This window comes from Dendrobium catenatum, unplaced genomic scaffold (genome assembly GCF_001605985.2).
Source record: "Dendrobium catenatum unplaced genomic scaffold, ASM160598v2 fragScaff_scaffold_1593, whole genome shotgun sequence".
NCBI lineage: Eukaryota > Viridiplantae > Streptophyta > Magnoliopsida > Asparagales > Orchidaceae > Dendrobium > Dendrobium catenatum.
Genome location: NW_021320055.1, coordinates 555,280 through 627,368, shown reverse-complemented (window position 1 = coordinate 627,368; position 72,089 = coordinate 555,280). Strand labels below are relative to the sequence as shown.

The window sequence follows — 72,089 nt, the reverse complement described above, 5'->3', positions numbered from 1 at the left end:
AATTATAAGATTTTTATAATGAAAATTGATTATAATAATATTACTATGTTATTATATTTTTAAAAAATTCTTAAGCACTTAAAATATCAAATCCCATTGATGAGGACATCTACATGAGTTCTTGCGCGAGGAGACATGCATGGTCTACGGCCATGATCTACTTTTGATTTTATTATATTTGATGTATTTTGTTTTATGCTTTATGAGTATATTGTATTTCTTTCCATGTATGCCCTTGCTTAAGGGCCTCGTCATGTGTTAGCCTTAGGGGCAATTTGGTCTTTGTATTTTTCTTTATTCATTTGGCTATTTAAGGCCTTCTCCTCTTCATGAGAGGTTAATGAATGATTGTTTTGAATGAAAATTGTTTTTGTTTCTACTTCTTCTTATTGCATGGGAGCTTGAGAAGGGAGAGAGCTCAAGGGGAGCAAATCGCAAGGCCCACCAGTCATTGGAAGAGTCAGCGGCTCGTGGTTAAATTATTCTATCTTCTCGTTTGTATTTTCCTCCAACCACTTCCCCTCCACCCCAAGAAAAGCCAATCAAAATCCTTGTTGCGAGATCTCTTTGTGAGTTCTCTAGGTAATTACAAGCCTAGTTCTTCTTCTCCCTATAAACTACCACAAGCAAAGTTCAAGAGTTGGATGAAGCCGAAGCCTCCACTAGTGCCACCACCCTTGGAGCCCCATCCCGTTGGCCACCCTAGCTCCATCGATCGGCCACCTTACCGTCGGCCTCTCCCCTCTCCACCACTTCCCCCACGCCTCCCTTCCCTAGTCTTCCTTGGAATTTGAATTTCAAAATTCAAATTCTTTCCAAATTTGGAAATTCAATTTATGGAAATTTTTTGAATGAATTCAAATTATAAATTAAATTAATTTGGATTTTATTTAAAATTTTTCTAGTCATCATTCATGTTTGGAAACCCCCTCTCTCTCTCTCCCTAACTCCCTCTCTCTCTCTACATGTCGCCGGCCCCTTCATTGGGCTCCCCATTGATTGCCATCAATGCACCCCCTCTAAATTTTGAAAATTGAAATTAAATTCATATTTTTTGAAAAATTTTAAATTCAAATCAACGAGCAATAAATTCCTACATAATATGTTTCTTAAATCACTCCCCCATCCGTTGGAAGGAATTTGAAGCCACACCTCTTGGCCGAAACTCTCAAGGCCCCACCTCTATTAATTACTTCCAAAGTTAACCCCTCTTTGGATGAAGTAGTTAATTGCTCCCCTCTCTACTCCACCCGGCCCCTCCTCTCCCTAATATTTTCTTAAATTCTTTCCTAATCAACATGCTTTGATTGGAAGAATTAAGTTCAGTTTCCCTCTGCTGGCCGAAATCTTCCCAGGCCATCACGTGGGAATTCCTCCACTAGAAGCTCTCCGAATCCCTTACAATATTGAGCCTGCTTCCTCCCAAAGATGCAGCCAGTGGTTTCCGAGCTCTTCTTACACCTCTAGACACGTGAATTGAAGTTTTCCCTCTCAGATTTATGAGAGGAAAATCTGAAATATTTCAGATTCCTTTAAAGAAATTTTTAGCATTGGTGGAAGGACTTTGAATTTTGGAGAAGAGTGCTGACCAAAACTGTTGTCCAGAGAGTTCGGCATCACTTCCTGCTATCCCGAAAATCCCTGCGGCCACCAACTGCTGTCCACGTGTGTGGGGAAAGTTAATCTCGGCGAAGTGCGAGGAGGTTCGTGGTTGCTGCCCACTTCATTCCCAACTACCATACAACTTTGCCGGAGCGCGTATTTCTCTTGTCTTTGGGTAAAATCGACACTCGACTCTCTATCTTCATAGTTGCATCCTTGAATGTGAATGTATTTTCTTCATGAAGATCATATTAACGCTTCTATGCTAAAACCTAGTAATTAGATGAGTTGTGTGAGAGATCTTTTCATATCAACTAATCTTATTGCTAATATTGAAATTTCTCGTTGAAACCACTCATGTATGCAAAGTAAGACTTAGTTGACTATTTAATGATCTCAACCTCTTGCATGTGTTTAAACCTAAGATAATTTATCACCTTAATGTTATTTTATCGTTTATATCAATAGAGGATTTTGCTTAACATTACTCTCTAAAATTTACAAGTACAAACTTCCTTAAGCAAATCATTTTCGCATGGATTGTATCACATCACCCATTTGTTTAAGCCATTTAGGGTTAACACATAATGATTTTTTTAATGAGAGAAAAGTGAGGAGAGAGAAGAAGAAAAGTCACTACGGGAAAACACCCGAATACCATCGTATTTTCCGGCGAAAAATTCTGGACGGTAATAAACGGCGCAGGTACCGACGGATTTGCTCGACGTAAAGTTTGTGTCAACCTTTCCGGCGCAAAATACGCCGTAAATTCACCGACGCAAGTTCCGCCGGCAAATCCGACGGTATAGGGATGCCTGAACCATTTCCGTCGCACGTTACGGCGGAACCATTCCGGCGTATGTTACCGGCGGACATGGCGCCGGCGTATTTAAACTCAACGAAATATATCCGACGGATTAGACGTCGGAACTTATACCGACGTCACTAGTGTCATTACCGGCGGAACGGCCACCAACTGCTGTCCACATGTGTGGGGAAAGTTAATCTCGGCGAAGTGCGAGGAGGTTCGTGGTTGCTACCCACTTCATTCCCAACTACCATACAACTTTGCCGGAGCGTGTATCTCTCTTGTCTTTGGATAAAATCGACACCCGGCTCTCTATCTTCATAGTTGCATCATTGAATGTGAATGTATTATCTTCATGAATATCATATTAACGCTTCTCCGCTAAAACCTAGTAATTAGATGAGTTGTGTGAGGGATCTTCTCATAACAACTAATCTTATTATTAGTATTGAAATTTCTCGTTGAAATCAGTCATGTACGCAAAGTAAGACTTAGTTGACTATTTAATGATCTTAAGCTCTCGCATGTGTTTAGACCTAAGCTATTTTATCACCTTAATGTTATCTTATCGTTTACATCAATAGAGGATTTTGCTTAACATTGCTCTCTAAAATTTACAAGTACAAACTTCCTTAAGCAAGTCATTTTCATATGGATTGTATCACATCAGCTTGGTATCAGAGCATGACTAGCATGCTTTACATGTGCTAGATGCATCCTAGGAATTTAAGTTAACTTCCCTTAGCTTGTTTACATGCATACCATCGCATTATATGTTTGCATCACTGTTTTATTTTGTTGTCCACTGTTTTTCTGCACTCATTTAGTGGGTTTTAGGTTAGCATTTCTTGTACTTAATTGTTGACCACACTCTAAACACCTAACCCAACACTTAACGCAATTATTCAAGCTGTGTTGTCCAGAAAATTTTTGCAACATTTAGAGAGCTTTAGGTGACCCCAACCTAGTGTTTAAGTGCTGTCCACATCTCAAAACCCATCCTAAACACTTAGGCTTCTTCACCAACTATTGTGGTTTGTTGTCTAAACTTTTTCTGCACCCTGTAGTGAGTCTAAGTGAGCCTAACTTAGTTTCTAAATGAAGTCCCTTACACCCAATCATCTTTGAGTGTCACTTGACGCTTCCCAATGGACCCGATAAGACTCCAAAAGAGTTTAGATGACATCATTAACCTAGTGGGCAATATGACTATAATTATGACGGAGAAATTCGTTGACTATCCCCACTCTACTTACATGCCCCACTCAGCTTATCACCCAAGACCTGAGCCTAGGCCTCCACGACCTCACTTCAAGCCACCTTATCGTCTGCCTACCTTTGATGGTTCTTTGGACACTTACTATTTAGGGAATGGGTTAGACAACTAGAGGACTATTTTGAATCATGTCATGTCCCTGAGTCCCACCAGGTTAGCATCGCTAAGTCTCACCTAAAAGGACGGGCTCTTCAATTTTGGATGAAATTGGAATATCATAAAGAGTCTCACGGTGAGTACCTTGCTTGGAAAGACATGAGACGAGAACTTAATTTGAAATACCAATCCTCTACTAGTGACCGTCATCTAGAGCACCACCCTACCTCGTTTACTGGAACAACCCGTGGACATTGTTGTGGTTCAGACCACCCACCCATTAGTAACATCCGGGTTGCTGCCCCACCCTACAGGTCTTCACCTAACCTTGATGGCCGACCCTCTACTGGGTCTTCTGTTAGATCAATCTCTTATGACTCCCCATTTGGGCCTACTTCTAGCCATCACAGTCAACCTTTAGCCTCCCCAGTCCTTGACCCTACAAGTATGATTATAATAAAGGAAGACATTAAGACGAAGAGGTTCCCTGAAACTGAGATTGAGTGCATCCATTTCATGGTTGCTAGTGATATCACTAATGACGAAGAATTCTTTAAGGATGGAACAGAAGTGATTGAATCAGACTCCCATAATGACTTAAACCCTAAGCTAGAAAAGTTAGAACTTGTAAACGTTGACACCTCAACCCACCCCGATCCAAGACTCCTCGAGGATAAGTCTTTGGACAAAGTATGCTTGGATGATAGTAATGTGATCTCGAAAGAAGCCAATCGGACTTCGAACACATTGAATTTAAATTTGGAAGATCCTGATTTAGTTGTAACACCTACTGAGATGACTTTAGGTAATCTTGATGGTAACAATCTCGAGTCGGAAGTGGTTAGATTGAATTTACTACCTGAATTGAATCCCAATTTAACTAACCCTGAGTATCAATCTTAAGGTTATACCCAAATTTGATTCTATTGATGATAGAAATAAGAGTTTGAAGGATAGTGATTTGATTCTGAAGGTTTTTTAGCCTGATTTGAACAATGAGCCCCCTCTTGTTTCATTAGAGTCTGACTTTGGAGATGCTTATTTGAATTTATTTTTGGTCGAGTGTGTCATTCCTGATTCATACTTTTTGCCCGTTATAGCCTCGTCCTGCTAGGATAAGGATCACTTCTATCATAGTTAGATGAATTTGTTTGATTACACTACCCCTACTAGGAGACTGCTGCTGACCCTAATTGAAACTACCTATAGAAGTGCCCTGGTAGCTAAGAGTGTCTTCATTTCTCCCCCTATACCAATTCCCTTAGACTTGAAAACTTTATGTCCTCCCGTTTTGTGATTGATCTGTTGCATTCCTATCTACGTGTGTTTGTGAGTCGGTATGTTTGTGTGTTTTGTAGTCTGTCTCCCAAATCTTTTTTTTTTCTTTATTTTCAACCATGTGTGATCCCACAATTCATGCCAATCTTCATTGCAATAAGTCTCTTGCATAAACATTTGCATTACATCTGCATGACTTTCTTAAGAAAATTGCACGCTTAACTGAAGATAGCAATAATAAGTATAAACTTATGCTGATTCTAAACGACAATTTAGATCTATTAAGGTTGGTAACTTAGTAATGATGCAGATTCGTTCGGAAATCACATGCTAGAAGTGAGGGAACATTTAGAGTAGTCAATAAAATCTATAACAACGCTTGCGTGGTGGATCTGCTTGTAGAATTCAACATTCATTCCTTCTCTAACATGAAAGATTTAGTAGACTTTGAAGGTCCTGAGTTAAACCCCAAATCCACTTCAAATTAAGCCTTGTGTGACCCCACCTTGTGAGAACCCAAGCCACCCCCACTCCCAAATATTCCAATATATATATATATATATTTGGCTATTTAAGGCCTTCTCCTCTTCATGAGAGGTTAATGAATGATTATTTTGAATGAAAATTATTTTTGTTTCTACTTCTTCTTCTTGCATGGGAGCTTGAGAAGGGAGAGAGCTCAAGGGGAGCAAATCGCAAGGCCCACCAGTCGTTGGAAGAGTCTACGGCTCGTGGTTAAATTATTCTATCTTCTCGTTTGTATTATCCTCCAACCACTTCCCCACCACCCCAAGAAAAGCCAATCAAAATCCTTGTTGTGATATCTCTTTGTGGGTTCTCTAGATAATTGCAAGCCTAGTTCTTCTTCTCCCTATAAAGTACCACAAGCAAAGTTCAAGAGTTGGATGAAGCCGAAGCCTCCACTAGTGATGCCACCCTTGGAGCCCCATCCCGTCGGCCACCCTAGCTCCACCGATCGGCCACCTTGCCGTCGGCCTCTCCCCTCTCCACCACTTCCCCCACGCCTCCCTTCCCTAGCCTTCCTTGGAATTTGAATTTCAAGATTCAAATTCTTTCCAAATTTGGAAATTCAATTTATGGAAATTTTTTGAATGAATTCAATTTATAAATTAAATTAATTTGGATTTTATTTAAAATTTTTCTAGTCATCATTCATGTTTGGAAACCCCCCTCTCTCTCTCTCTCCCTAACTCCCTCTTTCTCTCTACATGCCGCCGGCCCCTTCATTGGGCTCCCCATTGATTGCCATCAATGCGCCCCCTCTAAATTTTGAAAACTGAAATAAAATTTAGATTTTTTGAAAAATTTTAAATTCAAATCAACGAGCAATAAATTCCTACATAATCTGTTTCTTAAATCACTCCCCCATCCGTTGGAAGCAATTTGAAGCCACACCTCTTGGCCGAAACTCTCAAGGCCCCACCTCTTTTAATTACTTCCAAAGTTAACCCCTCTCTGGATGAAGTAGTTAATTGCTCCCCTCTCTACTCCACCCGGCCCCTCCTCTCCCTCATATTTTCTTAAATTCTTTCCTAATCAACATGCTTTGATTGGAAGAATTAAGTTCAGTTTCCCTCTGCTGGCCGAAATCTTCTTAGGCCATCATGTGGGAATTCCTCCACTAGAAGCTCTCCGAATCCCTTACAATATTGAGCCCGCTTCCTCCCAAAACTGCAGCCAGTGATTTCCCAGCTCTTCTTACACCTCTAGACACGTGAATTGAAGTTTTCCCTCTCAGATTTATGAGAGGAAAATCTGAAATATTTCAGATTCCTTTAAAGAAATTTTTAGCTTTTGTGGAAGGACTTGGAATTTTGGAGAAGAGTGCTGACCAAAACTGTTGTCTAGAGAGTTCGACATCACTTCCTGCTGTCCCAAAAATCCATGCGGCCACCAACTGCTGTCCACGTGTGTGGGGAAAGTTAATCTCGGTGAAGTGCGAGGAGGTTCGTGGTTGCTGCCCACTTCATTCCCAACTACCATACAACTTTTCCAGAGCACGTATCTCTCTTGTCTTTGGGTAAAATCGACATCGACTCTCTATCTTCATAGTTGCATCTTGCATCCTTGAATGTGAATGTATTTTCTTCATGAAGATCATATTAACGCTTCTCTGCTAAAACCTAGTAATTGGATGAGTTGTGTGAGGGATCTTTTCATAGCAACTAATCTTATTGTTAGTATTTAAATTTCTCGTTGAAACCACTCATGTATGCAAAGTAAGACTTAGTTGACTATTTAATGATCTCAACCTCTTGTATGGCACCGGATTCAAGACGTTTTTCAACGTCGAAAACGATCCATTTTTTCGCCGGTAGTACGTCGGAAATTGCGTCGGAGAAATTTCCGACGCAAAATTGGCGCCGGAAATAATTTATTGACGCGGCCGAAACCGGCGTATGGATTTTCGCCGCAACGTGCACCGGAAATGTATATTTCCGTCGGAATATCTATGTTTTCCGGCGGATTTCGTCCGCCGGTAATATGGGGTTTTCCTGTAGTGAGTGAGAGTTTTGCGGTCGTAGAGCGATTTTCATCCGTTGGCCCAGTTGAAAATTTTGTTTATCTAGAGGTAGGTTATGTTTCACCTATTTCAGTTTTCAATAATTTGATATTTTTAAATTTTTTTGATCAAAATTATATTTTCATTGCCGAAAAATAAGGATAACTTTGTTTTGATAAAATATTCACCACATAATTTTTTATATGTTATGGAGATTAATATTCGATGGAGAAAAAAAGATTCATGCAACTGACCCCACGTAATGGGATAAAGACTTGATGTTGTTTTTGTTGTATAGAGATTGATATTATAAATATTTTGAGTATATTCTAAAAAAATTTATCAAGTGATTTTTTAAAAGCTGTGGTTTTTTTCTTTTCAAAAAATTATATTGACATCTAAAAATAAGAAGTTAACTTAAATATTCATAATGATGTTTTACATAATCCCTGATAATTTGAATATATTTTGAGATGATGAATTTTTGTTCAATATGTTTATGTTATCTACCATTGAGGTTTTTTATAATTTATAAATTTAATATAATTTTGCTTTAATTAATAAAATACCTTAAAAATATCAAAGAAATGTGATGTGATGTAATGGTTGTGATATTATATTATTATTGACGCTAATGGCAGATCGAGGTGGGATTTTGTTATGCTGGCGCTAGCAGGAGATTGAGGTAGAATTATGTTATTTCGGCTCCAGTGGGTGACCAAGATGGAATTCTGTTATATGGTGCTTGCGGGCTGCCGAAGTTGGAATTTGTTGTGCCGAGTCTTGTGGGCTACCAAGGTGGTATTATATTAATGAAGCCATAAAGATCTATAACAATTTTGGTTGAGATCCATTTTGATAAAAATAATATCTACTTATAATTAATTTGATTTCAGCTTCTTACTTTATTTTAGTCTTAGTTTTATGTATAGTACTTTTTTAGCACAATACTTTTAGCATTAACACTACCGTTGCCAGGTCCCAAGTCCTGGATGAGAAAAGTGGAGGGTTGCGTTAGGTAGTCGACAGCCAGCGTAAAACTTGTCGAACAATAATGACATGAATCTTTTAAGAAATTATGTTAATGCTAGGGAGTCCCCTGGAAGCGACGCGCTGTAAGGCATGAATATATTGACAAGTGTGCAAGGGCCGTTGCACCGGCGCCCGGGTGCAGTGTTAAATAGGCAAGGGTTCCCACATCAAGGACGGATGTGGGCAAAGAAGCTAGTCATGAAACTAAAATTATGATAGGAACTTGGAATATAGGTTCCCTTACAGGAAAATTAGTGGAATTAATAGATATTATGATTCATAGGAAGTTAAATATTTTGTACATTCAAGAAACTAAATGGGTTAGAGATAAGTATAAGAAAATTGATAGTTTAGTATTTAAACTTTGGTATTCGGGTAGGAGTCGTACTAGAAATGGTGTAGGTGTTATTATAGATAAGAGTTTAAAGGATAATGTTATAAAAATTAATAGGATTGAAGATAGAATTATAGCTTTAAAGATTATTGTTGATGATAAGATTGTTAATATTATAAGTGCTTATGCTCCTCAAGTAGGTTTGGATATGAGTTCTAAATTAAATTTTTGGAATGACTTAGAAGAATTAATACAAAATATACCTATTGAAGAAAGAGTTTTTATTGGAGGAGATTTAAATGGACATGTTGGTAGAGAGGTAGATGATTTTAAAAGCATTCATGGTGGCCATGGATTTGGAACGACGAATGAAGGTGGCAAGACCATATTGGATTTTTGTTTAGCTTATGATTTTTCAATTGCTAATACCTTATTTAAGAAAAGAAATGAGCATCTCATCACTTATAAAAATGGATATAATACAACCCAGATTGACTATTTTCTTATTAGAAAATTAAATCGTTTAGATTGCAAAGATTGTAAAGTTATTCCGAGTGAAAATTTATGTACCCAACATCGATTATTAGTTTTGGACTTTAAGATAAAGGGGCATAAAATAAAAAATAAAGTAAAACAATTTTCTAGGATTAAATGGGGGCATTTAAAGAATATTAACAAAAATATTTTTGGAAATAAGATTTTAGATCTTAAGATTTTGTCTGTGCATGAGGATGCTAATATTATGTGGGAAAAAGTGGCTACTGATATTAAGAATATTGCAAAAGATGTCCTTGGAGTATCAAAGGGAAAAGCTCCCAATAGTAAAAATAGTTGGTGGTGGAATCCTAATGTGCAAGAAAAAATTAAAAATAAGAAGCTTTGTTATAAAAATTGGTTTAATTTTAAAAATTATGATAATTAAGAAATATATAAAATGGCTCGTAAGGATCAAGAGAAGTGTTATGGAGAGTTCTTGAAAAGAAAGGAGTTAATAATGCTTATATTCAAATCATTAAAGATATGTATGCAGGAGCTATTACTTGTGTTCAAACACAAATTGGATTGACCAAGTATTTTCCTATTTCGGTTGGGTTACATCAAGGATCAGCCTTAAGCCCATATCTTTTTGCTTTAGTCTTGGATGTTCTCACTAGACATTTGCAAGAGGATGTACCTTGGTGTATGCTTTTTGCTGATGATATTCTTCTTGTTGATAAGACTAGAGAGGGAGTTGAAGGTAAACTTGAATTATGGAGGTCAACTTTAGAGTTTAAAGGTTTTCTCTTGAGTAGATCTAAAATGGAATATATGGAGTGTAATTTTAGTAGTAATAGACCTAGTGAGGGGATTGTGACTTTGGGCGATCAAGTCATTAATAAGAGTACACGTTTTAGATATCTTGGATCTATTGTTCAGAGTGATGGTGAAATTGACATAAAACGGCGGCCTTGCGATGACCCAGTTAGGAGAGTAGAGGTATTAGATTTGACTTATGTTAAGAAAGGTAGGGGTAGACCTAAAAAGACTTGGTTAGAAAATATTAGGAATGACCTTTCTTTATTAGATTTCAACGAAAATTTGATTTTTAATAGGACACAATGGAGAAAAAGGATTCATGTAGCCGACCCCACGTAGTGGGATAAAGGCTTGATGTTGTTGTTGTTGTATTAATTTTTTATTTAGATTGTGATAGCCTGCTGAGTCATATTAGCTCATTCTTACTTTTACTTCCATTCTTTAGGACGGGGGAAGAGTAAGTAGTGAGTTGAGTAGTTTGAATAGTAAAATTTGATATGTATTGTATGTATATTTTGGTTAGTTGATATTTTTGTAGGCATGCCTTTTATTTTGTTATTCTTTTTATTGATAAGTGTTGTTATATATAGACTTTAGATTGCATATATTTTATGATCATATACAGAAAATTATTTTGAGATTCAATAGTCTTTCACTTTATATTGTATTTAGTTGTGATTTTGTGTAATATATAAATTAGAAGTTTTATTTTAAACTTTTCCAGCTAGATCTTGAGGTCAATTTTGCTACAATTGGACACAATATGACTTGTGTGATATCATGTCGATTATGACAAGCTTTTTGGTATCATAGTAAGGTTGGAGAAAGCAAATCATAATAGAGACATAAAATTTAATTTAAAGAAGAGTGGAATGCTTCTGGGTAGTTTTGAATGCTCATTTTGTTTATTTTTCAAATGCATGTATTGCATTTAGTTGTGTTCTGTATTTTCATATGCATGTATTGCATTCAATACACATATGCAGTCATAAAATATTGAAATTTTTTGTGTTAGATATGTGATAGCATAATATGTGGTGTGTATGTGAATCTCCTAAATTTTTTTTAGTTCAAACACCTTCAAAATTTATCAGATTAATTTAAACAATCAAACTCTGTACTATTGGCATTCGAACAAATTATTAATAGTTTCCTCTCTTTATTTCATTTTTCACAATTTTTTTTGTTATGACTGGTTGGAGAATCCGAGAAACCGAACGGTCATTTTCCGTGGAGCTGAACGATTAAAATATGATTCACCTTCTTCTCATTATTCTTTGGAGGGCGACCCCAATCCAAGGAAGCGACTCCGAGCTATTTCAACATTTGATGGATTACAGGTATTCATCAATCAAAGCATCAAGCCTGTTTCTTTTGAGAAGTCCAATTCGGATCAGTGGTTGCTCTCGAATCAGTGTTAATATATCCATGGATCAGATAGAGCAAAACAAAAAAATTAGCCATGGCTTTTCTATCATTGCTTAGTTATTACAGGCTTGGTTTTCTCTGTCTTTATCGTTATTTTAGGGCATCACATTGAATCTACGTTCAGTTCTTACTTCACTTGATTTAGTGATCATGGGCAGCCTTTCCTGGACTTTTGGGTTTACGGTTTTACAGAGCAAAATGCTTTGCTATTCTAATAAAGACAGCTTAAACCCTAAATCAAACAAAAGTTTCTGTAGATTCGAGAAACTGAGGCACAAAGCACACAGACAAGCAAATCCGAGCTATTATCTATTTTCCGATTCCAGGACCATTAGGTCATTTATTGCTCATTCATATGCAGGGGATGCTGTGATCTCTGAGAGTCCAAATGTCGAAGCCATACCAACCGCTGGTCCAGGATTGGCTTCTTCTGAATCATTTGGAACTAGAATTTTTCGTGATGAATACTTATGGAGTGCATTTGAGATTGCAGAAGCTGTGGGCGGAGAAGTTGTTAGATGGGGTCTCGCTGGGACTATTTCAACTGATACTAGGACCTTGTTGCCGGGTCAATGGTTTTTCGCCATTTCTGGAAAAAATTCTGACGGCCATGATTATGTTGATGAGGCATTGGCTGGTGAAAAGGGTTGTGTAGGAGTTATTGGAAATAGAGTATGTAGAGGTTGGGAAAATGGTTTCATTAAGGTGGACGGGGACACCATTGCTGCTCTTGAGAAAATGGCCAAGTTTTCTAGAAATAGGTTTCATGGCATAGTAGTGGGTTTAACAGGAAGTGTTGGTAAGACAACTACAAGAACCATGATAGCACTTGCACTTGGGAGCCTCGGTCGAATATACCAGACTCATGGGAACCACAACGCCATGGTTGGGGTTGCTTTGACACTGATTGGTATTCCATTGGATGCTAAGGCTGCAATTGTTGAGCTTGGAATGAATAGGATGGGGGAGATTTTGGCGGAGGCACGAATTTGTTGTCCATCAGTGAGAGTGATTCTGAATGTTGGTCCCTGCCATTTGGAGTATTTGCATGGTTTGGAGAATGTTGCAAAGGCAAAAGGGGAGCTTTTGGCAGAGGCAAAGCCAGGTGACATATGCGTGTTGAATGGTGATGATCCTCTAGTTTTGAGTATTCCAATTCCACCTGGAACAAGGAAGGTATATCTTAATTGCATTATTGCTTTTTCTTAATTCATGGTATTTTCATAAGTAAGAACCAAGAACACATGTTATGGGCTATTAAGTTCCTTCAGAGATCAAGTTAGCTTTCTTTTGGCTTAGTATAGGTCTAAATAATGTCTGACCCTTTTAGAGGTGTTTTTCAAGCATTCATGACATAATAATTTTATTTCCAGGATAGGATGGAAGACATTTTTAAAATTTCAGGGATAATCTACTTTTCTTTCATTATCATATCCAATTAACTCCAACAGTTATATTTGTTTTACCTTTCGCTTATATCACCTCTCAGCACTCTTTTAGTTCAACGATAATATTCTATATAATTAGAACGAAGGTGGTAAAAGTCTTCAATGCTCAAGCTAGACAAGTATTGATAACAATGTGCTTGAATTAAACATAAACATTAAAGAGAAAAGACAACACTAAGACAGTAAGATTTGTGTAGTTTGGCTTCAACAAATATTAATTCCACTAGAGAGGAGAGAGGATCCAATCCACTAATAAAATATAAATTATAATATTGATGTAAATACCAAGAACACTCTCCAAGCCCATTCCCCTAAATCCCATGTACATCCACACACAAAGGAGAAGACGCAGAAAAAACCCAATAATTTTATATTATTGAGATTACCTAAAATACAAGAAATCTTCTTCTCGCATGCACTACCAAGTCGTCAAAATCCTCCAAGAATTGCAGCAGCCAAATGGCACTTGTATGCATTAAGTCACCAACATTGGGCTTCTAATTGATTGTTTGATCTCAAACTCTAGGCAGAGTAACTCTATCTATGACCATCAAACAACCAATGCATGCAGCTTATGCAGAGAATCTGTCATGCAAACTAAGTTGGCATGATTCCTGGGAAATTATGAGGTTACACGTGAACATATACTTTGGGAGCCGATTCAATTTGGAATTCTTGTATAAATATATAAAAGGGTAATTTGGGTAGCTAGAATATTGATTCACATAAATAATTGCCCCCCTTGATCCAATATCATTGACAAAAATTGATCTCTTTTATGACTACCTCTCAAAGCCAAGTATTTTTAACTTCCCAAAGATACAAGGATTCAATACTTAACAATCATATTAGGCCTAAATTATTTGAAATGAGCATCTATGAAAGACCCATGTAGCATAAATTTTGCACACTTAACCTAAATGTGCATCTAACATTAAATTGTCATACCCCTGAAAGTGAAGGGCTTCTCACCTTAAGTGTTGCAATGGTGCGACCTAGCATCAATACAAATTATGCCATACAAATCTATTCCCCTTGAGCGCATGATGTCTTCCCATCATATGCTTGACTTTATTCCAGAATATTCATCTAGCTTGAAAGCTAACTGAACTTGACTTCCCAAAATGTGATACTCAAACATAGGCAAAGAAATAATTGAAGCAACTCCTAAAGTTGACCATGCAACACATATCCTCTGACTCTTTTGACCTTTGTGATCACAATCATAGGTTCTAAAAAGCTTAAAGATCTTAATATTCCCAAAAACTTGTACCCTTCGTCATTTAGAGCACTTAAATATACAATGTTTATTCTTAAATTTGGTACATATTTCAACCCGCCCAAGTCATAAATATAACTTTATTTGTTCTAATACAAATAGTGCCTAGGATCAAGATTATTTACACATCATTATTTCCTACGAACATATGTCCATTGCATAGTTAATATTAATAGTAGAAAACAAATATTTATCATTATACATGAATATAATATACTAAGTCAAGTACTCACTGATCATTCTGCATGTAGCATGTAGTCCTAACAAAACATCACTAGAATCTATGTTGTTGTGTTTGCATGTTGTCGATTCCCACCTACTTTTATTTTCCATTCAAAATTCTCTTGTTATGCTTTTGCTTCTAGCAATGGGAACATTTTTTGTTCCTATAAATTAACTTGCCTCTAGAGGTGGGCCTTTCCCTTTTTCTATATGTTTTCACCTCACAAACAATTCATCATCTTGCATTTATTCTTTGATATCATCAAGCTTAGGAATCTCATTCTTTAAAAAAGAGAATTCCTTACATCCTCTAACTTTATGATATATTCTTATAAAATATGGTGTCATGAAAATGCTTATATGGGAGATAAATAACGTAATAGAAATCAATTGCTTCTAAGGTAATAGTTGTGAGTAAGCACAATATTCCACATGCATGACAACCTAAACACTTTAACACCGAAAACACCTTAGGGACTAGATAATTTTTTGAATTCCTATTGCAGTTTGGGCTATAACTATTTATGATTTATGTTGGATTTTTTATGTAGTCAAGAATTTATATTTTATGTATTTTTATTTTTTCATGATATTGGACTATATGATTTTTTTTGGTACTGCCCTATGATGAAAAACAACCAATGATCATGTTGGGTTCATTGCTATCGAGTTGGTTCATACCATTGAGTTTGATCTTACTTCCCCTCCCCTATTTGATGTTCGATTTTTCCCTTGCTGATTTGGTTGTTTGGGATTCTTCCCCTCTTCCTTTTGGTTGTTTGGTTCTTCCCCCTTGCTGATTTGGCTGCTTTGGATTCTTCCCCTCTTCCTTTTGGTTGTTCAGTTCTGCCCCTTACTGATTTGGTTGCTTGAGATTCGTCCCCCTCCATCTTTGGCTATTCAGTTTCCCCCTTTTGCTGATTCTTGTGCTTGATGCTTCAGCTTCTCCTTTGAGAGCTAATTTGGTTTGTTATTATTGGCTGAAATGTTGGCCCATTTAATTGAACAATTACATGTCCCTTTCCTCTCATTCTCCTATATAAAGTGGCTGAAATTTTCTTGTTGACGATTTTTTTTTGGAGAAGAATAATTCAACCTGAGGGTTCTTCATGACTTGCGAGCTTGTCTTTCCCCCATCCTTTAATACTTTCTCTCGGTCTTCTTTCTATTTCTTCTCTCTATGGTTTCTGATAGGAAACACTTGGATTTCCAAGTGTTTCACACCAAAACCAAGAGGATCCAAAGGAAGACTACTGTCCACAGCAGAAAAACAGCCAACTGCACGAAAATCTGAGAGGAAACGTAGGAGAAAACGTAGGAAAAACACTGCAAACACTTTTATTTCGATAACGGACGAAAAGCACTTGCAAGATACAGCTTTCCTTCAATTCGAGAGGAAGGAAAAACTCTCCAAAAGATCTCCGGCGAAGCCAAGAGCCCAAGACACCAAAACCTAGATCTCAAAACAATTCAAATTCCAGATGATTCTCTTTCCCCCCTAATCTCCTAATTATACAAATTAATCATAAAGGACAATAATGGACTTCCTAAAACAGCCCCTCATTCAAAATTCTCCCTCCCAAAATCAATTTCAGCAATCGTGGGGTCCACAGGGGGTTCCGCCCCTTTTGAGTGTTTCCGCCTGGAATAGTATCGGACCGGTCCAGAGGGGACCGGTCCGCTCGTAACAGTTTCCCTTCTACCTATATCTTTCTTCTCTAAACATTGTGAGTTGTGGGGTGGTGTTGTTGCCTTATTATGTTGGTATTTATCTGAGGAGTGCAGACTTGTGCCGGATCAAAATTTCAGTGGTGGATTATTGGTTAGATCTTTCCTTTGAGTACCTTTCTCTAGATGACTAGTCGTGGTTATTCCGAGGGTTGTTTTTGTTTATGTGTTTTGTATCTTTCTTTCCCACGTGATTTTTCTAAACAATTTCTAATGTTTGTTTTTTGCCAAGTCTCTCTCAGTTTGTGTTATTGAAAGGAAGTTTCTTAATTGCCTGCCTAAGTGTTCTCCTAAAAGCTTTAGGAACTTAGGTTGCATCATTTTTTCAAGGGTCCAGTAATTGATTCACTAGTATGCATGTTCAGTGTTTGTCAGCTTGGATCTGTTATTTTCTTAATTCATTAACCAAAGAATCAGTTACATAGAAATTTTATTGCATTTTTAGTTTTAAAAACTATGGTAGAATCTTCCAATTAAATTTGTAGATTCAAATATATTTCCCTGTTCTTTTTGCATGTAGGATTTCAAACTATATTTGTCTGCTAGAATTATTGCACTGTGCATTTATTATTCACAATTAAACAACTTATACTGAATTTGTACAAACCATTCAAAGTGCAGAACTCATAACAAATTTTATCTTTACTGAATAATTTGATTGCATTTTAACCTGCATCACTTATTAGACCTATGTTAGAAAATCTTGATTGATGAACATCAATTTTAATTGCATTATTCTCTTTAGCAGATTTTTTCACAATATATTGCAACTAGCTTAACTTAATTTTACACTTCAACATAAGAAAGAGTCTCATTATCAGAATTTTAATTCAAGAAGCACAAAAAGAAAAATGGTGTACTCAGTGCATGGAGCTCTCACCAATGCAACATCTCAGGTGGAATTGATTTATGCAATGCTACCTTACATTAACAAAGAGGCTAAAATGCACAACACAATCTTGAAAATCATTAAAAAGTTGGAGTTATTTTTTTTTTAAATAAAACTTTATCTTCTTTATCATCATAAATAGTCTCATCCCAACCATTTGGCGCTTGTGAGTTATAACTTCCCTTATTACTGATTTTGCAATATTATTTTCTTGGTTAGGTACTTTTTGGACGAGGAGTTGGATGTGATGTTAGGCTGCTCTTGGCTGAAAACATTGATGGTGGTCGTGCAATTCGTGTGATCATAGAAAATAACATGCCTACGTCCATCACCAACCGATTTAAAATTGCAGACAAAAGGACTCCAAAAATGTAAGAAGTATTCTTTCTTCATTGTTTTAAAAACTTTTTAGTATCCATCTTTAGCATTCCATTCAATATGAGGTTCAAAGGTCATAATTACATATAAAAGTTGGGATTGCATAAATTAGCACTATCAAGTTGGAATAAAAAAGAAAGGAGTTAATTCTTTGAAGTTCATATACATTTGGTCAAATGAAACATCTGAGGATAACTATGAGAGATTGAATTGGGGAGAAATAACTATAAGAAGGAATATAACTACTAAAAGTCAATTAATGTGCCCTATATTTCTCTTGCTTTTCAAAGAAACCCAGCCGGTTCATCTAACCTTAGTTTCTAACTATATGCGGTAAATTTGCCACCGCCATTTGTAATAGCACGTTTGGTATTGGAATAAGTAGATATTAGTTGAACCAAAAATGTGCATTGATTTCAATAGGTTGTATAATGGGCTATATGGTAATGCTTGAGCGTTAGATCTATAAGGTTCAAAGTGACATTTAATTTATTAAAATCCCTCTTGACTTAAATTTGTCCAGGACTTCAGCATCAATAGCCTTATAGCCATTATCCCAATGAGGAACATGCAACTAAAAAGTAATCTCTATCCTTCCAAGATAGTTTTACATTCAAAAAACTTTTGATTTGCATACTTAATTAATAAGAATGAATAGAGATTGAGAATTCTTAAATCCAATACCAAATATTTTGTACAAGGCTGATGATGATAATTTTTATTTAATTAGAAAGTTTACTACTCCACAGCTTTGAGACATGATGCTAATTATTTTGATGCATCTTTAATTGTGCTATTTTTGTGCATCATGTTGGGTTGGATTTATTAGAAGTTAAGATATTAAGATCTTGATTGAGATAAAGATGAAAATGCTGACAATTAATTAAATTTTAATTTTAATGAAGAAATCATTTTAGAAGTGTATAATTAATAAAATTATGATGCATATAGTGTAGTATAGTTAGTTCTCAAAAAGATGCATAAATATAAAGTTTTAAGTCAAGATTGGATACCTCTTGAGATTTGTAGACTTATGGGTGATATTACAGATGCTTGGTTAATAAATCTTTTAATAAACTATTATTGACTAAGATAATAATAAATTATTGGAGAAGAAAAATTTTATGGCCATATTTAAGAAAAGAAGATGTTTAGAATTATGGTATCACAAAGGAAATTTATGAATTATATAATGAAATTATGGAAGAGAAAAATTAAATGCAAATTTAGAAAAACTATGGCATTATAGGAAAGTCAAGTTGGTTTCATGCTAGGAATCGCAATAAAAGCGATTTTGGTGTAAAAATTAATGAAAATGTACGTAGACCATAGAATTAATATTCATATGATTTTTGTAGATGTAAATTACTGGAGAAGAAAATTTTTATGGCCATATTTAAGAAAAAGAAGATGTTTAGAATTATGGTATCACAAAGGAAATTTATGAATTATATAATGAAATTATGGAAGAGAAAAATTAAATGCAAATTTAGAAAAACTATGGCATTATAGGAAAGTCAAGTTGGTTTCATGCTAGGAATCGCAATAAAAGTGATTTTGGTGTAAAAATTAATGAAAATGTACGTAGACCAAAGAATTAATCTTCATATGATTTTTGTAGATGTTGATAAGACTTATGATCGAAGTATTATGAAATTAATTTGGTTTGCATTAAGGAAAATGGGTGTGTCAGAGGCATGTTGAAGTTAATAAGGATATGTATGATGGGCCATATTCAATTTCCTTAATGCGATATTGGTGCGAACCTAGATTCAGGTTGGTTGACTTGGTGCATATTGCCGAAAGGGTGTCTATATTGACATTCTTAACGGTGATTGTGGGCCAACAAGTGATATGATGTACTGCAAACCCGTCATTGTCATCATAAATTCATGACATGACTTATTGGGGTGGGAAACAATACCAAGGCTTCCGTTTTTCTAAGTTACGTTATAGATATACCTACGTGGTCAGAAAAGTATAGTGGTATAATGACATGTCTCCTAAGCCCAGGAGCCAAGAGCCTTGATGAACTTTAGTCACACATCATTAGTAACCAGAGTTATGGCTCAAAGCCACAATACAACTTTTAAAGGGAAGGGATGGAGGAAAATGCTTTTGGTCAGAGAGATTCTTGTGGGAAGGGCAAATTGATGTTGAAAACTCATGTTTTATGCTTCAAATATAGTTTTTAACTTAAATTGAGGTTATAAGGTGATATGAGTGATAAGAATTAAATATATGAGCGATACATTTGATATTAAAATTTTATATGACTGGTAGCTATGAAATATTAAAATTTAGGATATTAAATATGTAAATAGTATGAAATAAAATGGTATGTATATAAATCCCCCTTTCTTTTATTTGTTCTTTGACTATGATAAACATTTGATTCTATGCAAATGACAAGTTATGTGCAATCATCTTCTCATTCAGGGTTGAATTCAAGCTACATGGTCCTGGTTTGCACCAAGCCATGAATGCATGTGCTGCAACAGCCGTCGCCGTCTCATTAGGCGTACCTCTTCCTCAAATCGCAGAATCACTCTCAAGATTTCGTCCCGCGCCCATGCGGTCCCAAATGCTCCTCACAAGGAGCGGCATCACAGTCATTAACGACGCCTACAATGCCAGCCCTCCAAGCATGGCTGCGGCCATTGAATCTCTGAAGAACCTTGATTGTACTGGTAAAAGGGTTTGCGTACTTGGCGACATGCTTGAACTGGGTGTGACTGAAGCTGCTGCCCATGAACTGGTGCTCGATCTCTGTTGTTGTGATTCTATTGGGCTTATAATGCTTGTCGGAGAAAGATTTCTCGTCGCTGCCGAAAAACTGAAGCTGATGGAGAAGATTGATGTGGTTTGCAGTTCAGATGTAGAATCTCTTGCAGCGAAAGTTAGGGAGTTTTTGGGTTTAGGCGACGTTGTTTTGGTGAAGGGAAGTCGAGGGATGGAGATGGGGAAGGTTGTTTCTGCGATTAATGATTGTAAGTATTAAGTGCCGCCAAGGCATGTAATTGGGATGATTTTGAATAAGGAAATGGTTGTTTCAGTATTAGTGAAGAAGACAATCTATTTGTTAAAATAGTAAGCTTCAAAGTCTCTCTCTCTCTCTCTCTCTTAGTTTTATTGGGGCATAAATTTTATTTTTTAAATATTTATATTGGCTGAGCCAACTTGCTCATTATATGCTTAAAGCCTTTAGGGTCAATATCATTGTTTTCATCGGCTGGAATTTTAAGAGTTAACTTTTATTTTGCCACTGAAGGTTAGTGACATAAAATAAAATTTTTGATCTATGTATTTCATTCGATTTCTTTCCTTATATTTTTTATTCTATAATTTGTTTTTTGTATTTCTTACAACTATCCGATTTTTTTTAGTAGCATATAGAAAAATAAGTAAAAATGGGCTGCTTGATTTAATGTAAAATAAAAAATGAGTGTAAAATGTTTCAAAATTCAAGAATTTTGCAAATGTTGATATTTGATTTGAAATAAATGAAAAAAGAAAATAAAATTTTGAACGTATTTGAAATACACCATCTAGTGCAAATTTGACATTTATTTAAATTTTGTTAGATTTGAACAATTTTTAAATACACCATAAATTCTTTGTTATTCATGGAAATTTGCCACTATTGCCGATGCCCACTGGCTCTCGCCTCCCATCATCGTTGGTCGCCTGTTGGCTATTGTCCACCATCATTTTTGAGCTTTATAATGCAGTCATCTTCAACTCAAACTAGAAAAATGTATTATTTATTTCAAACTTATATAAACTATTTCATATATTTAAAATTCATTAAATTCATTTTATTATACATTTCGTTTTGAGGCAACAAAGCGCTCCTAAGTTATATGAGATTCAACAATAACAATGACCATAATAAGGCATCATTTGGAACGGCTTTCTCACTACTTTTTAAAGCAGTTTTTTAGTACAAAATTTAAAATTTTTATATTAGAAAGCTAATTTAAGAATCAGTAAGAAAAAAGTCCCAAACGAAACCTAAGTTTTTATCTAACTACATGGGATCAATAATATGAATCTTTTTCCTCCTTTTAGCATCTATATCTTTCTTAACATAGGTCAATTATAATAAATCTACTCATCTAATGTGGTCATCAAATGACTGACATTTTATATGAGCAAATCATTTTGTGTTCAAGCTTTCAGGTCTATATTTTCAAGCAAAAAGCTATTCATCCTCCTAGGCATCATCATCTCCGCAACACTTCGACTTAGTTTTATGTTTATCTTTTAACAATGAATGTTTTGTGCCATAAAGTATTTTAAGTCCTACCGCCCTTTTATAAAATGTTTCAGATACTTTTTTATCATAAAATAAGATTTTGTTTAGGACGACTTTCTGACTGCTTTTTAAAGCACTTTGCTAGTACAATAATTAAGATTTTTGAACTAAAACTCTGCTTTAAGAAGCAGTAAAAAAACTGTCCTAAGTGAAGTCTCAGCCTGATGCATTTTATTAATAACATTTCATATATTTTTCCAAGATAAAACTAGATTAGATGCGGATTTTAAATATGTTTAATAAATGTATTGAGTATGAGCTAATTAATTTGGTTGTATAATTTTTATTTTTATCAATTTTTTTCTTAAATCACGATAGATAAATTATAAAGTAAATGATTTAAATTTAAGATTTTGAAGATATAATAATCAAATTTAATGTATGGATTATAATTATTAATAAGATTAAATTCTCTTAATTATAATGTTGTTATCATTATCCAAGTTAATGATAAATTACGCTCGTTAATTGAAAAATAAAAAAAATTAATGGAGGGAGAGAAAGAGAGCGTGGGAACAAATACCTACCCCTGTCGCTGCATTCGCAGATGCTTCCTCGAAATTTCAAAGATAATATAATTTCCTATCTGTTCCTGTTCGTCCCATTTTCAACTCGTTAGTCACAAAGGTTTGATCCGCAAAATCATTGGCTCATCGCACATCGGCTAGTTCTGGTCTGCGCTTCGGATTAGGGTTTGGAAGATTTTCCCTCAGACGCGGGAACTTTGGGTTTCGGTTGGTTGTAGTTGAGCACCTGCGCTTTATTAAATCTAACTTTATATTTCCTGCGATCGAAGATGTGATTTTTCACTTATTGCTACTTTTGATTTGGGTAATCATTTAGCTCGTCCGGATGAACCCTAGAGGAAGATATCCTCCAGGAATCGGCAATGGCCGCGGAGGCAGCGTTGAGCCGAATGTCAACTTTTATCCACGGGGACATCAGCTTCAGCAGCACTACGTCGAGAGAAATCCCGCACAGAGCCAGCAAAATCAACAATTCCAGCATCAGCAGCAGCAATGGCTAAGGAGGAATCAGATGGAAAGACATTCTGGTTCTAATGAGCTGGTGAAACCAGTTCCCTCTGATGCCATTGATTCCAGGTATGAGAAGAAACGTTAAAGCGAAGTTTTTGTGATGGTTTTTGCAATGTTCTTTTGATTAAGCTGAATAAAGGATTGTTTTTTAATTTCCGAGTTTACTAACAGCTGTGCAGAATTCTATGACTTCAACCTCTTTGGTGTGTCCACAAGGCGGCCATTTTACTTTCAGTATAGCAACAGTTGCATGATTATAGGATGCAATGCTGCTAGAAGCTAAAGTGTTTATGATGGGTTCCTTTCCTTATCTGTTCGCATGAAGTTTCAATTTAGCGGCTTAATAATACTCAAGTAAAGGGAGAAAGTGTCAATACACTTATTTCTTTTTATGGAACATTGTAGAATATGTTTAGGCCCTTTAGTATGGGTAAAAGAAATGGGTGCATGCCCTATATAGTTGAGGGTCCCCATCCTAGCCCTGTTATGCACTTTAGGCAGCTGGGGCTGATTCCCTCAAAATATGAAACTAACCCATGTAGTTATATTGGAAGCAATCAAACCACTGAAATTGCACCCTGAATGCACTATCATATTAGGTTAGAAATGATTTAAATCTGGGTTTTCAACTACTATTGCTCTAAGATTTTCATTTGCAAGGATTAAATAAGAAGAACAAACATTATTTTGGTTACATTTCTCAACATAAGGAGTGAAGCATCAAGGAGAGGAATGAAGGCTCTATGCCTTTTTTTTTTAAATTATTGGAGAAATTAATGGCATCTGAAAAGTTTCTTCAGCGTTTATGCTTATGGAAGGAGTTGTTTGGGTATCACTGATAGGAGTCGTGATACCACATGTTGTTTAAATCATGTGAGTCACATTTTACTTCGTGGCTGATCTCTTCGTTCACCATGAGCTCTTTGTTGGGGAACATGACCTCAATGGTCCCTCATATATCAGCTTCTATCATTGTGGGCTGGATGGAGTTGAGCTTGCTAGTGTAGCTATGGTAAGTGAATTCGGACCAAGTTTAAGAGAGCTGGATCTTGGCGGAGTTGATCTCAAGGAGGATGGACTTGTAGCCCTTGAGGTGAATGTGGAGGCTAATTGGATCTTTTAGTTTATGTTCAAATGATTAGAGAACTTCTCGGGCCACTAGAAAGATTATTGTTGAATGACCTTGTTAGAAACATCTTTAAAAAAATTCTTGGTACCCCAAATCCAGGATCTTACAAGCAAAGGAGAGTTATGGCTTTAGAAATTGCTGCAAAGTAAATTTTTTTTGAAATAGCTTAAAATACGAGAAAGATAATATTCTATGAAAAAAACTATACTTTTTTTTTGGATAAGCATGTTTCACTTGGTTATGATTGGGATCTGTGGACGCCACTAAACTTGAAAAATGGAATTTATGAAATTAGCTCTTTTTGTTACGTTTATGCTGCTGGAAAGTGGTTTAATTTTACATGCACGATGGCTTCTTTATTTTATTATCTGAGGAGAAGCTTTTATTTAATTTTAGTTTGATAAAACTTTTGTTTTTTTTGCTTTGATTTTAAAAAATTGGACATAACAGGACTTTGTTTGGTGAAACAAACATGCCAAAAAGCTATATATTACATGTGCATTTCCTCTATGGTTTCATGATCACGCACAAAAAAATTATAGAGCAACTTGTCCATCTTTGTGAAATCACAATTGATTTTATTTTGTGTGATTCAATTTAATATTACTTGATTAAGGCTTATTTATCCTCATTTAGTTTTTCTTGCCTTTTCAGCTTCTAGATTGTTGGGTATACTGTGACCAAGTTGGTCATTTTGTTGGTTTGAGTGCCCTTAAACTCTCATATTTGGCCATTAGGAGATATTAATTATAAAGGCTTGTCTTCTTTATTTCCTTGAGTTATGAATTAGGCATTTTGATTGCTAACAATTTCTATCACGGTAGCTTTTATTGAATTGTTGTTTCAGCTTTTGTACTTTCAAGAGTACAACTTTTGGATTTCTCAGATAACCCTACTTATTTTTCAGCAATAGTTATCTTTAATGTTTGTACTGTATGAATTGCTTTTATTTTTTTTTAATGATTTTTTCTTAGTTCACGTGCTTCAAAGTTATTATATCATGGTGTTTCTGATAGTCATGTCAAGTTAGTTATTACACCCGAGTAGTGGAGCCAAGACATGTAACGAGGAGATGCAATATGACTTATTATTTTTTGATAGGAAACACTTGTAAAGCTCAAGTATTTCCTATCAATATTTGGAAAACAACGAACTTTCTCCCCAATAATCGGCACAAAATCACAAAAACAGTAGATAATCTGTATTATTTGATGAAAGGAACACGAAAAATAGCAAGATACACTTGATCCTCAATTCGAGAGGAGGATCGATCTCTCCCAAATCTCTAGACGCCGCTAGAGCCCAAAGAAAACCTAAATCTAAGAGATCTCAAATTTCAGCCAAATTTAAGATGCCCTAACCCTAGGAAAGCAAACTATTTAATGCATACAAATCAAAAGGAAATCCCTAAACAGTCCCTACATTCAAATTTTTCTCTTAATCCCCCCAAAAATCCTTCCTAAAATGCTATGCTTGGGCGGTCGGGCCGCCCGATCTCCGCAGGAGGCGGAGATCCCACGTCAATTGCGAAATGCCGGTCCCGTGCGGACCGGCTAGACCGGTCCAATGGATAACAATACTCCCCTCCCAAAGATCCAACATTGTCCTCAAGGTGGAAATATGCTCGTGTTCCCGCGGAGGTGGCCATCCTTGAGGTGACTGAAAAACCTTACTTTTTTGCTGAACCAAGGGCTGCACGGAAAGAGAAACATTCCCTCCCTCATCCAATTTGATCGCATCCAACCTGTGTAGTCCCACCAGATAATCTTCCCCCACCTCTTGTATATCCCTAACCACGGTCTTAAGTGATGTCATGGCTTTGGATAACCCTGCATCTCCCCTTATAACCACCTTTCTCCCATCCACCATTAATTCCATCGTGAGTGCTCCCTAGTTGTCCTTGGTTTCCCCCTAGGTTTGCAACCACTTCATCCCCAGGATGACATCAATGCTTCCTAACTCTAGTGGGAGAAAGTCCTCCCTTACTTGAATCCCCTGGATGGTCAACACCACTCTTCTACAGATCCTCTGGCCTTTCTCTACCTTCCATGTACCCATCATCACTCCATAGCAACCGGGGTCCACCAACTTCACTCCCAATTGGTTAACGACCTGAGTGGAAATTAAATTGTGGGTAGCCCCACTATCAATTAGCACCACTACCTCCCTGCCCTCTATCTCCCTTTTCACCTTCATGGTATGATTCGTGGTGAATCCTACCACTTAGTTCAATGAAATCTCAGCCAAATTCAAGTGTAGCTTCTCCTCCTTTTCCTCCTTCGCCTCCCTCCCCAGTTTCCTCGTCATCGCAGACGGTGAGAACTTGAAGAGTTTGGTCATTGCACCGATGCCCTGGCGTATACTTCTCCTCGCACCTGAAAGACAACCCCTTTACCCTTCTCTCCTGCATCTCCTTCTCTGTCGGCCTCTTGAAACTTTCCCAACTCCCTCCTCCTACTGGCTTCTCCCTGGTGGTCTCATTAATGTTGCCTGATGCAGGCCCCTTGGGTGTTAGAAGAGTGGTTGTCATCCTGTAAGAGCCTCATGAGCTGTTGCTCCTAGCTCCTTCTATAAATTCTTCTGATTTTCCACCAGCTGGGCAACTTCATGGCATCCCCTAAGTCATGAGGCATCAAAACCTTCACTGCTGCTCGTATCTCTGTCTTCAACCCCTTCATGAAGTTCTCCTCCATTACCGTATCTGATAATCGCTCCACCCTACTGGCTAGGTGCTCAAACTGCTCCCGGTAGTCTGCTACTGATCCCTCCTGTGCCAAAGCAAAGAACGGCTCATAGAAATTTCCTCCCCGGTCAGTTTGGAAACGTTCTATTATGCAGTCCTTGAATTCCCTCCAGTCCTTGATAGGTCTCCTTTGATCTCTCCACTGGTGCCATAATGTCGCACCTCGCGCATGCTGGCCTTCACATGCACATGTGACGCACCCCTTCGGCCTTTGCCTGCATAGCTTGCGCCTGATTTGTTCGCTCGCACTTGGAAGGATATTCGGGTTAGGCTGGTTAGCAATTTGGGTCAACCTGTAACCTGACAGGTCGGGTCCAGATCATAATTTTTGACCCGTTTACATAACCGTGTCGAGTTAGGGTCAATTCGTTTGGATCCGGGTCAATTCCGAGTTTGACTCGAATCCGATATGAATACCCATTTTGGCACCCCTAGAGGACATACATGAATTCAATATTTGATTCTTTTATTCCATTTTGAAAAGATTGTCTTTTGGAATTGAGACATTAAACCATGTTCTCAAGAAGCTTTTTAAGAGAGTGGTTTGTTTTATGGGGCACAAATGCCCTTTGTCCTAACAAGTGTGAACATATGATCTCAGTAGTCTAAAATTGTTATTAGAAGATTGTCTTCTCAATTTCAACTAGTTTACTAAGCTGTGGTTTAGATGCCTTTTTATTCTCTTAATGGTTAGCCAGTTTTATCAAAATATTATGGGGCAATCTCTTTTTATTCTCTTAATGGTTAGCCAGTTTTATCAAGGTTTAGATGCCTTTTTATTCTATTAATCTATTCTCCTTGTGATTTTCCAGCTCACAAGATTGGAAAGCTCAATTAAGATTACCAGCTGCAGACACACGCTACAAGACAGAGGTGAGCTAAACTTTATGCATTTGAATGGCTACAGTAGAAAAAAAGACTATTTAATGATTATCCTATCCAGATAGTAGAGTTTTTGTCTTTATAGCTTTTTAGATTATATATGATGCCATCTCAAAAAGTTCTTTCTCATCACGCTGAAGTTCTTGGACTTTACATGAAACATCTTTTATTGTAAAAGGCTGCTTGCTTTACTTGTCTCACTTAATTTTATCTTCAAATAAAACCTTGGTTAAAGTTCAATGTCAAATGAATGATTTAAAATAATTTGTAGTTTGTATATTAGTTTGGAGGTGTTCATGCTATCTTATTCCATCTGGTCATTTGTAAAACTTGAGGTGCTTACTTTGTTTTGGTATATCACTTTCCCTTTCTAATCAATCTAGATCAATTATATTTACTCTCTCTACTAGTGTATTCTCTATTATGTATTGCACATGCTCAAACTGCGTAAATCTATTTTCTATCAATTTTTTCTTCAATAGGCACCACTGGCCATATCCACCCAATATAAGTATTTCTAATTTGTCCTTTTTAATTTTACGATAAATTCATCTTAATATTCTAATTCTTGTCACGCTTAACTTGATTATTAATGATTTCTTTGTTGTTCATTACTCGTATGCATATTTTAGTTGGTCTAATTGTAAATTTGCAAAATTTTGATTGTCTTGATGATTATAGAATCTTCGTTCTCCTTGGGCGTTTCTCGATTTTAACCAACGAATTTTAGTGCTAGAATTTATAATCTCATCTATACAACTTTTTTTTGTAATAGATTCAAGCAACTAGAACTTATCACCCATAGGCATCATGCTACTATATTTTGATATTCTTAACTAATACTTATTTATCTGGCATCTAATTGAATATCATATGACAAATCTTATTTTATTAATATTAAGCTTTCAATAAACCTAACTTTTTAAATTTTTTACTTCTCACCTTTTTCTAAAATGATCTCGCTTATTATTTATAACTATTTCTTATGCAAGTGTATGCCAATCTGCTTATCTTTAATCAATCACGTCTTTGTTTTGGAAATTGTGCCATATCCTTTTCCATGGAAGGCTAAGGGCAATGCTATTGGAGCTACCGGTCAAGCATCTCCACAATAGGCACAAAAAGATACATTTTTAATATTGATGTATGACTTAGGCTTTGTTTGGGTATAGCTTTCTTATTGCTTCTTAAAAAAACGTTTTAGGACAAAATTAAAATGTTTGTACTAAAAAATTACTTTAAGAAGTTGTAAGAAAGTGATCCCAAACGAAGCCTTAATCTTGTTGTGTTGGAAACTCTTTGGTCACGCTAGAACTTCTATTGCTAGCGATTGCACCATTCCCTTCCTCTTCTTGAATTTTATAACAATCTTATGATACTAGCCGTCTTTATCATACACCAAGTTTTGTTCAACTTTAAAATTTTAGTCTGCCTTTTTCCATGAACCGTTTTGTCACCTTTTAAATGCCACCTATTTGCAAAATTAGTCTGTCATAAATTTAGTGTTACTTCACCTCCCCGCAAAAACAATAACCAGCACATGCTTTTGTTTTTCTGGGATAGAAGAATGAGACTAATGATCATTTGGTTTCTCCGGAAATTTTGTCCTGAAATCCCTTTTGTATGAAGGTTTAACCTGATAATAGACTAGAAAGAAAGGGGAAAAAATTTAGCATGAAGAACTTTTCAAATTCTATTTATTAAATATTTGTTTACATTCCTAACTTCTGTAGCACCAATGAGTTGGAATTTGTCTAAAATAGTGTTTTAATGAATTTGAGTTTTGGTTCCATGTTTGTCATATGATATGTATTCTTCTCATCGGTGAAGCTGTTGTTGAGATAATTAGCATGTAATGCATTTGCAATAGGCTGTGCCTTTGCTTATGTAAAATTATTGGCTGATGAGTGATGACTCTCCTCGCCCAACCTTTGGCTAATTTTAATTAAGCTTTTAAGTCTTTCTAGTTGATTAGGATTGTTTTTACTACGATTAGTGTTTTCTAGAAATTTAAAGATGTATAGTGTGATATAGAGAGAAATTTAGGCAATATAAATGCGGGTGAAAGATGCATCAATAAGATGGGTATATAACGTGAAAGAATTAGGAAAAAATTAGGTTGATTGAAGTCAACATGAATAAATGTTATGCCTAAACATTTACTCAAGATAGACTTAGCATGCCAACCAGCATCAACAGCAACGGAATGAAGGCTCATAAACCCAGCCAAAAGTGTAAGGATGATACTGATAATGTAATTCACAAATGCATCTTAATCTAACACTAGCTTCAAGCTGGTTGTCACGCCTAGTTTGGTTTTCTAATATCATTTCGTTTAAAGCTCAAGGAGAAGATATTTTAGAAAATCACCTTACCCTAGATTTTTATTCTGTGCTTCAGTTTACTGATAAGAATTAGGTGATGACAGTTTTTACATAGATACTAAGATTCCTCTTCTACTATATCTAACTAATACCACAAACATGATTATCACCTATTTTGCTTATGCATATATACTTTTCCTCCATTCTTTTTTATGAAGTGTTGTATAACTGTAATTATGTCAAGTTAGTTTTTCATAATTTGCGGATAGGGTTTAGGATTTATGGTTTTTTTGGGGTTTTTAGGATTTTTTTTTAGGGTTTAGGGTTTAGTTATTCTGTATGCTCCTTTTCCTTCCAATGACTTCCACATATATCTTCTCCATGGCACATGCCCAAGCTATTTTTGTCTATTTTGACATTGCTGTTTTCAATTGGCGCTGCTACCTGAATTCTGTAGCATGATGATTTCATATTTTATTCATTCCAGTTTTTTCATATGTTCACATAAACATGTTAATATACGCCATACTTATTTGTGTCGTTTTTTTTAATCGCCTAAAGATTGGATACGTTTAACATAATGGATCTTATTATCGTTTTATGAAATTGCCATAACTTTTTCTTGACATTCTCGTACAAATGATGCTCAGCAATATGCTTATACCATTATCTTCTTATCAATAGTGCTTATTTTAACAGTTCAATTCATTCCTTAATTTATATACTTAGCTTGATCCTCATCCAATAGTAATTGCTATCTCTGCTTTTATTATTAAAAATTTAAAATGATGGCTGCGTATCACCCATCTACTTGCATGGGTATTCGTATCATCCCTATTGTGGTGCAGCTACCATGTACGATCAGTGCAGTTTGACAAGTTTGACTTAACCTTTATTTGTGTGTCTGCACGTGCAAATCTATTGTTAGTTTACAATTCTATCAATTTGAAAACTTCAATTTTATATCAGCTGTTTTTTTAAATAGTTTGTGGAGGCCTAAAATGACAATGAACACCATTGATCTTCATCTCCACCCTTGTAACTATAACAATAGTAACAACAACGACAAGACTTTATCCCACTATATGGGATGGGCTATATGAATCCTTTTTCTCCATTATGTTATGTTAAGAGTCAAATTCTCATTTAAATCTAAAAAAGAAAGGTCTTTTTTAATATTTTCTAACCAAATCTTTTTAGGTCTATCTCTACCTTTTTTAACGTAAGTCAAATCTAATACATCTACTTTCCTAACCCGGTCATAGGAAGGCCGCCCTTTTATTGACAAAACCATCTACGGCAACTCTTTCTAATTTTATCTTCCACTGCAGCTACTTCAACCTTTTCACATATGATGCGAGCAAAAACTAGAGTAAAGAGACAAACTGGAGAATATCAGGACAAGACTTAAATCAAACTCGATTCAATTGTAACTTGCAAACATCCAAACAAACTTAGGAAAAACAAAAGCCAAATTGAACGAAAACAAAATAAAAATATAAAAACACTATCCTCAGTATAACCGTTTAGCGGTCTCCTCACATGCAACGAAAGTAGGAATTTAAGAAAATTGTGCTTAGGCTTACCCTTTTGCAACAGGTTTGGCTTTAAATTTATCCACTCTAGTATCTGCTTTATAATGCTTATATTCAAATCTTTATGGATATTTATTATGCAGGAGTTGTTGCTTGTATTCAAACTCAAGATGTTTTGGCCAAATATTTTCCTCTTTCAGTTGGATTACATCAAGGATCATCTTTAAGCTTATATATTTTTTGCTTTATCCATGAATAGTCTTACTAGACATTTGCAAGAGGATGTACCTGATAGGAAACACTTGTAGATCTCAAGTAATTTCCTATCAATTTTCGGAAAATAACGTGAAAACTCTTCCAAACTCCAATGAAAATCCGAAAAATAGTAGATTTTATTGCAAGAAATCAACTAACTGAAGAAAAAACAAACAAGATACAATTGATCCTCAATTCGGGAGGAGGATCGATCTCTCCCAAATCTCTAGACGCCGCTAGAGCCCAAAGAAAACCTAAATCTAAGAGATCTCAAATTTCAGCCAAATTCAAGATGCCCTAACCCTAGGAAAACAAAGTATTTAATGCATACACATAAAAAGGAAATCCCTAAACAGTCCCCACATTCAAATTTTTCTCCCAAATCCCTAAAAAATCCTTCCTAAACTGGTTCGTTTGCTTCGGCGGCGCACACGCGATATTTGTAGGAGGCGGAAGAGTTCGGTCTCCGTTTCGTTGAGCCGGTCTAATATGGACCAGCTGGACTGGTCTAACAATACTCCCCTCCCAAAGATCCACCTTGTCCGCAAGGTGGAAAGACGACACCCCCCTCAATTAATTCTTCATCACTGACGGTAAAAACCTGAAGAGTTCGGTCCTTACACCTGTGCCCTGGCATATACCTCTCGTTACATTAGAAGCATATCCCCTTCGCCCTCTTCTCCTGTAATTTTGTTTATGTGAGCTTCTTGAAGCTGTCCCCAGGTTTTCCTCCGGCAATCTTCTCTTTCAAAATCTCCCTAAGAGTACCCGGTGTTGGCTCCTTGGGTGCCAAAAAGGTGGTGGTCATCCTGTACGAGCCTCCTGAACTGTTGTCTCCTGCTCCTTTTTCCAGGTGCCTTTGATCCTCCACCAACTGAGCTAGCTCCATAGACTCTCCCAAGTCCTGAGGTCTCATCACTCTGACTGCGGCGTAGATTTTTGGTTTCTGTCCCTTCATAAAGTTCCCCTCTAGTACAGATTCTGGAAGTCGATCCATTCGACTGGCGAGGTACTCAAATTGCTCACAGTACTCCATCACTGTCCCCTCCTGTATCAAAGAGAAGAACTGCTCGTAGAAGTCCCTTCCCCTACTAGTTTTGAAACGTCCAACATACAATCCTTAAACTCCCTCCAGGTCCTTATTGGTCGCCTCGTATCCCTCCAATGGTACCATGCTAAAGCTTTCCATTCCAAGCACATCCCGACTGCCTTCAGTCTCTCCCCCTCCGTCAAGCTGTTGACAGTAAAGTACTTTTATACCTTGTAGATCCACCCATGGGCATCCTCTCTCTCGAAAATAAGCATCTTCAGCTTCCTCACTCTCAGATCACCTCCGTTCCCTCTATTCCCTTCATAATTTCTTCTTCCCTAAGGAGGTGGTTCCCCGCAAGTGTCCCAGTCATCCCTTCTACGTTCATATCCAACCCCTCATCAAATTCCCACATTCTCCTTTCAAATTCAGGACCCCTTGAATCATAACAAACCCCTCCCTTTTCAAATTCAGCCCCTCTTTGGTCATAATTACCCATTTCCCTTTCCAGTATCGCCCCTCTCCTCTCAAAATCAGCACATCTTTGTTCTTGCCCTACCTCCTCATGCCTCTCCTCATAACCTATGTCCGGCTCCTCCCTAGGAATAGACTCAAGGAGAGGTATTTCGAGTCACCACCTCCTGATCTTCCCTTAGCCTGATTGTTTTAGGGTATTTTCCATCTCCCTGGCTGTAGGCGCTTTCCTTCCCCTTAGACAGTAATGTTTTGGTTTGCCCCTCAAGCACTTTCTTCAACATCTCCTCCAGGATGGAAAATTTTGAGTCAAACTTATTATGGATTGCTGAAACATCCTTTTTTAAATATGAAACTTGAGTTTGGAGATCTGAAATTTCAGATTTCATTTGTCCAATCTCCACTTCGAGGCGTTCCTCCAAAGCATCCATTTTCTTGGCCTCCATTGATGCCCGAATTTTTGTAGAAATAAAAATCTAGACTTCGACCTTCAATAATAACAAATTTATTCTTCTAAATCCAAGAACAACCTCTGAAATTCACCAAGACGGCCCACCAAAGGTCCCAAAAACAGCTGTGATACCAATTTGATAGGAAACACTTGTAGATCTCAAGTAATTTTATATCAATCTTCGGAAAACAGCGAGAAAACTCTTCCAAACTCCAATGAAAATCCGGAAAACAGTAGATTTTATTGCAAGAAATCAACTAACGGAAGAAAAACTAACAAGATACAATTGATCCTCAAATTGAGAGGAGGATCGATCTCTCTCAAATCTCTAGACGCCGCTAGAGGCCAAAGAAAACCTAAATTTAAGAGATCTCAAATTTCAGCCAAATTCAAGATGCCATAACCCTAGGAAAACAAAATATTTAATGCATACAAATCAAAAGGAAATCCCTAAACAGTCCTTACATTCAAATTTCCCTCCCAAATCCCTAAAAAATCCTTCCTAAACTGATTATTTTTCTTCGGCGGCTCATGCGGTTTCTGTAGGAGGCGGAAGAATTCCGCCTCCGTTTCGTTGAGCCGGTCCTGGACCGGCTGGACTGGTCCAATGGACCGGTCTAATAGTACCCTGGTGTATGCTTTTTGTTGATGATATTATTCTTGTTGATGAGACTGGAGAGGGAGTTGTAAAGGAAGACTTTTAATCATGAAGGTCAACCTTAGAGTCTAAAGGTTTTCGTTTGAGTAGATTTAAAACAGAATACATGGAGTGTAATTTTAATAGTATTAGATCTTAAGGGGGGATTGTGATTTTGGGCGATTAAGTCATTAATAAGATTACACATTTTAGATATCTCAGGTCTATTGTTCGAAGTGATGGTGAAATAAATTGGGATATTATTAGTAGAATTCAAGTTGGATGGTTGAACTTGAGGAATGCAAGTGGCCTATTGTGTGATAGAAAAAAACCCCTCAAACTTAAGGGAAATTTCTTTAAGATGTGGTGAGACCTGCAATGCTTTACAACTTAGAATTTGGGCCATTAAAAAAGAGGCGTAAAAGTAAGTTAAGTTTTACACAGAGTCACAGATCAGGATGCTCAGGTGGATGAGTGGCTTCACTCTTAGAGACAGAATGTGAAACGAGTATATATATGAAAAGGTTGGAGTAGCTCCAGTGGTAGATAAGATTAGAGAGAGTCATCGTAGATGGTTTGGACATATAAAATGTTGGCCTTCCGATGACCCGGTTAGGAGAGTAGATGTATTAGATTTGACCTATGTTAAGAAAGGTGGAGGTAGACCTAAAAAGACTTTGTTAGAAAATATTAGAAACTACATTTTCTTATTAGATTTAAAATTTTAAATAGAATTTGTCTCTTAACAGGATACAATGGAAAAAAATGATTCATATAGCCGACCCACGTAGTGGGATAAAGGCTTGATGTTATTTTTGCTATACTATCTGTTTTATATTTGGTTGTAAAGATCCATTTACATTCAACCCTCTTTTTCCTAGTGGAAGTTAGAAACTTATTACATTATAGGTTTCAATAAGATTTACTTCCCCTTGATTTGCTATGCAATTTGCATTTCTATAATGTTTAGTTCTCCTTGATTTATTGTAGCCAACAAAATATAGGTGCCAAATTGCTGGAATGAGGTGTAGGTGGCTCCTGGCTACTATTTTGATGTAGACACACAAGTAAGAAAACCAACATAAAGGGAACAATGGATAGAACTTAAACCAAACTGTATTAAAATAAAAGCAAATAACTAAAACTTCAAAATCCAACAAGAAAACACAGAGATTTTAAAGAAAAATAAAAGACGCTATCCTCAGACAACCGTCAGAGCGGGTTCCTCACATGCATCGAATTGTAGGGTAAATAAGATAGGTGCATAAGACTAGCAAACCGATGGTCCACCACTGCAAGATTGTCCAATTTCTCCAACAAATGCTTCCAAATCAACCAAGACACGACACCCTAAAGTTGCTTCACTTTGAGAAGAAGGATACAGATGGAGTGGCACTTGCGGAGAGACGAAAGAGGTTAGAAGCCGAGACGAAAGGTTGGAAAGAGTTTGCAAGATTTCCGGAGGGGATGAGAAAGAAGGCGGACAAAGCTCACAAGCTTTTCCAATAACCCGCAGGTCAATAGCAATTTTGCTCACAATAATCAACTCCCTTCCTTCACAACATCTTCTCATATTTATAGGCAAGGTAGGGGAATGCCAAAAATCACACATTAATTTTCCACAAGAACCTAAGCACCATATTTCATAGGATTTCCCAAATGCTTTTTTCGGAAAACAGCCCAGCATAAGAACCCGAAGGAGCAGCTACAGGAATCAAGGAGGCTTCACGGAACCAAGGAGCCAACATTACGGGAAACCACCCAGGCTCGGAAAACCAGGAGTTGGCTGGATTTCCAAAAGGCAAAGCACGGAAAACAGTAACTCCCCTCATGAATTTTAATGCATAGAATTCAGCCAACATTAAAACAAGCCACAATTTTCCAAGAGACAAGAAGAAAGGGGAAGGAGAAGGGACAAGTCCACCCCATCAATGAATCCTTCATAATGAGCTACCTTTTGGACAATAATGAGCTATAAAACTTCAGCTCAAGAAACTAAGAGAATGAGCTCCATCCAAACCTCCTCCAATCAACCCGTTAACCAGCAGTAGTAAATGGACCAATCAAGCCAGCAAACCAAAGGTCTACCAAGCCTCATGCACAACCTACCATGATCACTGGATGCTTTTCCATCATTGGATAACTAAAAAAAGAAAAGAACATAAAATATACTATTGTTCAAATAAAAATAAAATTACAGAAACATTTGATAGCATCATATTTGCACAAAGAGAACCGGGTAATCAATGGTCTCGTTTGTTGTGTGATTGCATTTTGATAACCTGTGAATCAATTTACATTCATCAAAACTTGACCCTCAAATTACAAAGTTAATCTCTTTTTATAGAAATCGAAGAAATATATAGAATTTCATTCATATTTAAAGAAAACTAGAAAATATGAGTTAAAAAAGTGGCCAACTAATTCCTATATTATCTCCTTAGAAGTGGTTGGTTAGCCCTTAGGATAAGGATTAAAGACTAGAGTGAATATTTTGTAGTTTCTTTGATTCTTCAATTGTATTTCTATCTCCGCTTACCTTGGTTGCTCTCTCCTATTTTGAAATTTAGTTTGCAACTTTGCAATTTAGTCCTTAATTTATAATCGCAAATTAGTCCTTTCAAGATTAATTATCCTATATTCTTGAGAGCATTCTGAATCATTTACTTGATTTAGTTATATATTAAGAATGTAATTTAGTATCCAAGTGGATAATCTAGATGGAGAGGCCAATGATTCCTAAATTTTTGGGTGCACTAATCCAAATCCTCATACTAAACAAACTTTATGAGTGTGTTTCTTAGAATATTTAGAACAAGTTGAAGAAGTTTGTATTTGAAAAGAAAGATATTATTGGTTAAGGGATTTACACCATGAATTTCATTAAGTTTCATTTCCAGTTATACCGTAATTAAAACTGATTATTATGATATTTAAATCGTTTTATATTTTAGATTTCAATATATGCAGGACACGTGCATATCTACATATATAAAATTATTTGAATACACCTGATGGTAGACATCGATAGCAACTTTAGGCTTTCTATACACCATCACATCTGCATTCACAGTCCACTGTTTTTTTTTTTTTCCAAAGTTTGAATTTATGAGTTATGTCACGCACTTGAGTTTCTAGAGTTTAGATATATATTGATTTGTTATCTAGTTGTAAAGAGTCATTTACTTTAATTTCTCTTTTATTTACTAAGGGCGTTTTTATACTCTTATGTTTGGGGACTTTCCATTTAAGGACTTCTTAGTAAAGATATTTATGGTCAATAAATGATTTAAGAAATTATAGTACTACCTTAATAAAGTTCCAAGAAAAGTGCTCTGGAGAGTTCTAGAAAAGAAATGATTTAATAAGGTTTATATTCAAGTCATTAAGGATATGCATGTAGGAACTATTACTTGTGAAGACAAGGTAGTTTGACCAAGTATTTTCGTATTTCAGTTGGATTACATCAAGGATCAGCTTTAGATGTTCTTACTAGACATTTTCAAGAGGATGTAGGATGGTGTTTGCTTTTTGCTGATGATATTCTTCAATAAGACTAGAGAGGAAGTTGAAGGAATACTTGAATTTTGGATGCCAACCTTAGAGTCTAAAGGTTTTCTTTTGGGTAGATCTAAAATTGAAAGCATGGAGTATAATTTTAGTAGTAATAAATCTAGTGGGGGAATTGTGACTTTGACCAATCAACTCATTAATAAGAGTACACATTTCATATATATAGGATCTATGGTTCAAAGTGATGGTGAAATAGATGGGGATATTATTAGTAGAATTCAAGTTGGATGGTTGAAGTGTAGGAATGCATTGGGCCTATTGTGTGATAGAAAAGTACCCCTCAAACTTAAGGGAAAATTTATAAGATGGTGGTGAGATCTGCAATGCTTTTTGGTGCAAAATGTTGGCTATTAAAAGAGAAACATGAAATTAAGTGTTGCAGAGATGAGGATGCTCAGGTGGATGAGTCGTTTCAGTCTTAAAAGATAGAATGCGAAACAACTATGTATGTGAAAATATTGTAGCAACTCCAGTGACATATAAGATTAGCGAGAGTCGCCTTAGATGATTTAGACACATAAAATGTTGGCCTTCCAATGACCCGGTTAGTAGTAGATGTATTAGATTTGGTTTATGTTAAGAAATATAGAGGTAGATTTAGAAAGACTTTGCTAGAAAATATTAGAAATGATATTTTTCTTTTTATAAATTTAAATGAGAATTTGACTCTTAACAAGACACAATGGAGAAAAATGATTTATCTAGCTGGCCCCACATAGCGGGATAAAAGCTTGATGTTATTGTTGTTGGTGTCCTGAAATTTGGCTAGTCATGTTAAGGATGTGTAATGCTTCTTCTCCCTCTAATTCATTGATTCTGCTGAATAGTCAATTCGTTTGCTGAAATCAGCTGCTTACTGTTTCTCTATTACCTGATTTTGTTTTCGCTGTTTTTCTTTTCTGAAACCTGTCTACCCGCCAACCATCCTACAAACACCTCCTGCCCCTACTCCATCGCTAGAAACTGCTTAACGTATTATTTTAAAGTGAGTCTGTTTTTGTGATTCAAAGCCTTGACCTTCATATTCAAGTGGAGGCAATTAAGACTTCGTTTGGGATGGCTCTCTTTCTGCTTCTTAAAGAAGCTTCTTAATAAAAAAAAATAAATTTTTGTACCAGAAAGTTGCTTTAAGAATCAATAAAAAAATCTTCCTAAACGAAGCCTAAGTCATTGCTTCAGATCCACCCCTTTTATATAATGCAGCATCAAATCGCCCTCTTTCTCATTAGCTCTTAAATGAATGGCTATGTTTGTCGTTACTAAATCAAAAGGGCCACATGTCCATTAATTGTTTTACTCAAGCTAAGTATTGGTCTTATAGAATTATTTGAAGCTAACAAGCTATTTTTTTGATGATGATCCTGAATTAAAAGAGTATCTTAAATGCATGATAAAATTTTACCATTCATTTTTCTCACAGCTTACTGTAGAACATGAGCTTGCATTTTATCTACATCTGAGTCTATACACCAAGACATTCTGTTGCACTTAAACCAAGCTTTGAAAATTGTGTCAATTGTGAAAGGACATTTTAGCATGGATAATAATGAATCTGAAATTGAATAAGTTTGAGTCTACGCAGCTCATACTAGCTAAAAAGTCAGCTTTCACAATAAATTTCTAGTTTGATTCCCGAGAAGCTATGTATTTAAATTCATCCTATACAGATTATTCAACATGACGTTGATTTCTTAAATTTTGTGACTTGATAAAATTTTGCGAAAAAACCTTATAGTGTAAGAATTATATAAACAAGTTCTTAATCCATTTTTCAGCTAGTTTTTTAAGTTTCGTTCTACTAGAAATGCTTGCATTATATTCTTTTGCAGTCCTTATTGATCAGATACATAAAATCATGTTGAATAAATAAATGTAACTTCCATATATGATAAAAGTTTGAAAGCTCTGATTATTACTCATTATCATCTCTACTGTAAAAATGAGAAATGTTTCAAGTGTTATAGAAAGTTACAACTGCTGCATCAGTTGACATGACCACTGGTCGTAATTCTTTGTGTTGAGAAATTATTACTTAATGGAGGTATCTTTGAGCAGTACATTTTTGTGTTTCCACATGTGAAATATTTGTTTCTTCTGGAACATTTCTAATGCTATTTGTTCTAAAACTTCCTTCTTTAGCATCAAGTGAGTTTGAACTCCATGTCAAACCCTAGCTTGAACCAGGTACCATTTAATGATATGTAGCTGGCAAGTTATGTCTTCTTTTGAGACCTGACTTTGGTGCTGAGTGATTTGAGCCCATCCAAAGTAACTTCATCATTTCTGTTCACCACCACATTGGCAACGACATTTCATCATTTTTTTTAATAATCTAATGTATGCATAGTGACATTTATTTGAGTTATTGGAACTTAAATGTCATTTGCTTTGTTATCAAGCTGTTAAGAGTTTTTTTTTTTTTTGCGTATGAGAGACATTTCAATTCTTGGTATACTTACGGAATATTTCTATTTAAGAACTCCTCAGGGTTATATTTTGATAGTTTAAGAATGATTTCATAATTTTTCCACTCTTCGGAAATTTGGGTAAACATGCTGAGGTTATGTGATGCTTCTTATTTCTGTGTGATTCAGAGAGCCATGTAACATAGCAGGTATCCCGTTCTCCCTGCTTCTTCCATCCTCCTTCACTGTGTTCTTTGTAACTCTTGGATATTATCTACCAGAAATGGAATGGACCAAGTAAAGACGGATTAATATGATGTTAATACTACGAATGCTTGAATTCTGTCTACTTCTGTTAAGTTGACGCTTCAGATTGTCTCATTTCTTCTGACAATTAGAGTGATAAATGTTACAGATTGTGATTAGTAATCATTAAATCTCTGCAACATACACACAGTGTACTTAATATGTCAGATTTCTTGGACTGACATTTAGGTTGCAACTAATTCCCAAAGCATTGCTTGAATATGCTTTCTTATTGCCGATTGCTAGATTTACAGATCCAAATACATAGAGTTCTGTGGTAGAGCTTTGGTTCATCAGTGCTAACATATGCTGTAATGTGTTGTGATTTTTCGGAACGGGTGTATACAGGGAAATAAACAAATAAAATATACTTTGAGGTTTTTGTTAACAAAATTATATATATTTAAGGAAATATATGAAATTGTTAAATTATATTTCACTGGGATATTGATTTTTATTGATGCTGTTTATTTTTTTTTAATTAGAATCTCCTTTCGTTTGAAAAATTTTCTTAGTTTTTTTTTTTTTCTGGATATTGAAACAATAATGACGTAGTTAACAATAACATCCTGATGCTGAATATGATATCTTATACCAGAGCTAAAGCTCTTATCGTCTAAGTATTGATTTCAGGATGTAACAGCAACCAAAGGAAATGATTTTGAAGATTACTTTCTGAAGAGGGAATTGCTTATGGGTATATATGAGAAAGGATTTGAAAGGCCTTCACCTATTCAAGAAGAAAGCATCCCTATTGCTCTTACCGGACGTGACATTCTTGCTAGAGCCAAAAACGGGACAGGGAAAACTGCTGCTTTCTGCATTCCAGCATTAGAAAAAATTGATCAAGACAAGAATGTTATCCAAGGTTTCAATTCTTATTTCATAAATTCAACTAAGTATTCGTTGCTATCTGAAGTATCTGATATTGGCCCAACTGTTTTTTAAATTCCTTTTTCTGCAATATTGTTACATTTGCTCATGTAGTATTGCTAAATAACAATGAAGTGTCTTTCTTGTGAATTCTTTTGTTTAATATACTTATGTAGTGCTTCTATTTGTGGGTATTCATGTGACAATTCCTCTCTTTGATTCTCATGTGAGACTGATTTTTTTACCCTGAAATTTGCAGTTGTCATACTAGTTCCCACCCGTGAGTTGGCTCTACAAACATCTCAAGTTTGTAAGGAGCTGGCGAAGCACTTGAAGGTTCAGGTTATGGTTACAACTGGAGGAACAAGCTTAAAAGATGATGTCATGCGTTTGTATCAACCAGTCCACCTAATTGCTGGAACACCTGGTCGAATCCTAGATCTTGCAAAAAAGGGTGTTTGTGTCTTGCAGGACTGTTCAATGCTCATTATGGACGAGGTATGATAAAAGTGATCTGTTTCTATTGATATTTAATTTTGCAAGGTAGATTTTTTGCTGATTCAATTGAGTCCTTAGTTCTGAGCTTATTATCTTTGCTTGTTTTCATGTACCTTCTGCAATCTGTTTTTAGAATGCTTCTCATGGTTAGTGATTTACATCTTGTTGATTTATGAATTATGATAAATTGCCATTTTTGTTTGCCTTGAATGTATGATTGAATAGAACTTTTATGCTTTTGGCTTCCATAACTGGTCTTGCTGCAATGCAATAATTGTTTGAATTAGCTCTTTCTGATGCAGTGTTTGAATTTCTATGTTCTAATTTTTCTTGTCGAAGGCACTATTTTGCTTTGTTATATGCCTTAAATAGACTTAAAGAGGAAAGGACCAAAATGGTTCATCAACTCTTTATGAGGGATCAAAATAGCTCCTAACTATTTTGAGGGGTCCCTCAGCTCCTTAAAATGGGACCATTTTGGTCATGCTGTCAATTGTAAACAGAAAAATTGGATGGGCACAAGGGTATTATCGAAATAAGCAAATAAACACTACAAAACATTCTTCGTACTCTCCGCGTCAAAAACCCAACAACAAAACCCTTTGACCCCCAACGTCCTGCAGCGTAGTAGCCTCCACTGCAGTTTCGCCCCCCAGCGGGAACCGTAGAGTGTTAAGCTTAGCCTCAACCCAGCATCATGCAACGTCGATCGCGTTGATCTCCAGAGTAGTGAGCATGGATCACATCTATCACGCAGTCGATCCCAGCCCGCAGAGTTGATCCCAGCGTCACGCAGCTTCGATCCAGCTTCTTGTAGTGTTAGCTTCGATCACATCAATCATGCAATTGATCCTTAGAGCAGTGAGCGGGGATTGCATTGATCACATAGTTGACCCTGACGAGCACTGAGCGTGGATTTCTATAGTCGACCCCGTATAATGCTAGCTTAAACATTTTTAAAATAGTGAAATATTAAAACTAATAATATTTATAATTTTTTATTAAAGAAAAGTTTAATAAAATTTTTCACAAAAATTATAATCCCTAAAAAATTACATTTATTAAATATTTTAATTAAAAAAAGATCAAATTACCCTCATATTTAACACCATCAACTCTATTATTAGATGGCAGGACCAAAAAGGTCCCATTTGGGGAGTTGAGGGAACAAATTTGTCCCTAAAAAATGTTAAGGACCATTTTAGTCCCTCACAAATAGTCAATGGACCATTTTGATACTTTTCTCTAGACTTAAATATAATTGAAGGCAGCTACCCGTTTAAGATGCATGTGTTGTCAATTGTATGATTGATTATGGTCTTTGTTTTATTAGTTTTACTTAGGTAGCATTTTGCAATGAAATAATTTAGAATTTATTTTCTCTGGAGTCATTTATATAAATGTTTCAAAGTGTCTTCTTCTATAAAAAGGACCCTAGTGTATGCTGTTAATGATGGAATGCGTGGTTTTTGGATTTTGCTAAACCTCTGCACCTTGGTAAACTCCTTTTTCCTGATTCTCTCTCCTCCAGCCTTTATGGGATTTCTCTTTTTCTATTTTCTCTCTCTTCTCTCTCTCTCTCTCTCTCTCTCTCTCTCTCTCTCTCTCACACACACACACACACATTCTATCTTAACCTCTTTCATCCTATTAAACTTTCCTACCAACTTCAGTTTCTGCATTGTTTCAAATAGGGGCATGGCGCAGTGACTAAATTTTTGGTGAGACTACCGATTATCTCTCACTTTTTCTCCTGCACTAGAGCTGAACCGAGTAAATATTCAGTAGTTGTCAGACACAATATATTTGGATGTAATTAAGACAAATGAATGAGAGTGATAATGACATCCAATCATTCTCTCTCCCATTTTTCTTTCTCTTGTTACTCGATTAATGACATTTACCAACATCTTTCTTTCCTCCTTTTTACATTTTCCTTTCTAGAACTCTGCTATTAAAGACCAATAGGGGGCTCTTAGCAGATACTCCCGTACTTGTCCTCTTGACTTTTCCATTGGTCCCCAATTACTTGCCATTTCAGATAGAACGAAGGGATGGCTAATTGGCAGCACTCCCCCCATTGGGCATCTATTTTTATAGATCATGGGAGACCGATGAGACCACAAGCACAGATCCTATAGCTGGAGTGATAAGGGGACCCGAGAACCATAGGGGTGTTATCATGTCAAGCTTAGACATTTGGTGAAATGTCTAGTGGATCAATTTTTATCATAAACAATAGTTTTTGATCTATTCCATCCTTTTCTTAAAATATAGGTGTAAGTATTATTTTGAACATGTCTCAACGATTTGACCATTGTTTGCCCGACAATTAAGGTTTTCAAGTTGCCGTGAATAAGAAAAAAGTATGTTTTGGGCCTGTTCATCACTTTTTTTAATACCTGAAGTCCCTAAGTATTGCTTCATAGCTCAACAACTTGGCCATATTTTAGTCGAAATTAGTGTTATCCATATATGTCTTGAATAGGACTTCAATGGCATCTCCTGTTCGGTGCATGTATTTGCGTACTTAGGACCACATCCTTATCTAATAGCTTGTGCCCACTTCTTACAGGCAGACAAGCTTCTGTCTCCAGAATTCCAGCCCTCAATTGAGCAGCTAATTCATTTTCTTCCTGAAAATAGACAGATATTACTGTTTTCGGCTACTTTTCCTGTGACAGTCAAGGACTTCAAAGACCGATATCTGCGAAAGCCTTACATAATTAACCTTATGGATGAGCTCACTCTCAAGGGAATAACACAATATTACGCTTTTGTAGAAGAAAGGCAGAAGGTCCACTGCTTGAATACTCTTTTCTCAAAGGTTTGATTTTACATGAACTTATTGCTCTTTATGGATGGCAATACTCGTGAGATTGATGAACGTGGTTTCTCTTGGCAGCTTCAAATCAACCAGTCTATTATATTTTGCAACTCTGTTAACCGTGTAGAATTATTGGCTAAGAAAATTACTGAGCTTGGTTTTTCATGCTTCTACATTCATGCTAAAATGTTGCAAGACCATCGGAATCGTGTATTCCATGACTTCCGTAATGGTGCATGCAGAAATCTTGTCTGTACAGGTATAACTTCATAATCTTTCAACTATATTTGATAATCACACTTTTCTCTCAACAATTTTCAGTTATGAAAACTGATTTAGTGACAATTACTTTACATTTCCTTACATTATAATGATATTTTCTTAATTTCTCATTTCCACTTCAAAGCTAGTTAATTTCTACTTTCATCAATTTTTTTGCTACAAGGCACTTTATCAGCTTTGATTGGAAATGTGAAAAATCCAAAGCAATGGATTGTCATAATGATTTGAAGAAGAACAAACATTATTTTTTATTTAAAACAAATGAAAATGAGGAATATCCAAAGAAATTAAATAAGGTTTTTATGTTGGAATGATTAATGATAGAAATATGTTGAGATGGTAGTGGTTAGAGAGTTGAAAGATAAAATTGTTTGGATGAATAAGATTGATAGGATAGTTGCTGTTAACATGATTATTTGTGAGGCTCAATGCTTTAAAAGGCAATAACATATTGCAAAATGTTTTACCCGTCGAAGGCTTGGCATAATCTTTGAGGGATAGGATGTAAACTCATACGAATTATATTTTTATGCCCTATAATAAAAAAATTAAAAACAAAATAAAATATTTGATTCCATAACATATGATTCATAAAAATTTTGAAGCATAATTGACGCATCATACAAAATCAAATCAAATTAGTTGTTAAAATAAAGCAAGACAACTTGCACTCATCAAGACATAAGTGTTGAAGTCTTCTTCTCTATTTGATATGCTATTAGAAAAATTAATTTTTTAATTTGAGAATTTACTTAAATTGAAAGGTTGTTTTATAACTGAGCAATGCTATATAATTAATAATTCAAAGTTAATTTAGGTAAACTTATATCAAGGTGCGTTTGAATCACCAATTGGGCGTAGATGTGCCCTATGTGCGGTGGATGAAATCTTGACATATATACCCTATAGTTCAAATGTTTTCGAAGAATATCTTAAGTTTTTTTTTTTTGTTTTGCCTCACCTTGAGGCGTTCGTTTAGCCTAGTCCCAAAAATGCCTTTCAGGACATTGGCTAGGTTATTATAAATATAATTAGTGTTTATACTCTTTAAATTGTATTAGAAAATAATTTGATAAGAGATAGATGAACTATTACAATGTTTATCTGAGGAAAAAAGCTATCTATTGGGGGCCATTTAAATGGTCAAATATATTATAGTAAGATAGGCTATGGAATAATTTATGGTGATTGTGGAATATGAGATTAAATGCAATGAAAGAAGCTATATTTGACTAATATTGGGTTATGATCTTGTAATAACTAGCATATACTTTAAAACTAATAATGGTTAATTGTTTTAAAAAATGGAGCAGTGGAATCATGGATAATCTTCTTTTTTACTTAGAAGACAATTTTTTGTGAAGCTTGAATGGTGATTCTTGTGGAGAATTTTACTATATGAGTTAATTTAGTAGTTATGGATCTATATTCTAAGAGTATGAATAAAATGATGTGATTACTTTCAAAATTAAGAACACTTGATTACTTTCAAAATTGGAGCTATGAAATTATGGATAGTCTTATTTTTGCTCTAAAGATATATTTTTTTTTGTGAAGCTTGAATGGTGATTCTTGTGGAGAATTTAACTACATAATTTCATGGGATGGTTATAAATCAATATTTTAAGACTATAAAGAAAATGAGCAAAAAGAACAATTCTTCTAGAATTAAATGGTGAAATTTATTCTTACATGTGAGGTTGCTAAGAAAGCAAATTGGATTTTTTTTTTATAATTTGAGCCAGATTAGTATAGCATAAGGCTAGTTCCATTAAAATGTTCCTATAAGAGTTTTAGGAGTGTTTAGATATGAATTTTATATCAGCATGGAGACTTGCTAGTGGAGTGAGGAGGTACAAAAAATTATTTAGGAAAGAAGTGTGCGTTTAAAGAGCGGTAAAAGTTTAAGTTGTTGCCTTGTTGGAACACAAAGATCAAATATCAAGCAAATACATAATCATGAAGATTAAATGCGCAAGACTCAAATAAATTTTGTGACATAGTCAAAATCAAACATGCAGACATTGAGGGTTGGATGTACATTCCCAATTTGCATGGTCAACATCCAAAAATCAATAATGTGATGATTGAGATTAAGCAAGGCAAGCTTCAATCAAGATGCAATTGCACATGCTTACCCCTCCCTTGTTTGGAATGAACATATCCTTCATTGTAGAGCACTCCACCTTTCATACAAAGTAAGGCTTGGACATACCTTTTCATGTTGAGAACTACATAATGGAATGAAGTCCACTCTCTTTCTAAATCAAGCATGCCAAATTTTACCTTGCTTACAGTGTCACCAATTTTCTTTTATTGTCATGTTCGCTCCTTACATGTTATTAATTCATGTGATATATTTTAATTAGCTTAAAATCTTCCTTGTAAGCTGGGGCCATGCACTCTGCTCCCTTTAGGCTTGAATTTTGTTCATATAAACAGGAGTCATGTAAGAGTGTTTTATTTATGAAGTAATAAAATTATTTGTGCTTATGTATGAGTGCTTTAAAGTTCAGTTTTGGTGATCTTTTCCTTAAAAGTATATTTGATGATGTTCTCCAACTTTGAAGTAATTTGGTGAAGTTTTAAAACCCTCATCATTATCTTATAGTTCTTCGATGAAAATACAGATTACAGTTAATGATTGTCATCTCCGCTTATTATTATTTCCATTGCATTCCACGTGCCCCTATTTTGCAATCTCTCGATCAAACTTGTATTATAGGTTTAGGATGACTAAATAACCTTCACTCCGCTCTAATTAGTCACCTTACAACCCCACATAATCATCTCTCAGTCAAAATACATAAAATCCACCAAGAAGCCACCTGTCACTCTTAAACCTTCATCCTCCTAATACAAGAGAATGAGCCTCTATATATAGGCCTCAAGAGAAATTAAAAGTCACATTTGCCCCTTGGGCTTACATAAGACAAGAGGGTAAAAAAGGAAAATTGTGTAACTAAATTAAAATACACTTAGTAAACGAAAATAAAACAAAGTGATCTCGGTCGTCGATCTTTAGCTCCTCCTCGGACAAGCATGGACGGTTGGTTGTCCGCATCAGAGGAAGTGCTCTCTCTTTAGGGTGAACCCTAGTGTTGAGAATTGGTTAATCAAACAAGATAATTTGATCTGACGACCCACATAAGAAAGAGATTCAAAGCCATTCAAGCTCTTAGTAAACTTGTGATTCAACATGGATTTTACATCTTGGAAACATTTCAATCTTGGAGTAGCTTTATAACAGTGGAAGTAGACAATAAAAGTTATTAATAGTTTAATACCGCAAGGACCAATGCATGTAAAGAAGACTTTCAAACAACGAGTGTCTTTTTGTTTCTATCTATTTTGAAGGTTGGTTTCCTATATCTTTTCCATTATTTATTTCCTTTCAGCATGTCAATCATTTTTGTTTTGGCAGCGGGGAGGGGTTTGGGCATTTAGTATTTGGCCCACTTATATTTACAAATAAAATATAGGCTTCGTTTGGGATGGCTATCTTCTTGCTTTCTAAAACAGCTTTACAGTACAAAAATTTCATGAATTTGAAAATTTTGTACTAAAAAGCCGTTTTAAATAACAGTATGAAAGCTGTCCCAAACGAAGCCATAGTCTGCCTAACTGGTTTTCTATTAAATTTTTATTTATTGTAAATTACTTGTTCTTTTTATTGTGTTGCTTTGTTGTAGGCAGCAACTTTTTAATTGGAATATGGAAAATATATGTTGTCCATCGTTTGGACCGCTATCTTGCCGCTTTTTAAAGCGGTTTTTTAGTACAAAAGTTAAATTTTTTGTACTTCGAAAGCCGTTTTAAGAAGCATGAAGAAAGCCGTCTCAAACAAAACCTTAGTCTCGTGTACTGATATGACTAGTTTCTTCTTCCTTCAGATCTATTTACAAGGGGAATTGATATTCAAGCAGTTAATGTTGTCATTAATTTTGATTTTCCAAAGAACTCGGAAACATATCTACATAGGGTATGTTTCTTTTCTTGAAGGAATTTTGTTGCGTGTTTTATTTATACTAACATACTGGTCATCTTCCATAATAATTTCTTATTATTTTAGGTTGGTCGCTCAGGAAGGTTTGGCCACCTTGGTTTAGCTGTCAATCTGATCACCTATGAAGACCGTTTCAACCTGTAAGATACCTCATTATAGATATGTTTATATTCATTCTCTCCTTTATTTATAGCAGAATATTTTTTATTCAATTGCAGTTATAGGATTGAACAAGAGCTTGGGACTGAAATAAAGCAGATTCCTTCACAAATAGATCAAGCTATATACTGCAGTTGATGGATTGTGGATTGTACATACTTGCCTTTGGTCAAAAACTGTATTTGTAAATACCAGTTTATGGTAAGTTGCTTAATTATGTTTGACGTCTGCCTTCTTTACCAAGTTCTTTCCTTTACTCCGAAGGATTTAGACTTTCATCAAATTACTGTTTCTGCATAGTTGCTGTTGGATATTCCTTTTCTGCAGTGTAGAGCTTTGAACTTCATATCAGGTTAGTTTGGATGCATGGTGTGTTAGGATGTGGAAATATTAGGGTCAAGTTGAGCTTAATATGCTAATAAATAAGCGCTCATCAACCCAAAAGCATAAGGGCTTGTGTGGACACCTTTGAATATGGCTTCCTCCAGGCTGGCCCAATAGGGGCCGGCTGCTCCTATTGAATTAGTCCCTAGTTGACCGGTTTACTACTACAGCCGCCAGTCCAAGGAAGGGAGAGAGAAGGGCCGACTGCTTCTATAGGGCCCACATCTTGATTATATATTGCTTTGGAGGGAAATATTTGAATTATGGGCTCTTTAGGAATTTTGTATTTCTCCTTTGGCTTTAATTAGTTGCTACTTGCTAATGTTTGAATTAGGGTTTCATCTTGAATTTGAATATGAAATTTGAGATATCTAGTGTGCTTGGGCTCTAGTCTCTCAACTAGAGATTTGGAGAGTCGTTTCTTCCTCTCGAATTGAAGAAACGTGTATCTTTTGTTGTTTTTCTGTATCCGTTAGTGGAATCCTTCATTTTTCTCTTAGATTTTCTTAATTTTCTCAAGATTGCTGCTATCAAGTTGTTGTTTTCTTCTGAAAACAGCATTTTTTTCTGCTTTTGGGTACGTTTTTTCTATCAGACGACTAACTGCAAAACCCTGGCCTCTATCATGCACCGGTCACTGCCGCCGTTGCTGGCCTTTGACCACCATTATCATCTTCATTCAATTAAAAAAAGTAACAAAAATATAATGAAAATTCAGAATACCAAATTTGTTTTTATTTATATCAAACACAAATAAAACAAAATAAAAAATCTCATGTGGATTAAAACTTGGTCCTCCCTTGCATTGTTGTGTCTAGCATATTTTCTTTTCTATAGTGAAATCTGTATGGCTCATTATTGCTTTTGCTTCTGACATGCAGGATTTGGTCTATTAACTTAAAGTTTCCATGGATGAGTCAATTCATTGAGGGAGTTTCATGCCTGGCTCATATCAAAATTTAGTTTATTATGATTATTATGCTGTGGGACTTAGCTTTTCACGTATTTGGTACTGTATCTTCTCTTCAGAAGATCTAAACTTTACTTTTTCTGCAATCCCTTCCCAGTTACTTTCTCTTAAGCTGTCCTTGCAGTTTTTGAACGTAATGTAGGTGACAGATGTGTGTGATATCATGCCTTCTATTTTAAACTGTTTTCAGAGCTTGTTATGGGATATTTTCTACTTGTGCATGGAATTTGCGTCCTTCTATTCCAAGTTGTCTTCACTTGTTATTATCAAATCATGAACATTTGTTAAGATCGAATTATTGGCTGAAGATTAGTATTCAGTTTTTTTGGTTTGTCAAATCAGGAGTTCTGTTAGGATTTCCTTATTTTATCTCCAAAAAGATTGCGATGAAAGGTTGCTGTCAACTGCAAGGAAAAATTGTTCTGTGCGGATGTCGAACTTCGTTCAAAGATCAATCAGAATGTGCCATGTAACTCCTCCGCTCGGTACCGTGGTTCGGTACCGCTGACGTGATTGCACCTGATTTACCTCCGGATGCAGAGATGCGTCCGGCGTCCGCACAGAAGAATTTCTCCAACTGCAAGAGGTTTATATGGTGAGGCAATTTATTTGATCTATCGTAATTGTTATTAGCATTATTTTAGGGCATGTTTGTCATCATTAAATGTTTTTTTTTTAATGTGGATAAAATGTGTGAAATGTTTTTGTTTTTAAGCTCTCGAAAATTTCTTTTTTAGGTACTTCTCATTCTTTTCAAAATGTGAACCCCCTTCCAATCTTCTATATGCAAAGGGATGGAATCAGCCATAATTTTTAGGGAGATAAACTTATAACTTTTGGCAGATATGTCAGGGACTCAAGGGGGCAGCGCCTCTGGCGTGGTTCGATTTCTACACAATTTGTTTATTATGTTGGGGGTAATTGCTTAAAAATCATAGTATTTTAAAACGTTTAGAGAGGCAATTGCTTAAAAATACTTTTAATAAAGACTAAAAAAATAGGAGGGGGATAGATTAACTAAAGAATAGTATAATAATAAGTTTTTTTTGTAACGTTATCTGGAGATCAATTAGAATATGTCATGTCAGTGGCATCGAGCTATGGTATCGAGCATAGTGGTGATATAGCGCATTTTGGCTAGCCTTGTGCTTGCCAACAGACTGTAGTCAATATATCAAATATTTTTATTGCTGGGTGCAAAAGATTAATGTTTTTAGAAATAATTATGCACATAGGCTGTGACTGTTGTTAGCAATATCTTTATCATCATCATCAGACATCGATGCCCCACCCACTATCGCTTAAATAGTTAAATCTTTTATTTTGTATTATAAAAAAAAGAAAAGCATATGTTTGATTTAAATATATTTTATTTTATTCTCATAAAGTAATTCAGAAGATCCCTTGAGATTTTGTTTGGCTCAACATTCTTACTGTGTTTTAAGTAATTTTGTAGGCTTAGTTTGGGGGCAAAATTATTGCTTCTTAAATTATTTTTTTAGTATAAAAATTAATTTTTTACTAGAAAATTATTTTAAGAAACACTACTAAATTTTTTTAAATGTTATAATATATAATTTTAGGCACTTTTTTAATGTGATTAAATGCAATATCTATTACATTTAGGCTTTGTTTGAGTCAGCTTTCTAGCTATTTTCTAAAACAACTTTTATGTATAAAAATTTTTAGTTTAAAAATTTTTTTAATAAAAAATTGTTTTAAAAAACAATAAAAAAACTGTTCAAAATGAAGCCTTAATTATATTATTATCACAATATTACAATTAAAATATTGCTAAATAATCACCTTTAATCCCAAATACTAAATCACAACATCAATAGCAACACTTAAATAAATATAAATAAAAATAATAATAAAATTGTGACTACAATACTTTATTTCTTGATCATAAGTTTAAAAAGAAATGTGACTAATAATGAAATATTTAGTCACATGATTTGAAAAAAAAAAACATTATTAAAACTCAAAATTATATTACTGTAAATATTAAAACATTCCACTCTCAAATAATAATAATCTTTTCTTCTCCACTTTCATTTCCTCTCTCATCTTCACAGCTGATCAATAAATAAAATCATAGCTCATATCAATGTCACCTATCATCTCTCCCAACATATCCAGCGATTGCATCTCCTCAAATAAGCCATTGTCATCAAACTCTTCTCTTCCTCCCATGTCTTGAGGACTTAGCCATTCTTCAAATAAAACCTTAGGGAAAGAGCTTTTGAAGCTTCCATTATCATTGATGCTGCAAGCTGAAGATGTGGAGATTTGGTTGATCGATTCCAATTGAAAGTTTTCAGAATTGAAGGTCTGATTCATGGAAGTATTGATCAGCTCTTTTGACGAAATTATGGTATTTTGATGATTTAATTGTAAGACTTTTTTCTTGAGGTATGAGTTCCAGTAGTTCTTGATCTCGTTATCAGTTCTTCCAGGCAGATGAGCTGCGATCCGAGACCACCTGTGAGATGGAAGATTTGTTAGTAAGAAATCTTGAAACTATTTTATTATTTGGAAATTTAAAAATAATTTTTTAAAAATATAAAATAATTAATTTTAACATTGGTTTGGTATAAAATAAAATAAAAATTAATATTGGCTTTAAGGTCTACGTACACTTTCTTAAACTTGTCTATCAAATATAATTATTTTTATTATAAATATAACATAAGTAAAAATCAAATTATATATTTTAATTACATTACTAATACATATTCTTCTATTTTTATAATATAATTAAATTATTTATGATTTTTTTTTTGGAAAACAGTAATGATTTTAGTTTAAAAAATATTATATATTTTTATCCTAATAATGTAATTTGAATCAAAATGTAATAACTGATATTTTTAACAAAAAGTCTCTATTTATATAAAATACAATAGGATTATATATTATTATTTTTTATCACAACATGCTGAACTTTTTTTTGGCCATTTTTTAATTATTAGAGTAATATATATGTTAAATTATACCAATAGACCAATATGCTAATTTTTTTATTTCATGCAAGAAAAATAACCTAGAGATGTAATTTGAAAAAGTCTAACATGTTTAAAATTACATATGCTAATAATAATAATAAAAATAATACCTAGAGTAATATTATTTTTTAAATGGCCTACAAAGTCTTAACATAATAAATATTTTATATCTCATAATTAATTTTGTATTTCATATTAAAACAAAATAATACCTAAAGATGCATTTTGAAAAAGCCTAAAATGCATGTTTGAAATTAGAGATGCTAATAACAAAATATAATACCTAGAGATATGAAATAGATAGAGTAATAATCATAAATATTTTATCTTTCATAATTTATTTTAAAAAATTAATTAACTAATAATACTACTATGTTAAATTTGTCAATTACATATGAGTTATATATCTATTTATTAGAAAAAAAAAAGATAATGTATAAATGAGATTAAGGCTTCGTTTGGGACAGCGTTCTTAATGCTTTCTAAAACTATTTTTTAGTTAAAATTTTTTTAAAAACTTTTGTAAAAAAAAATTATTTTAAAAAAGCAATAAAAAATTATTCCAAACAAAACTTAAATATAGAGCTTTTAATATACATTTGGGCCCGCCCTTATTATATTTATTTGTTTCATTGATATTATATCATTCTCACTGCACTATCATCTCTTTGTGATGATGACCTTATCCAAAATTTCCTTCTTCTTTTGCCTCTTCAAGGTTTTATTTTATGCAGTACTTTAAATGAGTCAAATTTTAATGATTTTTTGTATTATTTGGCTCAATTCATTAAACAAATAAGTTAAAGAACTTTTAATATGTTTGTTTAATTTATTTATCAAGTATTCATAAATAAATAAATAATTTTCTTAAACTAATTATTCAAAAGTTATATATAGTTGAGAGCCACTAATTATTTTTTAATGATTTAGTAAAAAAATAGATGTAATGGACCTCTTTCAACATCAGGATTAAATAATTTTAGTCCTAACAGATTAATTTAATACATTTTAAGCTTTATTTTACTATATTTATATTCTATTCTACCTACTATGCATTGACATTGAAAGCTAATGGCTCCCACTTAGAGCTTTGGAATTCTTTTATTCATTAATTTAATTTTTCTGTCTTATGAAGCTGAGGAGACATTATTGGAATTTTTTGTTGGAAAGTACAATACTTCTTTTAAAGAATTAAAATCAGTGCATTTACTACTAAAACTCTCAATTTAAGTTGTTCATTAGTGTATCATTTGAAAAAAAAAAGAGGCATAGCTTCTTAATTAATCTTCAATATTATTATAAGAATGTGAGCCTATTCTATTGAATCTTATAAAGTGGTCATTTTCATAAGTTGGCATTAATCTAAAAGGAAAGGAATTTTTTTATTAAATTTTATGAAATACATTAATTAAATTCATGTTATTTATGAAAAAATCCTCCCAATGTGAGGCTGCAGGCGAAATGTACTGAGATCGATGAACAACGGAATTTGTGTCTATTCATGTTTGAGGTCGTTTATTATCAGCTTGTTCAAGCTCTATTCCTTGAAAAAAATTATATATGCAGTGTTGATTTCTAGTATAATTGATATTTTCAAAGAGACTCTACATTACGTTCATACTATTTCATAATTTCGTAGTAATAATTAATCGGGTTAAATTTCATAGTTGTAAGATAGATATTATGATGCTACACCAATAATATTAAAATTATAACAATATTTAAAATATCTCTCCAATAAAATCCCTATTTTCAAATGAAAATATATCAAAAATTGAAGCCCTTACTTGTTGCCTAACTTTGCATGCAAGCTCATTATTATCTCTTCTTCCTCTGATGTAAATATCCCTCTCTTCAGCCCCGGCCTCAGATAATTTATCCATCTAAGCCTGCAACTCTTCCCATTCCTTTGCAATCCTATCAAATAAACAAATACAACAAATTACAAAAAAAATCATAAAAATAAATTTTATGTAATATATATACATTTATATTTTTCATGAAGGCAAAGCATAAGAGGAGAAATGAACTCACCAGCTTTTGCAGGAATGGAGCTCCAGCATCCATGGCCATATTGCAGTATATAATCCTTCAGCTTCTGATCTTCTTCAGGCGACCATAGCCCTTTCCTGTAATTCACCTTCTGCTTCTCACATGTCCTCAGCCTCATTTCGCAGTACTGAAATGTTTATAAGAAATATTGAACGGTATGATCTCTGCGTCTTTGCAGAAAGCCAAAAAGTCTGCCTTTTGATGGGGAGAGGCAATCCAAAGCTTGGGGATGCTTATAAAGAAAGAAGTTTAACCTATCTGCATTAGGTAACAATTGTGTCATTTCTTTATTTGATATTTTTATATCAATATATTTTTTAGTTAAATTTTCGGGCACCGGATTTGAGGTTCAAAGTTTTCTATTATGATAAAATTATTAGGTCGGACAGTTAATCAGGAGACTGTACAGCCTCTTGATTGACTGTTCGCACCGAATAATTTCATCACATCTTGAGCTCTAATCTCTATCTCACAATGTGTTTATTTCTTCATGTCTTAGTCATTGCTAGCTTAACATCCTTTTCAATATTTCCAACTAAAAAGCTAATAAAATCATGTTTTTCATTTTAATTATTGATCTTGCTTTCAAATCTCTTCTAAATAATTAAAAATAATAATTTCTTCATAAAGTAAAGGGAATTTGAAAATAATGATGGCTTGAGTATAATTAATGGTGATAAAGACAGTTGACATTCGAAATTCTCCTTCGACCAATTCAAAAAATCTTCTTGTTTATTTATTGTATAAGAAATTTGATTGATTAAAAGACTAATAAATTCAATGATTTATTAGTCTTTTTGTTACAGCTTTATTGTTCAAATTTTTTTAATATTGATGAAGAGAATAAGGGTCTCTTTAGTTTTTTTTTGTTGCTTTACTTTTCAGACAGTAATTATAATTTTGTTTGGCTATTGTTTTCTTGTTACTTTCAAAATATTTTTAAGAAATTTCTAACCGTAAAATTGCTTTTTATAACAAGAGTAGCTAAGTTATTTTCTTCACAATAACTTGACAATCAACATTATAAAAATTACAGGTGTTCCAAACAGACCCTAAAGGCACTCATTGTCCTCTCTAAGGGTCTGTTTGGAATAACTGCAATATTTTATAAAGTTGTTGTCAAGCTGATGGGAAGAAATTAACGTCCCTATTATGGTAGCAAAAAGCAGCTTTCCAAAATAGAAATTTTTTGAAATACGGTAAGGAAACAATAAGAAGATAGAAGTGAAAGAAAATTGTGACTACTGTTTGAAAAACAAAGTAATCAGAAAACTGTCCCAAATAAATCTTAAATTTATTGATTTTTGTTATTTTTTACAGACTTATTATAATATAAGGAAGAGTTCAAAGTAAGACATAAAACATAATTAAATTTTAAAAATAAAAAAGGCATGTGTGGAACTATATCAGATTCATAAAAATTTGTTGCCTAAAGTTTGAATGGTCAAACGATCAAATCTAGAGTTGGTTAGAGTATAATTAAAAAATTATTCAAAATTATTTTTATCCCTATCTCAATTTGAATCAAGAACAAATTTTCATTAATTTGAGCCTAATTTGTTAAATTAAATTCAATTTGAGCAAAAAAAAATTAATATTTTTATTGAGTGTTGGGAGAAGTTCTAATTATTTATAAATAGACATATAATGTCCTATATATGCCCTCATAAATATATACATATAATGTTGGCTCATTTAAGCTCAATTCGGGCTATGTTAAGCTCATCGACTCTTAAATTTCAAACCAAATTTTATTTAAGCCAAAAAAAAATAAAAATCTAATGTTTAACAATTTTCATTAAATTAGTAGTCTATTAGAAATATAGTTAAATACTATCCTCTTAACTTATATATTGAATTCTTTATTATTATTTTTATTCAACACTCCTTTTTCCATATCTTAAAGACATTTTTATTTCTTAAACTTTGAATTTTTAAATAATTAATTGAAGTATTTTTATAAATATTAATGGGATAATTATGTGACTACTTATCTTATATATTTCTCATAATTAATAAATTATTTGTGATATATTTTTAATCTTAAAAAGACAACTTTTTTTTTGTAGGGAATGCCTATTTTATACAAACTATTGAAATTTAAGGACTTTCCCTCATGTTTATCTGTATAAAATTGATTTTGTGAAAATTTGACTTGATAAATAACTTTGACTGAAATTTTTTATTTTGGGTCAACCTGTACAGGTTCCAAATCGTGTTGGGTCAACACTTGAGAGGATTAGAAAAATCGGTTTAATTTGGGTCAAACCATAAATCAGCACTTAATGAAGGATTATTTCTTATCTTAATAAAACTCATATTTAATCTTTTTTTTTTCTTATTGAATGTTGCTTATTTTATTTCAGATTGTTATATAGTAATTTCACATAACCAAACTTAGATTAAATTCAGCTCTTTAAAACTAATTAACACCCTTAATTTTGGGATTAAGCAAATAATTAAAAAATTAATGTTACTAATGCATTAATTTTGTTAATCATGTAGTTTTTAATACATTCCTTGTAGATACAAGTACTATTTTTTTTTTCAAAGGAATATTATGCCTTAGCATTCTTATTCTTTTAATGAAATCTCGAAATTAAAAAAAAAAATTATTGGAAGAGAAAGTAGGGTCAATTTTAAATATAGAGGTTTTGAGGTGATCTGATGAAATTTTCTTAATGATATTATTAGGAGATCGTCTGACGACCTTTTTAGAAGAAGTCCTATTTCGAGCATTTCATTTTCATCGCACTCATATTCCAGCTTATTTCAATTATTAATATTTTGAATTTTGATTACTCCCCTGAACACCGCTCTTATATGATTGATTTTTTTGGCAATTGGGAGGTTCGAGCTCAAATATATGGGAAGGAACGAATTCCATCAACCAATGAATTGTAGCTCGATCCTCGATTGATTCACAATGACGGACCTAATAATTTTTTTCTAAATTGAGACACATAAATTACATTTAATGTTTAAGGGGGCACAAATTAGTAATGTATTATAAAAAAATATCAAATAATAAAGGCTTATTAATCTATCTTCAAATTTTGTATTCATATTTTTTGTTTGCTTCATGAGCATATACTCCTTATTGTATTTATGATTACGTATGAGTCTTACATCATTCATATTCTTAATCTGATTTTTTTTTTCATAAGAAGAACAAAAGGTTAATGCTATTAGTAAATAATACAACTAACCCTTTTTTTAAGCTAAGTTAAAAAATTTTGTTAGGAACAATTGGTGCTATGAGATGACTAACCTATTTGATTTGACATTTTTTATTTACAATTGGATATAAAAGTAAATTAAGTTTTGTCTACACCAAGGCTTCTTTTCTAAATTATTGACAATTGATGGTATCTATATTAGCTGTTATAACTTTCTAAATTTCTTTTAAGAAAAAATTAAAAGGTGTAAGGCGTGGTGACACAAACTGCAATGCTTTGAGGATGACACAATTTGCGGATAAAAGTTGTAGTCGTGCAGGTAGGGGTGTCAGAATTGGATTTCAGGTTGGGTTCGGATCGAAGTCGAAACTGACTCAGGTTCAAACGGGTGACCCGAATACGACCCGATTTTGCAAATGTGTCGAAAATATGAACCCGGATCATGCTCGTCGGGTTATTGGGTTGATACGACCCGACACGATTTTGTAATCATGGGACACCTTATACGCGGATTGTGGGACGGTGGGGCTTGCGTCGACAAGTCGTTTGAGACTGCAGGACGGTGGGACGTCAGGGTGACGACGGGACGGTAGGGTGGCGGGGCTCGCGCCGATGATTGCTCCGTGGTAGGCAAGGCCAGTGTGGGACAGTGGGCCGGGCTCGCATCGGTTAGTCTTGCAGACTGGCACCTAGCGGATAACGATGCTCTCAACGCTGGCAGCGGCATGACAAGTCGATGGACGGAACTCTGGGCTGACGAACACAATTGACTCGACACTCGACAACGCGAACTAGACGACGGGCTGACGAATGCACGTGACTCAACACTCGACAGGGACGGACGTGACTAACACATTTTTTTCCAAACAATTCGAAATCAGATTGCTTTTGGGTTTCAGGGTCAACACGAAACCGAACCATTTTTCCAAACTGGTCAAATATGGGAGCTCGAACCCGACCCATTTTAAAGTTAGATCTGGTCTAATCCAAAAATTTTGGGTCGGATTCGAGTCAGATTTTCTTGTCGTGTCAAATATTAACACTCCTGTACAGTTAGGGATGACAAGTAGCGTGGTGCAAGTCCCAACAGTTGAAATTCATCGGATTTTAACGAATTATAAATTCGTAAACATGAGCGTAGCTTTACTTCAAATAAATCACAAGAAAAATCAAACTCAATATTTCACTACCCCACAAACACACCAAAATAAATTCTATTATAAATGCAAAAAAAGATCTTTTGGTAACTAAATCAAATCATCCCTCAATCAAATGCAAAATATTCTTAATTAATTAAAAAAGTCTTCCATTTTGCAATTATTGTCTATATTTTAACATGTCCATTTTAGTTGGTAAGAAAATAAGAAAAGAATATTCTCCTCGTGCTTTTTAGTACACAAATAATTGGATATCGATTTTATATTTATTTTTTAAAAAAAAATCTTCTTGAAAAAGATGGCTTTCTCATATATTTTCAACAACAAATATATTCTTTGTTCAAAGTTTAATACTTAAGGTTGTCGGCACAAGAAAGCTTGAGAATACAAAGAGTTTAATAAAGTACCTAATTAATCAGTACTACAACGGTTGTTTTTTTCAAATTGGAAACAATTAGTTTAATCATCACAAGCTAGGATATTTTTTTATGAGATTTTTATTGTTTTCAACTGTCCTAATTAATCTCATAAATGCTTATGAAACTTTTGTATAAGCTATGTTTTTTTAATGAGTCACTAGCCAATAAACAAGTCTCATGTCATTTAGAAGGTTACACGGCACATCTAGTCGGTGCTCGACCTTTGTAGTTAATATTTAATTTTGGTTGGCTCGGAATGATAGTGAAGTCGTCGAAATTAAGAGTTATGCTTAGCTCTGAGATTATTTTGGTTTGTTTCTAAGCTCAACTTATTGAGTTGTCATAACATTTAGGCTTCATTTAGGATGGCTTTCTTATTGTTTCTTAAAGCAGCTTTTTTGTACAAAAACTACTTCAAGAAGCAGTAAGAAAGCTGTCATGATTCACTTAAATCCCATTAGTTTATACTTTTTAACATAAATCTAATGCAAATATTAGAGCTTCTCTTTCCTTTTTTTATTTGACATTTTTCACTCTTTATTAGAATGATTATGGTATTTATTATGAATAATTTATGATCTAAAATTATGATGAGTGTGAATTGACGTCTAAGATTTAAAGGCATAGCACAATAAAAATTTGTCGACAGCAAATAGTTGAGGTAGATTGAAGTGCGTATAGGAAGAATGATTCATGAAATTCTATGGTGATCAGTTCAAAGAGTAACTCCATGAAGTAAGATCCTCAACGATGAATCTTCCGAGTATAGAATCTTACGCTTAATTGCTTAATCTCAAAGTCTAGATACAACTTCTCATACAGATAATTTGATCATTTTCGCATTAAAACTTCATTTAATTATTATTTTCTAAAATAGTTTTCAGTACAAAGTTTTTTTGCTTAAAAAAAAATTGTACTAGAAATTATTTTTGAAAACAGTAAGAAAGCTATCCCAAACATATTTTTTTAGAATTAAAAATATTCTATTATAAATAATCTATACTATGAAGTACAAAGCTAATTTACCAAAAAAAGTACAAAGCTAGGATAAATATAAGATGTGACCTTCTCCACAATATATATATAAAGGACACCTTACCTAAACCTAATTGAAGTGAATAGTAAGGATGATAGAGAATTACCAATTATAATTTTAGCTTAAGTTACTTCAATATTTTATAAAAATAAGCAACCAAAATGTATATATATATATATATAACTAATTTAAATTGTATTAAAATTTAATTATTATTTTCATTACAATTAAATTTTTAAATAATTCAATAATTTAATATTTCATGAGAATACATTTATTTTAATTTATAGAGCATAATATAAGCATAGAAAAGGACGGCTCGATCAATTACAACATATCATTCTAAAAATAAATAATTATTGAATATTAATGTGTGTAGTAATAAATTGATAAAAAATATAATGAAAAAGAGAAATAAAAGTTGATTTTTATTGTGTTATTTGATAATTAGATGATATTATTGTAAATTAATGCAATCATATATTAATTTTGTAAATATACCAAAAATAAATGTTATATATGTAATTATATCAAAATTAAAATTTACATTTGGGCCTTTTTTAACCATTAAATGTAAATTAGTTGTTATGAATCATTAATATTCCTTCTCATGATGAATGAAAAGAAAGTTTGGTTTCTAAGCCACCTTCATATGATCGCAAATATGTAATGAAAAACGTGAAGCAAAAAATGATTATAAAAAGTAAAGGATGAAGCAAGAAATATTATATCATTGTCTTGGAAAGATTAAGGAGTCATTTATTAAATGTATAAGGAACTCATATGTATTTGCAGCTCTTAGATTTTAATTAAAATACTATTTGGCAATTATAAAATATAATAGTTTGAGAAAAAAATTGTTGCTCATGGATTAAAATTTAAGGTGTATAAATATAAAAATTTAGATGTTAGATATATAAAAACAGCAAAATTTTATGATATTTTTGTAACTCTTTTTATTTACGAGTGCTTTGGGGGGAATATGATTATGTTATGCGCAAAACTTGCGTGAGAGTTTATGCAGCATTTTCTATTTATTATGTATATATTTATTTGCTAGTTAGAGGTTGAGTTAGTAGAGAGAGAGAGAGAGTGAGAGAGAGAGAGATTTTGATCATTGTAATTGTAAATTATAATTCATGCAGATAATTAAAGAAGTAAATAAAATAAATAAGAGGGAAAAATATGAAAATAACTTGAAGTTAAAAACTACTTGTGGCTTAAGTCAAAAGAGATAGCTTTTTGCAAATGCTTGTTCTTCCTTGATCCTAAATAAGATGCCAATAAAAAGCAAATAAGAGTATGTTGTTGATATTGTTTTTAGTGTTAGCAACACAATATGATTGAGTATTGGGATATCCTACTTTGAGTTGCAAACTTGACGTGTTTTCAAGGTGGGAAATGATGCAATGTAAAAAGGTCGTGAATGTGATTGAGAGCAATTAAGATGATTTATCCTTCTAAAGGTGGAGATAAAACAATATCAAGGTGGCAGATCATGAGGCGTTATAATAGTTATGATGTTGAATAAGGGAGGTTTGGGTCGTCATCATTCTAAAGAAGAAGATGGGATAACATGAAGGTGGAGTGAGGTAGCGCATGAAAGATATGGATGTAACAATAGATAATTAAGATGATCCTCTTTAGATGAAAACTATGACTTGAAGGCGATGTTGAGATGATATATAAAGGTCATGAACATGGCTAATAAAAGTTAGGATTGCCATTCTTCTAGAATTTGCAATAATTCACCTAAATGTGATGTGCATAGTAATGATGGAAGTTTGTGGATGCCATTAAATATTGTTGGGTCAAACCTTCCCCTATAACTAAATGTAATAATAAGAATTTAGAAATTTTTCTATAGAAGAGAATGAAGGGTGATCAAGATAGTCCATGTTCTATAGTTAGAAGGGTGTTTAGGCATGTGGAGGTCAAAATAACTTCAGTAATCTTAGTTTGTGGGAGGAAAATTGAACCCTCAGCTTGCTAGTGGGGTGAGAGAGAGAGAGATAGAGAGAGAGAGAGAGAGAGAGTTGATCCATACAAGCAAGTTTGATTTGAGCCCATCCAACTTATATTGGTACAATTTATTCAACTCCTTAGCATGCTTAGCTTTAGATGATATGATGACATTGAATTTGTTATGATAAGGCCATTTTTATAATAAATTATCATTTATATTTTTTTATAAAAAAATGTAGCTAAAATTAGTTCTAGATTCATCTTCTTTTGCTACTTATGAAAATTAATCAAATTGGATATCTATGATCTCAATAATATATATTTTAATATTCAATGCATAATAATATATTAAAATGCAAGATAATGCACTTTCCAATTGCATATATTTTTAGATGTATTTGACTCGTATATTAATTTTTTTTATTAAAAGAGATCAAGTACAATTTACATTTCTATCAACTCTCTTACAACATACTCACATTCACATTTTACATTTCTCTGATCTCTATGATCATTTGTAGGAGATAAGGTAAGCTCACTTTTGCTTTCTAGGCCCATGTAACTCTTTAAATAAGCCCACTCACCTTCAATGGAAGGCCCACATTTTTGGCCCATACACGTTGCTTAGCATTGTCTTAGTGACCCAGAGAACTTGAAACTTGTAAGGTTACATATTTTTAATTTTGTTTTATATTATTTTTTTAAAATAGGCGATGAAATAAAAAATTATTCTTCAGGATTTTGATTTATTTCTTTTGTTTAGAAAAAAAAAAAAAGAGTCACTCTTGTAATTAACAAGGATAATTAGACTAATCAGACATTATTTAATAATTAGTATCATAGTTAAGATCATGAAGATTTTATTAGTGTTTACTTAATTATGATGATTAGGCATACTATAATTAATTATTTAATAAACTTAAATACTTTATCATCATCTAATTTCAAGATTAATTAAAAATTAATTAGGTTTTTAAGGTTATTATTTTTTAAACATTTTGATTACTATAATTAAGACTAGGAAAATAATTTATTTAGTAATTAACCTATTTTTGTTTAGTATTTGACTAATTAGAGATTAAACTAGAATTGATTAAGATTACTAAGTTATTAGTTTGAAATTATGATAAAAAAATTGGGATGATTAATTGATTACCTAGTTGGTGAATTAAATTGTTGGGGATGCCACCATTCAAGATTCTCCATCATATTGTCACCGGTCATTGATGTGGATAGGGGTGTCAAAATTGGTCAACGAGAGTATGACTTAAAATTGATCAGACCTGAATACGATCAAACCGAATATGACCCGTTTAATAAACATATCAAAAAGCTAAACCCAAACTTGACTTGCTAGCAATCTGAACCCGACCCGAATACCCATTTTAATTAAAAAAATGTTTTTATTAACTTGTTAATTAGAGATTTTAAGTTAATTGATCAATAAGAAGAAGATTATACTAACAAATAAAATAATTTAAAGAAAAAAATATTAAACAAATCATTTTTGGGTCAAAATCGGGTTGGTTGATCAACCCAAACCCAATCAATGTAATAAAGGGTCATAATGCACGACCCGTACCTACTCGTTTATTGAACAAGTCAAACATAATTAGATTTTTTTGGTTGGTTCTAATTCGGGTTTGTAGATCGGGCCATTTATTGATATCCCTAGATGTGGGTGCTAGTTAGGTGATTTCAATGCTCTTGATGGAGAGGAACTCATGACAAAGAGTTGGAAATCTGTGGAGCTTTTGCTTGAGATTGATTTAAGCCTCATGTATAGGGGTGTCAATATTTGACATGACATGAAAATCCGACCCGGACCCGACCCGAAAAATCCGGGTTGGACCCGACTCGATTTCAAAACGGGTCGTGTTCGGGTTGACCCGGCGGGTTGCCGGGTCAACCTGAAAACCCGTTTAATTTAAAATTTTGGATTCCCGCCCGCTGCCCCCGCCCGCGCTCGCTGCTGTCCGCCCCCTCGCCCGCCGCCGTTCCGTCGTTCAGTCGCCGGCAAAACCCAAAACCAAGAAAGAGAACAAGGAAAAAAACAGGGGAGATATTCCCTCGACATTGAAACAGAAAATCTGAAAGATTACAAAGAACTTCTGTGAGTATCCAAATTCTTATGTCAAATAGTCCAAATGGCTGCATCAGTCTGTCATTACCACTTCTTGTTGGTTTATTTTCCAGGTAACTATTTTAATTAATTAATTAATTATATATAATCATTTTTAAAAATATTACATATTTAAAATATTTTTAATTAATTTTAATAATATTTATATTATTATGGTTGAATTGCCGATTCGATCCGATTGAGCATTTGAACTTTGAACATTTCCTTCTATTGCCGAGTCAATCGAGTACTCATTGAGCTTGGTTAACTTTTGGGACAACTTTCTTATTGCTTTCTAAAACAGTTTTCTGATACAAAATTTTTTTGTTAAAAAAATTTTGTACTAAAAAACCATTTTATAAAGCATTAAGAAAACTATCCCAAACGACGCCTTATATCTATAAATAAAAGATCAAAGGAGAAGTCTTAAGACTTCGTTTGGGACGGCTTTCTTAGTGTTGCTTAAATCTAACTTTATAGTACAAATATTAAAATTATTGTACTAAAAAGCTGCTTTAAGAAGCAATAAAGGCTATTTGTCTTTGCAAATGCCTTAACCATTTTCTGCTGAGCGTTGTAGATAATAAGGTTTATGTTCTGAGGGAAAAATCAAGGCTTCTGTCTTTTTACTATTTTCTAAATTAGTTTTTTAGTACAAAAATGTCTTGAAAGTTGAAACTATAAATTTTTGTACTAAAAAGCTATTTTAAAAAACATTAACAAAGCCGTCCCAAACAAAGCTAAAATTTGCTTCAGGAAATCATGAGTGAAATTCCTACTTGCACATCCTTCCAAGGAACTCATCCATTTGTATATTATTCCTGCAATTCGTTTAGGACGACTTTCTTTCTGCTTCTTAAAGCAAGTAGTAAGAAAGCCGTCCCAAACCAAACCTCAATGATGCGTAGAGTAATATCTTTATATTTTATTAAACCTTCTGCTGTCTGATTCAAATGTGGTAGTTAGAGCCTTATTGGATTGTAGGAATTTGAGTTTAGATGCAGAAGATCTAATGTTTGGCTATGAAAATAGAGTCATTTCATTTTCAAAAGACAAATCTTGCAATTTGGATGAAATGGAAGTGAAGAAATTAATCAAATGTGGGCAATTCTTTGTTAGATTAAGAACCTGTCTCTCTTGATTTAAGACTAAAAAATTTTCATTTCCTTTCACCAGGTTACAGGTGAAATTATAAAAATAATTGTTGGGAAGTAAAGCCACATAAATGAATACAATAAGAAAGAGAACCAAGCGAAAAAGTACACCAGGATTTTATGTGAAAAGACCTTAAACCGGGAAAAAAAAAAACGCAGAGTCATACCACACCAAGGAATCCTCTATGAAAATTTGGAAGAATTTGTACATCTCTATTTTTTTTCTCTTCTCTCCTTGTCTATCTTCTCTGCACACACTGTTCTACACAGAAATGACAAAGAGACATACATAAAACCACCCAAGGGATGCAACCCTCTCTTTCTTTCTCACATGTCCTTGTCTCTCTTCTCTTCAAATTAAACATGAAAAATAAGAAAGAACTAGCATGACTCGCAGCATTGCAACGCTGAGTATGGAGCGTCGCGGTGCCAGCCTTAGTAACAGTGTCATGACGCTTAGTTTTAGAGCACCACAATGCTCCATTATCTGTCTCGAACCAGCCTGAGAGTACAACGCCACAACGCTAAAGTATACAACGTCAAAGTGTTGTTCGTTGTATGGGGAAGAAATTTTTTCAGGTGCAAAGCCCACAACCACAAGCAGGATTTGGCTCCGCTGCATCCCCCGGACAAACTTGAATGACATAATTGAGTTATGGGTCAACATTACAATCTAATCAATCGACACAATTAAATTTCACACAAAACTAGCAATAATATTCTTAGAATGATTTTATTCTTGGTGCTAAGATTTTTCTTCTCTCATATATAGGAATGAGCCGTTGGTCATTGGCCTGCAGAACATAATGTAGCCAAGAGCTTTGAAAAGGGTTATGTAGCTGTGGAATTTTTATTGGATCAGGTTACCTAATGTAGAGATACATCAGGTACCCAATAAAAAAATGCCACATGCACTTTAAACAAAAAGTAAGTGCATGTGGCATTTTTTTATTGGGTACCTGATGTATCTCTATATCAGGTTACCTGACCCAATAAAAATTCGTAGCTGTGGGAGGCTGTTAATGGATGTGTGAGAAAGTGGAAAAAATGATGAAAAGGAAAGAGCGGTTCTTACTGCAAATGCCAAAAGTCTTTCAATAACATTAATTCTCCTATAATAAAACTTCTTACAATTCAAAGAAATTAAGAAAGAAGAAAGACAAAGGCTTCGTTTGAGACGGTTTTCTTTCTGCTTCTTAAAGCAGCTTTCTAGTACAAAAGTTATCATTTTTATATTAGGAAATTGATTTAAGAAGCAATAAGAAAGCTGTCCCAAATAAAACGAAGGAGAGTGAGTTTTGGCCGTGCTTTGGTGGCTTGCGACTCTTCTCCATTTGACACATCGCTGCACTCTAATTATATCCACATGCTTAGAAACAATGCGGTGGCCGACCATGACATCATGAAACCTCTCCAACCACTTCCATAATTTCCACACCCAACTTCCACTTTTATAATTTATATCTTAGATAGTTTAAGAAAAATTTTATAAACTATTTTTTTTTATTCTCAAAGTAATTTTGAAATTTTTTTAGTGTTTTTAAGAACGATCATCGCTAGTCACTGTCGTCGCCAATTTTTGGGCAACTTGATGAGATTCAAATCTACGCAACACTTCGCATTAATTGACTTTAATGATTTCGTATTTGAAGTTGATTCAATCCAAATCACAATCAACAATTTGCTAAACTTCATTCAAATTCATACGATAACTTGATTAATCTAATCCAAATGAACATGCGTACAGGCCCGGTGGAGAATTTGGCTCGATTTCTGTTTGTTCATATCCTTGATTGTTGTGCGCTTCGCAGATATGTCGGGGGTCCAAGAGGTCACGAGGTAGCGGCCTTGCGGGGGTTTAGGAATCTCTTTACTATTTCTTTTTGTATTTGGTTCATCGTTCTCTAACAATAATACCTCTACACAATGTGCTTAATTATGCTGGAGGCAATTGCCTATTAGAACTTTCAGAGGGGGGGGAGTGCCTAAAAACTCTTCTAATAAAGACTAAAAAATAAATGGGAGGGAGTAATCATATAATAAAGATTTTTTTTTAGTGGGGGCCAATTGCCCCCGGGCTTAAGGTGGATCCGCCTCTGCATGCATTTTAAATTTATTAAATCAATCAAATATTTATATATTTATCTTAAAATAAATTTGGTCATTTCAAAAGTTATTTTGATCCAAATTTTAATGGAAATTTTCTGAGATAATTTCTTTTTTTGTTTTTGAGTGTCTGAAATTCTCTGCTTAGTTGCAGAGGAATACAGACGACCAGTAGCAGAATCACTTGTTTTTATTTTATTTTATTTTTTACTGTACAATCGCATTATCACTCTTAAGCAGATCGCACCCAAACAAAGTAACCTGCTAATGTGAGAACCTGCTACCGACACGTATTTACGTGTAGAGAGGTACCTGCAAGAAGATCATTTAAAACAAAATCTTTCAAAATGGGATTTTTATTTTTATTTTTTATGGAGCTAACTAAATTGAACAATCTATTTTACTCCATTCAATCATTGGCAAAGATTGAAATTGTCTGATTAATGATCCATTTTAATAATTTAATTTTATCTAAATAAATAATATTATATTATCATATTTATTAATTATATTAAATTTACCATTTTTTTATTAATCAAATTTCCATAAAATTATATAAATCATATTATATTTAAAATAAAACTAATAAGAAATTTACTTCACAATTATCCCAACAAATTTGAAAAAAGAAATTTTATGATCTCAATGTATCATAAGAAAATAAACTATAATACAATATCATTTATGTAAATAATTTTAATTTTTCCCTAAAAAAATTCTCAAATTGTATTTACTAGTTATTGCCCTCTAATAACTGTTTTCCTGACAATATGAAGCTGTATTGGATTGTCTTTTTCCTTACTCTTTAAAATAGGAAGTTCTGTAATTCTTTTACTGAAGAACAGTGGAGTCCTATTGACAATGACAAGCATTGAACCCTAATCCACTATATGTGGTAACCCATTAGTTATATAGGAGTGTTCTGTTTATATGGACCTTCTGAATGAGGTTAAGATTTGGTCAGGTTGATTGAACCAAACAAATCGCTCGAGTCGAGATGGACGGTCCTCAAAGTCGTCTTTAGTGTTTAATTCAATATCATCATTGACTCGGCTTCGTTTGGGACTGGTTTTTTATTGTTTTCTAAAACAACTTTTAAGTATAAAAATTTCTTAAGCAGAAAAATTTTGTATCACAAAGCTGTTTCAGAAAGCAATAAAAAATTAGAGGGAGCCATTTGAGATAAGTTGACTTACAGATGACTCTAGTATGGCATTATGCGAGTATCAGTATGTTTCAAAATAGGCAGTAAATATATCGCAATCAGCATAGATATTGATTAAGACTCCATCTGGGACAGATTTGTTTTTGCTTCTTAAAGTAGCTTTCTAGTATAAAAATTAAAGATTTTATATTAAAAAGTTGCTTTAAGAAGTAATAAGAAAGTTGTCCCAAGCAAAGCCTAAGATTTAAGAAAACATTGTATGCCTTATGCATGATCAACTACAAATGATACATTTAAATAGACTATTTCATGGATACTTGAGCTTAACCCCTAATGATAAATAGGGGCCCAAGAACTAGGCCAGGGGCATGCAAATTTGGAGTGAAAAAAAGAGTAATTTGGTGCTATATGAGGTGCAAATTCTAGGCAATTCTTTATTCAGAGGTAACTCTCTCCAAATTAAGGTGTTTAGGCTCAAATCAAGAATTAAAAATGATTTGAAAAGATAGAATGCCAGTATGGGTGCCCCAAAAATGGGTATAATTTGATAGTTTGTAAAGATGTTAAGACCAGACTCAATATCCCTAAGAGCTTATTAAGGCTTCGTTTGGGCCGTCTTTCTTAAAGCAGCTTTCGAGTATGAAAATATTAACTTTTGTAATAGAAAGCAATTTTAAGAAGCAGTAAGAAAGTCGTCCCAAACGAAGCTTAAGTCTCAATCTGAGCTTTGAAGAAGCCAAAATGAATCTGTTTATAGAGCTTAGAATGAATGAAAATGCAAACTACTGATCTAATCACTTTTAACTCACACAGCTGATTTGAGCATTGGACTATAATTTCTTGCCAAAAAGTTTTCAGAACTCTTCCATTGATGAATTTATTATACTTTTCAACTATATACTGTTTATTGATGAACTTTGTCTGTTCTATGATCTATGCAAAGATTGAATAGCTAATTCACCTTTTTCAGGAAAAAAAACTAACTGAAGAGAAAGAATGCTTTGCAGATGGCTCTATGATTGTCTGAAATCCTACAGCTGCTTATATTTTCAGCACTTCAGACTCTCCATGAAATGAGAGCATCCAAAATCTGAACTTTCAGAACTCTTACATCTCATATTTCTGTTCTAAGTGGCTAATTAGCTTATTTCATTTCCAGATTTTGCCCAAAACTTCAAGTCAAAGTAATCTCAAGAGATTATATGAATCAAAAAACTTGCTTAGTAGTTTCAGAGAAGAAACAGAAAAAAAATCTTGAAAACAGAAAACTGAAGTAAATAATCTCTATATTCACTCAAGGAAACAGCATCAACAATTCATGCTTTCCCTTAGCAAAAACTTGTATAGCAAACAAAGTAAGATTTGCTTCTAAGCTGCAGAAATAAAATCTGTTTGCTTTAATTACATCGTATGATCTAAAAACATATATAAATCAAAACCTGATCAATTGTGTAGCGGGTTTGGACCCTGAGGCACAAATCTCTTTGAAACTCCATATAACGGATCTAAGTCATCTTCTTCCTCTTTATCCTTAGAAAAAGTCTGAGAGAAATAACCTGTGGAAGGAGAGGAAGGCTTAGCTTCTAACCTCATCCTCACTACTTCTCTTGCCATGATTCTCCTTCCATGGCTGAAGCTCAAGAGCTGCATGGAGAATACAAGTAGTAGCAGGAAGAATGGCTTTATCAGCTCTCTGAATCTCACAGACAAGAACATGATGGAAGAAAAAACGAGAAAGAATCAGTGGAAGAGTAAGACAAGCAAAGAAATAGAACTCCTTGTTCTAATCTAGCTTACTGAAATCTCCTTCAAATCTCCTGATTTCAATGGATTTTAGCTCGAAATTTTGTAGCTTTTCTATGTTTTATATTCAAGAGAACACAGCCATTTGACTGGTTTTTTGGTGGAGAAACTCCATTTCCATTTGGCTTTTATGACTTTGTAAGGTGATTATTGATTTTATTAATGGTACAGAGCAATATGTCATGATTCCATCAATGCCATTATCTA

General features: G+C 34.1%; 3 protein-coding genes across 4 annotated transcripts; 2 read left to right on the top strand and 1 right to left on the bottom strand.

The window, feature by feature from the left end:
* Positions 1–11,448: 11,448 nt before the first annotated feature.
* On the top strand, positions 11,449–20,681 carry LOC110104281 (UDP-N-acetylmuramoyl-tripeptide--D-alanyl-D-alanine ligase-like). Its single transcript, XM_020833307.2, has 3 exons — positions 11,449–12,850; positions 17,460–17,611; positions 20,058–20,681. Exons 1-3 carry the CDS (start codon positions 11,825–11,827, stop codon positions 20,617–20,619), a joined length of 1,740 nt encoding a protein of 579 aa, XP_020688966.1. The 5' UTR covers positions 11,449–11,824; the 3' UTR covers positions 20,620–20,681.
* Positions 20,682–22,426: 1,745 nt separating this feature from the next.
* LOC110104304 (DEAD-box ATP-dependent RNA helicase 8-like) lies at positions 22,427–51,025 on the top strand. Of its 2 annotated transcripts, none has more exons than XM_020833348.2 (11): positions 22,427–22,670; positions 22,780–23,039; positions 27,658–27,718; positions 41,351–41,585; positions 41,850–42,088; positions 44,664–44,915; positions 44,994–45,174; positions 49,091–49,179; positions 49,270–49,343; positions 49,422–49,563; positions 50,628–51,025. In XM_020833348.2, exons 2-10 carry the CDS (start codon positions 22,789–22,791, stop codon positions 49,498–49,500), a joined length of 1,461 nt encoding a protein of 486 aa, XP_020689007.1. In that variant the 5' UTR covers positions 22,427–22,670; positions 22,780–22,788; the 3' UTR covers positions 49,501–49,563; positions 50,628–51,025. The 2 variants fall into 2 exon arrangements, with proteins under 2 accessions (XP_020689007.1, XP_020689006.1); XM_020833347.2 differs by having other exon boundaries at positions 22,427–22,680.
* A 1,773-nt stretch (positions 51,026–52,798) lies between these two features.
* On the bottom strand, positions 52,799–55,894 carry LOC110104286 (transcription factor LAF1-like). The gene is made up of 3 exons (XM_020833314.1): positions 55,759–55,894; positions 55,512–55,641; positions 52,799–53,201 (listed from the first exon to the last, which is right to left on the bottom strand). The coding sequence occupies exons 1-3, from the start codon at positions 55,892–55,894 to the stop codon at positions 52,799–52,801; spliced, it is 669 nt and encodes a 222-aa protein (XP_020688973.1).
* Positions 55,895–72,089: the final 16,195 nt, after the last annotated feature.

Coding starts and splice junctions, on each gene's coding strand:
- LOC110104281 (XM_020833307.2), top strand. CDS start 11,825: ATGGGCAGCCTTTCCTGGACTTTTGGGTTTACGGTTTTACAGAGCAAA. Junction 12,851..17,459: donor TTCCACCTGGAACAAGGAAG/GTATATCTTAAT, acceptor TTTCTTGGTTAG/GTACTTTTTGGACGAGGAGT. Junction 17,612..20,057: donor GACAAAAGGACTCCAAAAAT/GTAAGAAGTATT, acceptor CTTCTCATTCAG/GGTTGAATTCAAGCTACATG.
- LOC110104304 (XM_020833348.2), top strand. CDS start 22,789: ATGAACCCTAGAGGAAGATATCCTCCAGGAATCGGCAATGGCCGCGGA. Junction 23,040..27,657: donor TCTGATGCCATTGATTCCAG/GTATGAGAAGAA, acceptor GTGATTTTCCAG/CTCACAAGATTGGAAAGCTC. Junction 49,180..49,269: donor CGGAAACATATCTACATAGG/GTATGTTTCTTT, acceptor TTATTATTTTAG/GTTGGTCGCTCAGGAAGGTT.
- LOC110104286 (XM_020833314.1), bottom strand. CDS start 55,894: ATGAGGCTGAGGACATGTGAGAAGCAGAAGGTGAATTACAGGAAAGGG. Junction 55,642..55,758: donor CTCCATTCCTGCAAAAGCTG/GTGAGTTCATTT, acceptor TTTATTTGATAG/GATTGCAAAGGAATGGGAAG. Junction 53,202..55,511: donor CATGCAAAGTTAGGCAACAA/GTAAGGGCTTCA, acceptor TCCATCTCACAG/GTGGTCTCGGATCGCAGCTC.